Source organism: Nelumbo nucifera, chromosome 7, assembly GCF_055504915.1.
Source record: "Nelumbo nucifera cultivar China Antique chromosome 7, China Antique-T2T, whole genome shotgun sequence".
Lineage (NCBI taxonomy): Eukaryota > Viridiplantae > Streptophyta > Magnoliopsida > Proteales > Nelumbonaceae > Nelumbo > Nelumbo nucifera.
In genome coordinates, this window is record NC_142655.1 from 9,680,365 (window position 1) to 9,732,494 (window position 52,130).

The 52,130-nt window shown below is 40.2% G+C and overlaps 3 protein-coding genes and 1 pseudogene across 14 annotated transcripts; 2 read left to right on the forward strand and 2 right to left on the reverse strand.

Annotated features, from left to right (window-relative positions):
* Positions 1 to 3,195: 3,195 nt before the first annotated feature.
* ARP (apurinic endonuclease-redox protein) lies at positions 3,196 to 16,642 on the reverse strand. Of its 12 annotated transcripts, none has more exons than XM_088892162.1 (12): positions 16,493 to 16,642; positions 15,654 to 15,832; positions 15,450 to 15,550; positions 14,900 to 14,979; positions 14,549 to 14,809; positions 12,800 to 13,122; positions 10,123 to 10,233; positions 9,250 to 9,387; positions 9,097 to 9,144; positions 7,667 to 7,747; positions 5,914 to 6,073; positions 3,196 to 3,734 (listed from the first exon to the last, which is right to left on the reverse strand). In XM_088892162.1, the coding sequence occupies exons 2-12, from the start codon at positions 15,690 to 15,692 to the stop codon at positions 3,613 to 3,615; spliced, it is 1,464 nt and encodes a 487-aa protein (XP_088748288.1). In that variant the 5' UTR covers positions 15,693 to 15,832; positions 16,493 to 16,642; the 3' UTR covers positions 3,196 to 3,612. The 12 variants fall into 12 exon arrangements, 9 of the variants coding, with proteins under 9 accessions (XP_088748288.1, XP_088748287.1, XP_010273319.1 ...); XM_088892161.1 differs by having other exon boundaries at positions 15,654 to 15,840; XM_010275017.2 differs by having other exon boundaries at positions 14,549 to 14,800; positions 16,493 to 16,641.
* A 517-nt stretch (positions 16,643 to 17,159) lies between these two features.
* LOC104608948 (tyrosine decarboxylase-like) lies at positions 17,160 to 22,187 on the reverse strand (annotated as a pseudogene).
* Positions 22,188 to 32,449: 10,262 nt separating this feature from the next.
* Positions 32,450 to 33,195, forward strand: LOC109115535 (uncharacterized). Its single transcript, XM_019199690.2, has 2 exons — positions 32,450 to 32,907; positions 33,040 to 33,195. The coding sequence occupies exons 1-2, from the start codon at positions 32,598 to 32,600 to the stop codon at positions 33,054 to 33,056; spliced, it is 327 nt and encodes a 108-aa protein (XP_019055235.1). The 5' UTR covers positions 32,450 to 32,597; the 3' UTR covers positions 33,057 to 33,195.
* A 3,315-nt stretch (positions 33,196 to 36,510) lies between these two features.
* On the forward strand, positions 36,511 to 37,006 carry LOC104608944 (uncharacterized). Its single transcript, XM_010275071.3, has 2 exons — positions 36,511 to 36,820; positions 36,984 to 37,006. The coding sequence occupies exons 1-2, from the start codon at positions 36,511 to 36,513 to the stop codon at positions 37,004 to 37,006; spliced, it is 333 nt and encodes a 110-aa protein (XP_010273373.1).
* The last annotated feature ends 15,124 nt before the right edge of the window (positions 37,007 to 52,130 follow it).

Genomic DNA, 52,130 nt, shown 5'->3' on the forward strand with positions numbered 1-52,130 from the left:
CACATTAACTTCACATTTCTATTGAGGCTCCTTTTTAATGGAAAATTTTTATTATATTTGCAAATATAAAGGCGGTATTCTCTCATTAAAATAACATGCTTTAGAGAAACAGAATTATAAAGAAAATATAACTTCACATTTCTATTGAGACTCCTTTTTAATGGAAAAAATTTATTGTATTTGCAAATCTAAAGGTGGTATTCTCTCATTAAAATAGCATGCTTTAGAGAAACAGAATTATAAAGAAAATATAATTCTGCGGATCTTTTCCCATTAAATAAGAAGGCTGACACTGAAAAGAGTGCAAAGTTATATTGCATAATAAATCATCTGTCCTTTATTTTTATTTTTGTTCAAATTGGTCTCACAGTGACCTAGATAGTTTGTAGCAGTCCCTGTCAAAATGGTTAGATTAAAATCACTTGGGTCAAAGGGTTAGCTATGGCTTTACTTTGTCTTGTCAGATAACAACGTTATCTGAATTAATGTCCAGTTCTTGCTCCGGAACAACATAACCATCTAATTTGGTTCAGTCCAGTTTGGAGTTTGGACATTGACTTACACCTTTTGATACCACATTCACATACCCTGATTATTAACCTTCCCTTATCCAATGTCATGACCATGAGAAGAAAGATGAAAGTATCCATTGTGAACCTTATCTACTATAAAACTTCATTCCTCTACTTGAATGTTCTGAATTCAAACAAGTATATCAAATCTTAAAGTTTGTTGGCATCCCAACCAAATGGACCAATATGCCAAGCAAAATAAACTAAAGAAAACATGTGATAAGCCTGTTGAACCGGATAGAAAGTCGGTTACCATGCTATCGTTGCTGGTGATTCATGATAAAATCATTAATCAAGCCATCTACCAACCAACGATATCAGTCAAAGACAGATGTTTACTCGTACCCAGAAATCTAAATTCTAAAACAACAAAAGATAACTCCATTATACACTTATCCGCCATCAAAGATGCAATGGCTACCACAAATCAGGGATAAATTTGACATGACCAACTAAAACACCTCTAGTGTACAAAACCACAGATAGCATTTGATTTCATTCAAACAACAATATATCAATTCTTAAGAGTCTATTGGCATCCAAATAAAATGGACCCAATATGCGGAGAGGGTTTCTTTTCAATATCCAAAAAATGAAAAGCGAAATACACTAAGAAAACATGTGCTAAACTGCTAACTGCTAATCTTGATGAACCAGAGAAAATATCGACTACTATATTCTTATTGTTCGTGATTGCTGATAAAAGCATAGAAACAACCACTATTCATAAACGGTATCAATCAAAGATTAACGTGTAATCAAACCCAGAAATCTAAAAAAAAAAAAAAAAAAAAAAACAATTTCACACATATTCACCATCAAAAATTACCACACAGCAGAGCTAAATTTGACATGAACAACAAAAAGCGCCGAACTGGAATAATAGTCCCCTGTAAACTACATTGTTAATCAGGCTTATCCGGTCTTCAACAGTCAATTGCTAGCGATGACCCAAAATTCTCAGTTTAACATGAGTAATCACCAGAGAACATTAGGGAATTTCTCCGAACAACTGGCAGGTTGGATTTAGGTTTGAAATAACTTTAACCGGACACCACTAGGACACGGTGCAAAATCCTCCACCCAATTATCAAATGCAGGAACAATACGGGTTAACAACTCTCCACATCAATAGACATAAATTGATTTGGTACAAAGCTAATCATGAGTTAATTACCTCCTCAAGGAAATCCCTGTCCAGCTTATCAGCAATTCGTATGGAGGTGAAGACAGTGAAGGCAACAAGAGAGAGTGGAAACACGAACGCGAAGATGAGACTGCTCGTGCTTGGCCCCGCCCGTGTCACCACCTCTAACCTTCTAGCATTCTGGCGACGGCCCAAGTAGCCGGAGAAACGAACTTCCCGACAAGGGAAGACGTCTAACGTCCGGAAGGATGCCTGCGTTGGTTTGTTCAGACGGAGAGAAGTGAAGACGGAGTTAGAAGTGGGGAGAGTGAGACTGGCCATCCTTCTTTTTGGTGGTAAGTCGGGTGGATATTATCATGCAAGCATTTATGTAGATAACAAAACCTTATTTAGATGTAAACACGTGGCGGGGCATACTGAGAAACAGTACGCTTCAATGGTCCCACAAGAGATCCAATATATGTGAAGACCGAAGATCCAATGTCAACCTTTTGGACGGTGGATATAAGACAAAACTTGATCAGCCTACTAAATAAAATTCGATAATAATCACTATTTATGTGCTAGCGTGTCACTACAATGAAATCACAATATACATAATGACATGATTTAAAACGAGGGCAGATTAAGTGCTCACACCATTGTTTTGAAAATGGGATCTCAGATCTAAAGTAACTATAAGTGAGTGGGTGAGAGAGAAAGAGAGAGATCAGATCTGAGATCAAAGAGAGAGAAATCTCAAATCTGTCGTAGTCCCTACCGCCGTTGTCGTTGCTGGTGAATATTACCTCTTCCTCCATCTTCTTCTTCTTCTTCTTTTTCTTTCTTTTCTTTTCTTTCTTTCCTTTCTTCCTTGTTTTTTTAAGGGTTCAATTTTTCAAACTATTTGACCCGAATGGTCGAACTGCTGACCTGAAAACCAGTGGTCAAAATGGTTTGGTATCCAGGTTTGTTTTTCAAACCTTGGGACACAACAGGGTAACCCATCTCCCTCCCTTAACCGATTATGTCAATGGGTCGGGTCTATCTTATAGTACCAATCCAACCAAACTGATTATGTTCATTCTGATTATGTGGTTTTGTCCGGATTAATAGTTGAATTTGGACTGGTTCTTTCTGTTTCGAATCCATTTAGAGTTTGGGAAGAGTATAAATACAAATATATTTGATACGAAACCGTGTATATAATAACCTTATATTTGCATTATACATATTTGTATATGAACACTTCCCAAATTGAGCAAAAACAATTATATATAAAGGCCTTGCGGTTTTTCTTCAATTTGTGTTTTTAACTAAATAACCCAATTGCTCGTCCTAGTTGCATGAATGCGGACATATAAGTAGGAATCTGATAAATGTCCAAGAGTTTATAGTATTAGTACAATAATTCTTTTTTAATTCTAAATTGTATACCTAAAAATAACTCTTAACATTGTAGTCTTTGTTGTCAAATAGCATTCAGTGCATAAAATAACAGTATCTTGTACATTAACTGTTCATTCATGTCAAAAAAGCTAGGCGACAAAATGAAAATGTTACATACATGGAAATGCCCTTCAAAAACCTTGTTAAGTAATGGAATTTGGAACCCTACGCCTACAAAAGCTATTGCTTAAATGTGCCTTCTGAGATATCTGATTTGATGAGATTGGAACTTGGAAGCACCATATTGAGCCCTAGCCCTTTCTCCAACCAGCAAAACAGCAAAAGTATATTTTAAAGTGCGTTGGCACCTTTTCTTCTTCTTCTTGTGTCCACAGACCAGATTCTGGCATGGTCTTTGTCTGTTTGACATTCAACTTCCCATTATCTTAATTTCCATGTTCAGCCATATATACCTAATTCCTCTATCACGGTTCTCCAAAGAGAAAAAACGCTAGCACTACCAGCCTAGAGCTTAAGAATGAGACCAATGGGACAATGGTCACTGCCAGCAACATCCGGGAGAATGTATGAATCATGAACCTTGTCAGCTATAGATTCTGAGACAAGAAAGTAGTCAAGCCTCCACCCTGTTCCACATTAATAATGGAAGAATGCAAGAAAATGGAATTAATAAGGAGCACAAATCATTAAATAATATTTTACATAGTAAGTTAATGGAAGTCCATATTGGAAAATTAATTCCTAGAATGTTTTCAAGGAGATCCTTGTTAACCAATACCGGAGGACATTGGCATGAACCACACTAGCTTTGAAAGAACACCCAACTAGCTAGAGAGACCATATAAGAGAGAGAGCGAGAGAGAGATTGTTCATAAAGAAAAGCAAGAAAACTAAATGAAAGAGGGTCAAGCAACTTCATTGGAGCCAGATGAAAAAGCTCACCAACAATGTAAAAATCCAATAGCAGTCAGTTACAATGCTGTAACTCTTACCCAGTTCTATATATAATAATAGAAGCTACTTCCTCCTTTTTCCCAAAAAAAGCCCAAATGTAGGGTGGATATACGAGAAAAAGGACACAAATTTGGTAGCTATTATCAGCTCATTGCTTGAGAGATTTTTGGACATGGAATTCACACTAAAAATTGAAAATATCCAACATGAGACCCATTATAGGTATTTGGTATCATAGATTGCTAGACTTACTTTAAATGCTTCACTCATTTTCGTTCAGATTACATAGTACCTGTATTTATCCAATGTTCTCTTATTTAAACCCAACAATAAATATTCCTCAACAAAACAGCCTATTCATTTCCCTGCTTGTAGACAGTAACTGTCAACATAATTGGTAGTTAGTACTCAGGCACATGGAACCACATCTTCCTATCCATCCATGCAACAAGGGATCTATATATAGATAGATAGAGAGATAGATATATGTGAAACCACATCAGTTTTTTCCTAAAACTCAAAAGGCGAAGCATATAACTGTATTAAAGCTCTTCATAATATTCTTTTGTTGAAATACCAAAAAAAATCAGCTAGAACTGCATCAAACTGTCAATCAGTAACCAACCCCCCCCCCCCCCCCCCCCCCCACACACACACACACAAAGACAAGTTTGTTAATCAGTACTTTACCCTTTTTATAATTATTATTTATTTTTTATCAGTGAAAGAAAAATTCATTAAGTACTTTACCCGTTTTATTTAGAATATAAATTCTGTGGTTACCTCCCAAGGATTCCCAAAACCAATCTTTTCCTCAATCTGTAAGTTTTTTCTTTTTTCTCAACCAGAAAATAACTATTGTGCATTAATGTTGCCCTCATCCTTACATTACTGATGGCATAACATACTTTATTCATGGAAAAACAATATGTTTTTTCCTTTCATCAAACCATCAACTCTGAAGAATCAGCAATAAATTAATTCAAATTATCCTGAATTGCTTCACAAGTAATCATTTTTTATTAACTCTCTGTGTGATAAGGATTGTGATTATTCTCACCTATGTTATGATACCATTCTGCTAACTGCTTTTAATTCTGCAAAATCAAGAATAAACCAGATGGAAGAGAAAATAGTGAAGAATTCGCACTACATTCAGGAAGTGCAAAACAGGCCATGTATCGTGCATGTGGGCAATACAGAAGTGACCAAAAGCTTGTAACTTGGATATTTGTAGCACTAAATTTCATGGTTACACTTCAGAAATCTCAACCTCATATACATTTCACCAATTCTAGCCAAAAAGGTATGGATGGAATCTATTGTTTAGAAATATTATTTCCTTTTGAAATGAAACAAGAGCTAAGTTTTGCTGGGCTTCTGTTCCTCCAGCAGTGCTCTGGGCTGTGTGGCCAGAAAGAAACAGAAGGTTGTTTTATCAGAAATCCACTTCTGAAGCGGAGGTCATCAATTCAGCCATAGATTCCATTAGGAGCTGGTTGTCAATACATATTGAATTCAGAGATGTTACTTCTGATCATACTTTTTTGAGAGTGGACTTTTTTTGAGGTCCTTTTTTGTACAGTTACTTGTTGTACACAAGACCAGTTATTAATACAATCATACTTTACCTTCTTTCAAAAAAAACAAGAGCTAAGTTTTTGGGTTCAACAATCAGTGTAACAAGTAGGAAATAATTAAGTGTAGCTGCAAAATTATGTATTTGATGTAAGCATAATATGCATTATTTCAAAGATCCTTGCGTGGTGCTGGTTTTATTAATCCTAATTTCGTGCAATAAAATTAACAAACACCCAAAAAGTATATCAGTAAATGTAGAACGTGAGATACCTATATTCTTCAGACGCCCACCATGCCTATAACCCCAGTAAGTATAGCCAACAACACCAGGATGCTGCCTTCTGAAGGTATCCACAAAACCCTCAGATAAGAAATTTCTTTCAAACGACTCCCTTTCTTCATCTGTAAATCCAGCACTTCGTCTATTTCCCTGTGAAATGATAATATAATTGCGAAGCATCGGAATGTTAAGAGCGGTTAATATTTAGGAATAATATCTAGAAAAATCAAGCAAAAGCACCATAGTTACCATCATTTGATCTAAAAGGCCAAGACATAGATACAAGAAACAAGAATACAACTCTGTATTTATTTATTTATTTATTTGATCAATAACAGTGAATTGTATTAAGATTATGAAAATTACAAAGGGAGCTAAATAATCTTAACTCCCAAATACAACCAGTGAACACCAAAAGTAAAGCAATTACAACACAGCCCAAAAAATAGAGTTTCTGTTCACCCCTTGCCTAGCTAGGCCATCTGCCAATGAGCTTGCACTTCTCTTTACCCATGTGCATTGAATTTCAATGTCTTTAGTCAGCCACTTAAATTTCCTCTTTTCATTGCTGTAATTCCAGAGCCCAGAGTTATCCTCTTTTAGCCAGTTCACCACGACTTCAGAATCTCCTACTATGATCGACTTATTAATATGGTTATAACACACTTCTATATTTAGTTTTTAAGCTAAATATCACTTTTTAATACTTCCATCTTGCTAAATTGAGTATAACTTCTAGCATCTATAAATTGTTCAGGTAAATATTCTATTTTTTGACCACCAAAATTTACTTCTAACGGGGAGGTCACCACCTCTTATTTTACTAATGCGAAAATTGGAAACCTATGAGAAGGGATGTTGAAGCCTTACCTCCTAATAAAAAAAATAACGAGATCATCATTTACTAAAAAGAAACCATACAAAAAAAAAAGATGGTCTCAGGACTGTGTCACAAAGAACACTTATTATTTCTTAAATATGAAATTCAGTAAGCTGGCCTTACATAACAAGATAGCCACCTTTGCCTGATTTAGCATAGTGGACAAATCCATGTATACTTCTGAATTTGACATGTCAATCATATTATCCACTAAGATGTCCCATTCACAAACTTTGTAAGTGTTCATGCTATAAAGAATACTCAGGAAGTATCCAATATTTGTCCCAGTTATATGGAGTCTTTGGAGGGGCAGACTGGATATGACCTAACCATTGGCTTTATTTTTCTTTGGGCACAAAGTGGCTGTTGTCAGATTCAAAACCACATTCTCAAGCTTGTCACCCTAGACTTTTAACATTACACCAAGAAATGGCTACTAATAACTCTAGAAGCATCCATGCAATATCTGGTATCATATCAGGTAAGTATCATGCAAACATATTGAATTTTAATTTAATATATCTCTTTTTGATGGGTTTCACTTATTTATCACCTTTGTATCAAAAAAAAAACTTATGTATCTCCTTAGAGTAAGCTGCCCAACCATCTTCTTTAAATCCACTTCTTACTGCCATCTGAAAGTTAATTGGGTGCTATATTGTTGAGTTCATCTTCATAACTTATGTTTTGGGCCTCTGTAATTCCTTGAAGAGTGAAACTCCAAAAACTCTTGCTGCATAACACTAAATTGCTAGTTGAGCTTAAAACATAACTCAAAAACAAGAAGAAGAGAAATTAGAGGAATGTAAACCTTTTTTTCTCTTAACTAGAATGTTAACTATAGAATATTGTGGATCACTTACAGCTGGGTTAAAAATGTCTATCTCTTGATGAGCACAGTTGAGATCACCGGTCAAAATGACAGGCTTTGACTTTTCTAGCTCCTGTATCATGTGCACGAAGCCATTAGCACTATTCATTACAAACTAGAGATAATGGTTTACCAACAATTTCATTGTCAACTTATGCACTTAAACATAACTATAGGTACAAGGCAACAAGGCAAAGATCCATAAGTATAGATGGTTCTTAACAGTAACCAGATTTATGTACGTGGTGATGCATACTTTATTTGAGAGGAATGAGAAAAAAGGGTAAAAGAATAAAAAACCAAAGCTACCCACTACCATATGAATTCTATTACCTTATTGAAAAGAGGGAATTCAATGGCTCCAATCTGTGGAGTCCCACTCTTTCATTCCCTTGATTACCCTTTTACTTTTTTTCATTTTCTTTTCTGTCCCTCTCTCCATAATCTTCAGTTCTCTTTCCCTAGGCAAACATTTAGTGTTCCACCGATTAACTCCTTGTGTTGATAGTTCTACCACCTCTCACTGTGTGTCTTTGTGTTACAACAGGCAATTCTATACTTATTTGTGGCAATGTTTTCCACCATACCTCCCTGATAGTTTCACACTTCTACATGCCCATCCTAGATCCTTAACACATGTTTCACATGCCTCAAGGCTGGTATCATAATATAGAAAACTTTTGCTAGGGAGTTAGGACAAATGAGAATGGTATATTATTTTTGCAAAATACTAGTTCAAATAAAAATATCAAGTAATAATGGCACAATGCTTTGAGATCTTCTAAGAATCCTTGAAAAGTTGTGACCAGAAAAAAGAATGATATGAAATTCTTAGAATATTTAGCACAGTGGAATACCAATGGTTTCACTTACCAGAATTTAATTTAACTCAACAAAGCCTTATTCAAAATCCTGACTACATTATTTGCTGCATGAGTTCTATTTTGCCATTCCACTCTATCTAGGGCCACATCCATGGTCAAGCTCTAAAACCTCAAATCATTTTTAAGTACCTCAACCCATACTCCATACTCTTTTTGTCTGCCCCTAGCTCTTTTAAATCCAATCACTTCAAAAAAACAGTATAACTTCTTGAAACATTTTTGTACAAACAAAAGAACAATAGACATTTACAGTATAATTGCTCAAATAACTATTTAAAAGACTAATTCAAAATAAAAAAAAAAATAGCACACTGAAAAATAAGGATCAATATTTAGCATGGATGTGCAAAGCAATTCAAAACAGAGTGATGAACAATAGAAATTGTCTGAAACATTATAGAAGATAGGAAACATAATTGTGAACATACAGTTAGGCTTCCTTGAACTGACACCATACCATGAAATCCAAGATATAGAACTCATTGAGATTAACCTATTTTAACCTATATAAAACGAAATATAGGAAGGGTTCACTCACTTTCATGTAATTGCTAAGAGAGGGATCCCACTGCGTAACCCTGTAAGTCTAGAATCCAATAAAATCCATTAGTCCAAGAAACTTTCCTATTATACAGTAAATACAGACAACTTCACGAGAACAGATGTAGTCAATAAGCAGAAATTTCAATACCAGCCTTCTCAAACCTTCCCCAGAATTAGGAACATATCCACTTATCAGATAAAATTTATCAAACTCCACTGTCACAAGCCGTCCTTCGCTATCATGATCTGAGATGCCTAGCCCATATCTCACTGAAAGTGGCTTTATCTGTCAGAGATATAATTGGTATTTAGCACCAATTAAATAGAAAGGTCGCAAAGCTATTAACCATATGAAATAAATTTTACCTATATATCATGCTGCACAATGTAACAAGGTTAGAAGAGAAGAAACAATCACATAGTATATCATCAACTCATGATGATTAAATGAAAACATAGAATTTCAGTGTCAGAACAACGGATACCTGAAGAGCCAGAACAATCCTGTCTTATTCAAAAACATGTACAAATTGGAGATCTATTAGGGTAAAAGAAACTACAACATAGACGACCAAAAAACTACAAAGGAAATATACAAGCATCCAATTTAAACAATCATACATTACATGTTGGATTAAACATAGAGACTCTGATAAACAAGAAATTGTATACTGGGGTGTATACACTCCGGTACTCCCATCAGCTTTCTTTTGATAGAGTATATCAATGAGCTTCCATGTCTGTACAGTTATTTACTAGTAATAGGATTTTGGTACATTTACAAGTAATATTGCCAAAAGTTGCAAACTGATGAAGTTCATATGGTAAAATGAGTCAAATACATTTTGAAAACAACCATGACTAGCTCAAGACAGTCTAGATTTCAATGTGCATTTATGACCAGATCAACATTCAAACACTATTACATAATTAAACAAAGAAACAATTTCAGAATCGAAGTACCAAAGCTTGGTTTCTAAACACTTCACAAATGGGTACTACAATCAAAGAAGCAATATACCCGAGAAATAATTGCAGTACCAGAGTACCCAAGCTTGGAGACACTGCACGTCCAGAAGCTATTCTCATATCCATCTAGGAGACATTGCCTGACTTTCTCCACATCCTTCTCCTATTTTCAAAAGGTCCTTCAATTAGTTGGTCAATAGCAAAAATTTGAAGACCTTTCAAGTAATGAAGGAAATACAAATCTCACTGCTTAGTAAACACATAAGTGCTTAATTCGCATAGATTGAGAATGCTGTATTTTAAATGTGTATCTCAAAATTAAATTATAATTTTTGCAGACATAATCTTTTGCTTGTTTTGACTAACTTGAAGGATTTAACACTATTATTTTGCCTTTAAAATACATATATTGCAATCTTCTTTTTGGAAGACACTAGAAGCTAATGACTTCTCCTCAACAATCAGTTCTACACATAAAAAGAAGAGAATTGAGCAAAGAATCAAGCTGAATTTTGATGGGAGTTCACTAGGCAATCCAGGATCCTCGGGTATAGGCGGAGCTCTAAGGGATGGAGGAGGCAGAATTTTGGCCTTTTTACTTGGGGCCAATAGGGGTTGGAGACTACTGCAAGCTGAGGTGTTGACCCTCCTTCAAGGTCTGAAATTAACTAAACTGTGCCTCCATCAGATTGAGATAGAGGGAGATTCAAGGTTGGTAGCAGGTTGGATACAGAAAGAATCTTGGAATTTGGAGCCATCAACAAGACATGAGAGAATTTTGGAGGTTAGCAAGGACGATTGGAGTAACTTCTAGATGGGTTAGAAGATCAGCCAATGGTTTGGCTGACAGCTTAGCCAAACAGTGCTCAACTAGAGGGGAACTATGTTGGGCTGCTTTTTAACCTTTGTATTCCCTATGGGGCCAGCACAATCTGTGGTGCTCATATCTTGTAATAATCTTTATTAATGTCCAATGAAAGTTATTGTTTCCAATAAAAAAAGGATATAAATCATATTTCTCTTAGTAATATGATCTCAAAAGCAGTGTTTTAAAACGCGGAGGTGTGACGCGAGGCGTTCCACTACCTAGAGGAGTGAGGCGTAATTTAGAACGCAAGAGGCATAAGCCTCCTTAAGAGGAGGGGGGGGGGGTTACGAGGAGGATGAGGAGGAAGGGGGATCTCATTTTTTCTTTATTTTTAATAAAAATCTTTTATACAAGACCCCCCCCCCCCTAACTCAAAAAAAAAAACAAATTGGGCTGCATTGAAAAGGGGGCAGGGGGCAAACCATTTTCTTTCCCCTTATCTTTTCCTCCCTTCCCTTTCATTTTCTTTTCTTTCCTTTTCTCTTTTTTTCTTCTCTTTCCTTTCCTTTTCTTTCCCTTTCTTTTCTTTTCCTTTCCTTTCCTTTCCTTTTTTTCTTTTTTCTTTTTTTTTTCTGTATTTTCATATCAGATGTGCATGAGGCGCAAGAGGCATACGCCTCTAGCACACTCATGAGAAAAGTCAGCGCCTCTGGCATACGCCTCAGGGCGTTTTGGGAGCGCCTCGCCTGGAGGCGTGCCTCCAGGCGTACGCCTCCCACACCTTTTAAAACACTGCTCAAAAGCAACTTGGCAATACAAAAGGTAAAATTTACAACTTGTGCTCTCTTTAGAATGTGGGATAGCATGACAGGAAGAGTTAATAGAAAGGTCTTAAGGAAGAGTGACCACAAGGGTTCATCTTGAGTTCACATCACATGGGAAATATGTTTTGATCCTAAAGGCATGCAGGGACTTTTCTTTCCACAGCCCCTCTCTGACATAATTAACATTGTTCAACTGTCTGCCCTTGTTTTCATTTTACTTCTAATAGAACTAAAAACAGTCTAAACCTTGTTCTCTTTCATTTCATTTTCTTCAACAAAGAATATTGATTCCAATTAATCAATTCATGGTTAAACGAACCACCCTAGAGCAGGGTTAGTAATTCATCTTAAAATAAAAGGAAATAAACTTTCAAGAAGCACTAATTAATCCTGCCCATCAGCTTAATTTCAATTAGCATGTAACCATTAAATTTTGCATTTAATTGACTAAATCTCTAACACATGACGTGATGCAAATCAAATACTAACTTAAGCAGGTGGGAGGACAATAAGGCTGTGATCGGGTAGGAATCAGATTGGATATAGATATATCCAAATCCAATACGATTACCAAACTGTTAGATCTGAATCTGATCCAAAATCCGATTTATCGGACACATGTCAGATTTGTATTTAACCAAGTTCAAATGATTGTTCTTAAAATGAATATAAAAATTATAAAGTTTTAAAAAACTAATTACTTTTTAACTTACAAATAATATATATACAATCAGAGGTGGCTTTTAATCCAATCGCATGGGTTTAAATCCGCATCTGATCTGATTGTTAATCAGATGCAAGTTATAACATTTAATCGGATCATATGTCAGATCATAATTCAGACTTTTGGGGTTCATTAACATCCCTAGAGGACAATATTTCATAAGGCCTATTCAGATGGTTTGCTCTTGTAATTTGTTTCATCACTCAGAACAACTTCAAACAATATTCCAGTATCTACACAAACTTTTTCCTTCTGTTAAACATCACTCTTGAGCCAATATCATTTTTAATCTTGCAGCAACCCAGTTAGAGACCAGGTATCCAGAGAGCTAAAAAAAGCCACAGGAGTTGATTAATATAGTTACAATACTTGCCTGAAGTTTGGTCTCTTGTAAGCATAACACATCAAAGTTCTCCTTCTGTGCAAGTTGTAGTGCAGAGAAGGCCTCCAATTTGAGTAAAGCTCTTAAGCCATTAACATTCCAAGATAATATCTTCACAAATTCTGTATCATCAGTAAGAGGAGGAGGCCTCATGGTTCTTGGATTATATGGAATCCACCCTTGTTGTGGCTTCTTGTGTGTAAGCACAGTCCATGGTTCACTAGAATTAATGGAAACATCAACTTTATCAATAGTTCCATCATCTTCATTACAAATCTGCAGAGATTGTCTGCTCGCTCGGGAAGGCTTCTTACCTAGCATCATTAACCACAGAAAAATCCCATCAACCATGTTAAATGAATTTAAAGTCATTAATATGAAATAAATAATTAAGCAAATCATATACAACTATAGTAAAATGTGTATTTCCAACTCTTGAACCCTACTAAGGATGACTCTAGAATCCGGATCCCCACCCCTATTGGTTCTTTCTCCTGTGCCTCCTTTAAAGTGCTAAGCCAGCCCACCGATCCTGTAACCCCCCCTTTCCCTGTTAATGAGGCTTGGTGCAGGTCAATTCCTCCTAAGGTTGGTAGTTTTTGTTGGGAAGCCTTTCTAGAAAGAATCAACACTGGTGATTTTCTCCAAAAGAAGAGACCCAATACTTGTTTGTCCCCTCATTGGTGTGTTCTTTGTAAAGCTGATGGAGAGACCGGTTTTCATCTTCTAGTGTCTTGCCAATTTGCAAAGTCTATTTGGGAGTGGGCTTTCTCTCTTTTTGGGTGTACTTGGATTCCTCCATCAAATTTACAAGGCCTTTTTGCTCCTTTTTTCAGGTGGTGTATGAAAAGATGAAGGACTATGGGGAGAGGACTGAGGGCAGCAGTATGCTGGTCTTTATGGGAAGAAAGAAACTCCAGAATCTTCTTTGATGTAGAGAGAGGGGATGAAGAGCTGAGGGCCCTGATCCACATAAGAGTTATTTAGTGGATGAAGTCCCTAGAGATACTCACAAAATATACAATGGATGACATGCTGAGGAAGTGGGGTGAGATTGCTAGCTGTACCTACACTAAAGTAGGGATGAGTGTGTCTTGGACTCCCCCACCTGCAGGTTTCATAAAACTAAACTTTGATTGAAGTAGCAAAGGGAACCCCGGACAATCAAGGATTAGGGGTGTCTTCAAGGATGAGAATGGAGTTGTTTCTGCCATGTTCTCATACCCAATTGGAGTGGGTGACGCTCTCAGAGCTGAGATCCACACAGTTATGGAAGGTGTCCAGAAAGCTAGGGAGATGAATATCAGAAAACTCATAATTGAAGGGGACTCGGAGGTGGTAGTTGGGTGGCTGAACAAAGAAGATAGTGGTTTATGGAGTTATAGTATTTTGAAGAGGAAATTCAGATGGCTGGTTCGAGAAATGGAAGTTAAAATCAGTTGGGTAAAAAGATCAGCTAATTCTTTTGCTGACGGGTTAGCTAAACAAAGGGTGGACAAGGATGTCATGTTCTGGGCACAGATGTAATTTAATTTTCTTCTTTTTCTGTTTTCTCTTTCTCTCTTGTTTCCTCTCTTGAGGCTCATGATGTAGTTGGAAGATAAGAAAGTTTGTCTTCCTCTCTGTAATTTATTGTAATAATTAATGAATTGTGTTAATGATAAAAAAATGTATATTTCCAACTAGTGGTGAAATAAAGGATAAAGAAGCAATAACTAATGCAAGGAAGAAAGAATATACCGGCAACAGCATCAACTTTGACTGATAACTTTTGTTTTGTCATTACCCTTTTCTTTTTAACTTCAACACCAGTACCAACTGAAGGTGCTTTTCCCCTTCTCTTAATTCCAGAAATCTCTGAAACAGCGTTCACATTTTGCTTTTGATCTTCATCATATGAATTATTACGCTTCTGTTTAGATGAAACAGTTTCGGAACAAACTGATTTGATCATTGAGGTCCCATGTTCTTCTCTTACAACTGAACTTTGACCTGCACACCCTAGAAACTTAAGACCATAAAAATGACCCATCTACCCTATAAATATTACAGAGAGAACCCAAACTTATTTTGAAAGAGATGATAAGATACCATCATTTTCATTGGTCAGGAAATTCTTCAAGGTTGACACAAGATCATTTTTGCAACCTTTAGCAGGGATTCCAGCACTCCTGAAAATTTAATACAACATAATAGGAGTTTTTTTTCATCTTTATCAAAAATAATACACGACAGGTATCAGGAACCGTTTAGTGGGTGTTCAGCAAAAAAATGAAATACCAAATCTTCAACTGATTTTACAGTTAATTGGAGTTGTCAGGGAAAAAAAGAAACATAAATATCCAAAAGGAAGTATAACGATGTATCCACCATATGCAAAGCTTGGTCTGACAAAAGCAAAAATGATTTCCTTCATGTGTCATAGGATCCATGTACTGGATGTATCAGTTATGCTGCAAAAAGGTTTGTTATATTTTCTATAGTTAAGACACTCATATCCATTTATTTTTATATATGCAATGTTCTTCATAATATTCTGGAGTTCCAGCTTCATTCTGATTTCAATACCTGTTTGTTTAACCTTGATTAATGGAATACCAGGGCAGACATGAACATCCATCTCCACACACTATTATTTTACCTCATAACTGTTCTGAGTTCTCGTACTGTCATTGCTTTAAGTCTGGCTGGGTCATCCCTAATAGTCTGAATTTCAACTACTTGATTTCTCGCTGTGTTCTCCTACATGTCAACCAGTTAGTGTCAGAGAAACCATCTCCACTTGAAAAAACCAAAAAACAAAATCATACTATTTTAATGACAATGAAGATAACTATTCAATAACCTTGACAGCACTTTTTTCAGTATTGGAAGAGATACCCATCGATCCCCTCTTCTTGATATCTTTCTTGTTGTTAATGGTGGATGAAAAAGATGCTGACAAATTCAATAGGAAACGTTGAGACTCCACTGCTGTTGCTTTCAAACAAACCAATGCTCCAGGCCTTACATTCCTGGGAGATACTGCAAAACTAGAAGATACTAAACTTAAAACACGATTTCCTATATAGTATATACGCATGAATACCAAATTGAAGCTCCCCACATATCAGAGAATAAGTCAGCTAATTTGAGTAATGAGTCTATAAAAAGGAAAACTTTCGAGCAATTGATTTCAACCAAACTTACATTCCACTATCTATAGTAATTTGTTTACAAAAGAGCAAGCCCCCAGACCATCCAAGTATTCATATCGGTTCTCATGAAACCCTAAAAATTGGTGAAGCTCAGACAAGTAATGGCTTTAGAACCAACAAATCCCCCCCCCCCCCCCCCCCCCCCCCTCACCACCACCACCACCAAGAAGATAAAGCAATCGTTTTTCTTATTGAAATTCCAAGTTGCTGATCGAGTCAGAGAAGCAAAACCTCTTCATTCGTGTTTCTAACAACTCTGAAACCCTAATTATCTGGTACAGCTTATTGATTTGGTATGCAAGATTTAAAATACTAATTCTCGCTGATTTCAGTCACAGAAACAAGGAAACCGAATTACAGGAGTCTGTTAAGCTGGACTTTAGAGTAGCGGCAAACAACAATAAAACAACTAAACAATTCGATGTAAAATACAATAAAATAAAGAAAAAAAAAAGGCGAAATGGGGAATTGGAAGGTGATTGCGTACGTTAAGCAGAAGGAGGCGCAGGCTAACGGCATTGTCAAGCGAACCGCCAAAAATGGGACTCCGGACTCCGAACATCAAGACTGGGTTCGCATCTGCCCCCCACAGACTTGCCCCCCAAAAACGTCCCACGAAACCTAGGCGCGACGCGTGTCATGATACACGCGCACTAAGATGACTCGTGCGGTCTCTATTTCACCTTGTTTGTATCACGTCTGTTAATTTTTTCTCGCCTTAAAGGGTTTATTCTCTCATTCTGAGTATTCTTTCTCCTATTCTACTGAATTAAAACCCTTAGCGCCCTCTTTCGCAACCCACCCACCGGAGATAAACTCTTTCGAGTTCCGCCGGCAGACGCCAACGGTTATACAAATGGCGAGAGAAAGAGAGAGTATTAAGAATCGTTGTTGTAAAATCAATAATAATTTGATAATTTTATAGTAGAAACAATTCAATGTAGATTATTTAATAGATACAAAAGAAATTAAAAAAAAAAAATGCAGATGATGAATATGAACAAAATTAATGAACCCAAGTAATTAATTTCTTTTATTTTTTTCCTGGGTCTTACTCTTTATTTTCATAAGTTTGAATTATTAAACCCTCAACTCCATGAATACAAAGTGGTGGTCGCAGGTCGCCACCTTAATCAGCACGCTTTGAGAATGGTCTATGCATGTTCCTGCACTACCTTCCATGTCAAGTTCACATGGCGGTCCTCCGTAAGGCTTGCACCAACAACGAACCTGATCATGTAAACACCCCCAACCACCGCATGTGTCATGTATATGCACCCACCTGAGTTGATCAACTCCAGCAACTTACAGTAACGATTGCCGGAGCGTCTCATCCTCATGATCCTTCACCGGCGGCGGTAGCAGCCAAAAGCATACCATCGCGAAATTCCTCAGCACCACAATCTCAAACCTCTTGTCCATGGTTACCTTCTCTTCGAAGTGCTTAGCCATTTTCACGTGGGTCCAAAGGAAATTTCTTAGGTTGGCCACACCATAGCTCCAAAGCACCATCCAGAGCTTCATGGCTCGGAATCGACGACTGAGGGCTATTTTGCCAGTCTTTGTAGTCTATCACTTGCTTTGATTCAGTAGCTTTGTTCCTCAAATACTCAAGACTGGTTGACAGGGCCTTAACAAGAGTGCTAGGGTACTTGACCCAAAGGCAGCAGCAATAGAGAGTGGTGAAGAACCACTTATGTGCATTGAAACTGAACGAGTCTACATCCTCTACCCCATCGATGAAGTGTTTGAACTCAGGACATATGCATGCACTTCCGACGTATACTGCGTCGATGTGAACCCAAACTCCATACTCTTTGGCCACTGCGCATAGAGGAGCAATTGGGTCAACGGCTATCGACGATGTAGTACCGACAGTAGCACAGAGGAATAATGGGATGAGCCCAACTTGTATATCTGCTTGGATTGTAGACTAAAGAGACTTGGGGGCCAGCCCGAATGAGGTGGCCTTACTCATTGCAACGGCACGGAAGTGGGTTTGGTCTAATCCATAAACCACCAACTTCCCTATGTTCTCCCTACCAATTCTATTCGACGTCCGATCTCTGGCTGCTGTGAAAGTGCACAAGATGGCTTCATAGGTAGTCCCTTGTAGCACACCACCACCGTTTCCAGAGAAGAGGAAAGACTTGGGGAGCTTAAGCATCTTGCCAAGCCAATCCATGACTATGCACTCCAGCTCTGTGGCCGCCGGCGACGACATCCAATTGAACCCAACGACAGAAAATCCGGTGCTAAGCATTTCGCCGAGAAAACTAGCGACGCTTACTTCCCTCCATTATAGAATACTTACCTTCTCGCCGTTTATATGGCCGGCGGAACTCGAAAGAGTTTATCTTCGGTGGGTGGGTTACGAAAGGGGGCACCAAGGGTTTCAGTTCACAGTAGAATAGGAGTAGAATAGGAGAAGGAATACCTAGAATGAGAGAATAAACCCTTTTGGGCGAGAAGGAATTAACGGACGTGATACAAACGGCGTGAAATAGAGACCGCACGAGTCATCCTAGTGCACGTGTGTCATGACACGTGTCGCACCTAGGTTTCGTGGGACGTTTTTGGGAGGCAAGAGGGTGGGTGGGGGGGGGGGCAGATGCGAACCCATCAAGACTAGCCAAACCTGAGGTCAAATCCGAGTACCCAAGCCCAACGTTAGTCTAGTCTAGGGGTGATCATTTCAGCCCGGCCCAGATATTCTAGGCTTGAGCTGGGTTTTGTGTTCTTGCCCGGCCCGTGTTGAGTTCACATCTCTGCTCCACAACGCCCCACCTCACATCGCCACCGTGTATTGGTAACAACTCCCGATGATGACATCATCGGTTCTAGTACTATCATTGGGAGATGTTTCCAATACACGGTGAAGATGTGGTGTGGGGCGGCTCTATGTGGGGCAGAGATGTGAACTCGCCCGTGCATTAGGCCTACAAATATTTAAAACATATAAACATGTATATGCATATGTGTATATATATATAATTTTATATTATATAATATATTTTATATATGAATATTATAATATGACACGTACAATTTATATTATATATAATATATAAAATAAGTGTTTTTGGTAAACATATATAAAATTAGTTTATATAATATTTTATATATGAAAGACAGCCCCAGCCCAGCCCAGGGCCAAGTAGACTTGGGATCGAGCTTATGTTTCAAGCCTAGAACCCTAGGTTGGGCCTAGGCTATAGCTCTTATTATAAGTGCAAAGCCTGACTTGGTCTATAATCACCCCTAGATTAGTAAGATTGATTAGGTTTAAAAGAATTCATAATTTTATATAGTATTTTTTATTGGACTTCATGGGTCCAATTTAAGTGTGCAATCGATTCAAATTATGCACAAATTTTATTAACAAATGTAATATGCATCTTTTATATATATATACATGTAGGGATGATCATGGGCTAGGCTTTGCATTTGTAATAAGGTTAGGCTTGGGCCTGATTCAAGTTTTGGGCCTAAAACATAAGACTTGGCCCAGGCCTACACGGTCCCATAAATCTTGGGCGGGGTAGGGCCAGGCTGAAAATGATCACCCCTATATACATGTTTATATAATTTGAAAAAATATATTCTTATATAAATATAATGCAGGTAAATATGCATTTGTTGGGGTAGACTTGAATTGGGTTGAGCCCAAGTTCAATTGGGTCAGGCTTTGGCTAACTAACCAAGGCCTCAACTTAAGCACAACCAAAGTTTACATCAAGCACAAGTATTTTGGCCAAAGCCTAGACCACAAGCTGAAACTTAGGCTTTGTTTGGAAACAATGCAAATATGTATAGTGTAAAACGGTCCATATAAATTGCAAAGTTGGGTTAGTTTTGCACTGACAATTTTACCTTCTTACCAAATAGACTTTTAGTTGTAATGGATGCAAACACAAATTCTAATAAAGCATATGCCTTTTTATCAAAAGTCTACTTGAATGCAAATTTACTTCTTTTTTATTAGTGTACTTTTACATCTTATGGTCAATGTAAATATGCATTGGAAAATGTGTTTTTGTCATTTGTCAATGCATAAATGTAATGTTGTCAAACACAAGCAAAAGTGAACCAGAGTGCAAATTTATCCTAAACTGCGATTTACACTCCATTTCATGGTTTCCAAACACAGCCTTAGGGATAACATGTGCAAAAAACTCGGATTGGGTCAAATCCTTACAACCCAAATAGAAAATGTATTATAAAATAACTGTGTTAATTTATAAACAAATTATTGTAAAATAATAGTATAGTTAAGTTAATTAACCAAAATAAGAAAAAATGTTGAACAAGAAAATTAACAAAAGATGTAATGTAAAATATTTCTGTTAATTAATAAAGAATATTGTAAAATAGTTATTGTAGATTAATTCAATTTAATGTTAAGCTTTCAATTTTATGTTAATTTATTTAAATGTACTATTATGTTTTCAATTAATTTTTTCCTTTACATTTATTTATTTATTTTACTAATAATTCATTTAATTAGAGCTAATTTTATAATGAAAGAACAAAGAAAATCAGCCAAACAAACTAGACTGGCTTAGATCGGATCAATAGCTAAATTTAAATTTATTTACTTTTAATTAATTACAGTAGTTAATTAGCATTACTTTTATTGCTAATTTTATTTTTTTCCCTACCTCAAGGTATCTCTATAGTATGAGGTTGGTCTAGGCCTTAAGTAGTTAGAAGCAACTAAAATTGGCCCCAATTATGTTTGGGAGACATATCAAAATAGTGACTGGTTACAATTAGTGCATCTTACTCAGTCCTCATAGTTGATTTAATTTGGTTTACTTTTATAAGGTTCACTAGCCACATCGACAACTCTACCATTGGAACCAATTGCTTCAACCTTTCTTGTTAAAGTCTATCATTGGCTGCCAGATGCTTGACAATACTATCATTGCTTATGAGATGTTTCATTTCCTTAAACATCAGCATAGAGGGACAGGCCATGTGGCTATTAAACTTGACATGTCTAAATCTTATGATAGACTTGAATGACCTTTTAAGTCTTGCAAGTCTTAGGTTTTCTTAAGTTCTATGTCAACTTATCAAAAAGTGTATTTTGTCTATCTCTTTTGTTCTCTATCCTCAGACAAGGAGACCCCCTGTCCCCCTATCTCTTTATCCTAGCCATGAAAAGGCTCTCAAGAATGCTTTATTAGTTTAAAGAAGAATGGGGGTATAAAAGGAATCCAAGTTGCACCAAGAGCTCCCTTTATTTCCTATCTCTCTTTTGCGGATGCTATTCTTCTCTTTCTAAGAGCTCATCATGAAGATCTGGATATCTTGCAGCAATTCCAATCTACCTCAGGGTCAATTAATAAATTTTGATAAGTCTGAAATTTATTTTAGCAAAAGCATTCATCCCAGGCACCAAATAATGATCCGAAGGCAACTTCATATCAAACTTCTCCACCCCCATTCCAAATATTTAGGGATTTCTCTTCTTTGGTAAAGAAACAAAAACTCACAGCTTTCCTATGTACTAAACAACATTAAAACAAAACTAAATACATGAAAAGCTTCATCTTTGAGTCGAGCAAGAAAATATATCCTTATCCAATCAGTGCTCCAAGCAATCCCTAATCATACTACAAGTGTTGTTTAGTTTAACCAAAAAACAATCAATGAAATTCAAAAACTTTTGGTGGGCAAAAACCAAATCAAACCCTCACCCTTTTCGATGGTGTGCTAGGGTATAGGAAAATAAAACTTGTTAATTTGACCCTCTTAAAAAAATAGTCTAGAGATATCTAAATGAACAACATAAGCTTTGGGCTCAGGTATGGAAATCCAAGTACCTTAAAAATAAACAACTTGTTTCCTTACTCGACATCATTGTCAAGATCTTTTTTCTAGAATATGCATCTCCCAAAATTTGCAATCTGCTACCAGAAGTAGGTTTCTTGGTTTCTACAAACTCTGATCAACAGATTGACCAGGTTCCCTAGATATAATCTACCAATGGTTTTTAGATGCTAGTGCAGCCTATCTCTCCAAATCTTCGTAACCGTTCTTTTCCAACTTTAATCACAAATGATTCTTGGAATAGGAACTTTCTTGATCAACACATGGACCCTATTTAGATTAATGATATCCTGAATACCTCCATCACAGAAAAGCAACCTGTGCCATGGATTTGGACACCCCATGCCTTAGGAAGATTTTCTACAAAGCATGCCTATATTCAACTCTAGCAACCGAACCTCTCTATGCAAAATGATAATCTCAAAATTTGTTTAAAATGGATAGGGAAACTTCCAATTCCTCCTCAGTTCTAGTTGTTCTTATGGAGGGTGGATAACTATTATATTCTTGTAAGGGAACACATACTAGACTCTTCTCAATATCAGAATTGTGACTCTTGTAATTATAACTTGGAAACAATTAATCATTTATTCTTTGAATGCCCACAAACTCAAGCTATTTTATTTATTGACCCTTGAAATATAAATCTAAGTGTCATTTTCAATCTTCTTGGCTGAATTGCATTCATGATTTAATTAGATCTCTACTTGACAAAGGTCTGATTTCCTAGATTTTGAGTTGGTATACTATCGCTCTGTACTATATTTGGTTTTCTCGAAATGAAAAATGTTTTAAAGATAGGCAAATCTCTGTCCAATGGCTAGTCTCTTATATCAATTCCATGTTTGCTCAAATATCTTTTCAACAAGCCCCAACAAGCTCATTAACGGCTAAAAATGCTAAATTTCTCTTAAAAGTGCATCCTTCTATTAACTGCATTATTTTTGTAGATGCAGCTGAATTGCATTCATGATTTAATTAGATCTCTGCTTGACAAAGGTCTGATTTCCCAGATTTTGAGTTGGTATGCTATTGCTCTGTACTATATTTGGTTTTCTCAAAATGAAAAATGTTTTAAAGATAGGCAAATCTCTGTCCAATGACTAGTCTCTCATATCAATTCCATGTTTGCTCAAATAGCTTTTCAACAAACCCCAACAAGCTCATTAACTGCTAAAAATGCTACATTTCTCTTAAAAGTGCATCCTTCTATTAACTGCATTATTTTTGTAGATGCAGCTATGTAGGATCTGTTTCTCACTCATCATTTTCTTATGTGGAAATCTACCTATCTCCTAATTTATCTTGCTTACATATTATTGAACGCAAAACTAACCTCAAATCTATTGTGGAAGCGGAATTATTTGCCATCTTGTAGGGAATCGAACAAGCTTCTCATATGTTCAAGGAAAACCTTTTAATTTGTTTGGATTCCCAACAAGTTATAAAGTCTGTGTAGAATTAATCTTCTCTCCATTTCTTTTCTTTTGAAACTTATCCTGAGGGGGATACCTGATGTTCTGAACTTTATTAATGTTTCTCCTAGCTAATATAGTTATTTTATCTTAAAAGAAAAGATTGCTTCGACCTTTCTTATGTACATTGCTATTTCAACACAACACAATGGTTCAAAAGGCAAACAAAAAAAGGACCATAGACTTTTAATTATGGGCTGGTTTACTATTAATTAATTGATTATTTATTTAATAGTTTGATTATAATCACAACACCAAAGCCAACTAGTTCAATCAAATTGAATCAATCTAGACCGAATCAAACCAATGCTCTAAGTCATTGTAACTAGCATTTGAATTTAGTTCAAACCCAACCCACACAACTTATCTTCTTGACCTAATTTTGTGATAAGAGTGTTCACTCATTTCATCAAACAACCAAACGCAGTAACATGTAGGAGTCATAAATACAACCTCATTTGCTATCCAAAACTTGATAGATACATTGTTCAGTCCCCATAATTCAATTTTTGATAGAAAACCAATTAAATGCCACAAAACAACAAAAAATCAGCCCAAGTATTGCCAACCTCTCTTTGTTTTAGAACTTAAACTAAGAATGATCAGGTGTACCTTGGAGAGATGCTTTTTTTCTTCCCTGCACACCTTTCTAAGTTGTTTGATGGGACAATCAAATTTGAAAGAAAAAAAAAAACATATGAGATCAATGTGAGCTTTGTGTGTGAAACAAAAAGTTTGAAAATATAAAACAATATTAGCAAAAATGAACTTGGACGAAAATAAATAGTGAAAGAGAAAATAATTAAGTGTTATTAAAACATAAGACAAAAAAGGGCAAAGTGTTGTATGAGAGGAATCCCACAAAAAGAGTTTGTTGATGGAGAATGAAAGATGTACAAATCGTTAGTTTTTTATGCTTTTGTTCTTTTGGAAAACAAACACAGTAGAACAGGGGAGTTAACATCCTCAAATAGAAGGCATTCATGAAAAGATATCAAAAATCTAAAACAAATTCAGAAAGGAAAGCGAGGAAGCAAAAATTAAAAGGAGGGGAGAGAAGAAGAAGAAAATGGAAAAATTATCTCCATAACACTTGGTCCTATCCTTGTCCCTCTTTCTTTATAACTATCACATGTCATTTTGTCCCAAGGATGTAGCTTTGATTGTATTTTCTGAGCATTTGTTTTCAATACATCTTTAAATAAACAGTCCATGATTTTCTCTCATTGGGAAGGGACAAGGAGGGGTTTCGGGAAGGGAGAGCCTTGCTGAAGTAGTTTCTTGAGATAGCAAAGAATGGTATAAGGAAGAGGGGCTATGAATGCTATCAATTGGGCTAAGAGAGAAAGGAGAGGTCATTTGATGTGGTCATCTTTGTTTTAATATATACTAATAGATATGCAATCTAATATAACTAGCCCCACATAACATAAAGAGCCCACCTGCTAATGAAATGTTTAGTGCCATTTATATTAACATCACATGCACATTATTTTTTGAGTAAAAGACTTAAACATACCTTTAGTTTTTATAAATTGATTTAAATATACCCTATGCTTTCAAAAAGATGTAAATATACCTTGTGACCATTAGATTTGATAGAATGAATTGAAAGACTTTTTAAACCTTAATTATTCTTCAAATTTACAATTATAACCAAAGAGAAGATGAAATTAGAAAGATTTTACGTTGAGTTGTTCCTGGGATGCAACAATGAGATTCAATATGTGTTTGGTATAGCTTCCGTTTATTAAATAAACATTTATACTTGATTTGTCTTCAAAATCGAGAAAAGTACTTGATAAACCGTTTATTAACAACTAGACGCCACTAGGCGACACATTAGCAGAGCAGTGAATAAACACTCAACCGTTGGGGGAAGCGTTAAAATGAAGCTTCCTCCAACGGTTGGTACACACATAAATCAAAACACACTTTTGTGAATATCAATGCATACGGATGAACATTATGAGAAAAATGTTGATTTGTTGATGACATTGTGTTTTGATAAACGCCTATCATAAAATGTCCACGGAACAAAACACACACTTAGACTCCTTTTATGAGTATTAGAATATTGTGGTAGTTTATTGTTTTTGGGAGATATACAAATACATTTATGACTAGAACAACTATATCACATGAATCAATGCAACTGAGAAGGGCTTACCACAATAAATGCAAACCCATATCACAACGTCCCTAAAAAGATCTAATCTATGGACCAAATCCTCAAAATCACAGCAAATGGAAACCAACATCTTACACATCTCAACTATCCCATATCATAGGATTCAATGCAACTAAAAAGAGGTTATCAAGTTTTGTTGTAGACCTTATGGTTGTAGAAACCAGTGTTTTTGAACCTTCGTTGATCCGTATAGTTGGACCGTTTAGCTTGGTAACCGTTCAGGCAACCAGTTTCATTTTTACCCTAAACCCACTTCTTGGCCAAAAATCGTTGAATTGGTCAGTGACCTATTGACTCGGGCAATCAAACCGTCAACCCATTCAATGGTTTTTGGTCATTTTTTATTTTAATTATTCTTAATTTTTTATTTATTAATTGGAATGGATCGTTCACTTGGAACAGATGGCTGAACCGTCGACTTGAAAACCAATGGCCAAAACAGTTCTGATTTTAGGTTGGTTACCTTGGTAGAAAATAATAAAATAGGATTTTAAAATAATAAAATTGGTGCATGAAACAATAAGTAACGTTTGTTTTATTAAAAAAGTGTATGTTTAAGTCAATTTATAAAAACTCATGTTTAAGCCAATATTACCCCTTTATGTTCAAAACATTGATCTTCTTCAACTAAAATTTCTCAACTGAAACCCTAGATTAATCATGCTGCAACATCAATCCGTGTACAAATGTGAGAACCATTCACCAAAACTGAGATAGAACTTTTGAATTGCAGCGCCATTACAATGGGGTGTACAACCACTGATCAATCTTTCATTTAGCATTTATGACTAATGTGGGGCATTATCATTGGTTCTACAAAATGCTATATACTGTTAAATTCAACTAATCCTGACTTGAGATTAACAATCCAACCAAAAAAAAATTGAGATTAACAGGTAACTTGTTAGTGTTTCTAAGAGTTCATTGTCTTTCTTTCTAACAACTCCCAACCAAATCCTATAACAAAAGCTTACTTCATTTCTACTGCCAAATGCCATAGTGGTTTCATTTCCATAAAGGCATCTCCAACTTCATTTGGGCTCGGGTTGACCTTAACTCAACCCCACCTGCTCGACTTTCACCCATAATCTCAGCAAGGGACTCCCATAATAAAACACCTACACACCAGGTGAAAGAAACAAGGGGTTACTAGCCTAAGGGCCTATTTAATTTAATATTCATTGAAGAATTTACATTGCATTGGGATAAGCCCTAGGGCCAAATCCATTTAAAATTTAAGAAATGCTCAATGCGAATTTCAACCCCAATCCACTTCTAAAAACCGTTGCACTTGTAGAGTCCAATCTACAAGTACTTTGAGTCATGGGTGACTGAACTTTTGAAAGCCTTTCAAGGCTTCAAGTTGGACAACAGAGCTCAATTTTCTGGATTGAACTATATATAACTACAACAGATATACCAAGACCAACATATGACACCATTCCCAAATGTCATTGCTTTTACAAAAATAACACATTATTCCTGAGTTCAAAGCCTAACCCACAAAAGAGCTTTACAAGATGGTTAGGAAAAACTATCTCAACAGCATAGGTTGTTGGCCCCCAATAGGGTTGGCAATCTTGACCCCAACCCATTTGACCCACCCACCTTGGGACCCACCCAATCTATTGGTGGGTCAATATGGGTCGAGTAACCCATTAGGGTCAGTGGAAAAGGGTCAGGGGTGGATTGGGTTGAGTGTACCCATTAGGGTCAGGATGGGTTGGTTCGCGTGGGTCAAGATGGGTTGGGTCAAATACAACTCTATCTATACTCGCCAAATCTCAAAAAAAAAACAATTAAAATGACTAGAACTCAGGCCTACTAATTTGCCTACATCTCATTATACTTCCAAACCACCATGCCACATTTCATTTTGGGATTAAAAGTGAAATATAATAGATTATATTAAATTTCATGTTCACATGCAATTTTATACAAAAGCAATTTTTATAAAGTAATTTTATGAAAAGGGCTTTTACAGAAGTGCTTTTACACGAAAGCACTTTTGTGAAAGCACTTTTACAAAAGTACTTTTACATGAAAGCACTTTTATTAAAGTACTTTTATGAAAACACTTTTATGAAAGCATAAAAGCACTTTTATAAAAGTACTTTTATGAAAGCATAAAAGCACTTTTCTAAAAGTGTTTTTATGAAAGCACTTTTCTAAAAGTGTTTTTATGAAAGCACTTTTATAAAAGTTATGCATTTTTTGATTTTCTACAATTTTTCTGTTATTTTCCGCATTTTCTATAATTTTTTGGTATTTTTCTTCAATTTTGGTATTTTCCACATTTTCTAAAACTTTTTAGTTTTTTTTTGCATTTTTTACAATTTTTTGTGCTTTTCCGCATAATTTTTGCATTTTTGGGTGTTTTTCATGCATTTTCTACAAATTTCTGGTATTTTTTGCATATTTTCATATTTTTTTTTGCAAAAGTTCTGAATTTTCTGTAATTTTTTAGTTTTTTTGCATTTTTGTAAATTTCTGGTATTTTTGTATTTTTCTGCAATTTTTTTGCAAATTTTCTATATTTATCTACATTTTTTGCATTTTTTGGTGTACGGGTTGACCTGACTCGTTTTTGTCACGTGGTAGTCTTGAGAGAGATTATTCTCTCAAAATTTATTATTTTAGGTATATGGGCCATCCTGACCCATTTTTGTATTTATATGTGATGGTAGGTGGGTTATGGGTGAGGGTGGTTAAGACTCCATTTGGGTGGGATGGGAGAGGATGAGATGAGAAAATGTGAAAATTTCACTTTCCATCATTTGGTTATACATGGGAAAATAATGGGAAAATTCCTTTTTTTTGTCAACCAAACCCAATAAAATATTATATTATATTCAAAAAGATTTGTCCATCAATGCCTAATGAAGGGAATACCACAAATCGATTCCCTTCTTACAAATAGTTTATGCTATTTTATGAGCTATCTCATTTTTCTGCAAATAGCTTTATTACTTCATTCCTATATATTTTAGCACACTAGTTACAATCTAATTTAGGATGTTTAAACACATAACTATATACATTGCATTAGAAAAAATATTTATTTGCTAGATTTTGCCTTTAAAACATTAGAAAAAATATTTGCATGTCATTTAGATTCCAAAGGATTCAGATCTTGAGGTGTGCAACCTACCACTGCAATCACCCTGCAATTTTGCTTGATTAGCACACAAACTATAGCAGCCCTATTAAGATAAGATATACAAGAACCATATGTACATTCTCCATAACTACAGAGTTTAATAAAAGAACTCTATATTGTTGTATCCTAGTAGTAGTAGAAACTAGAAAGAGTGAAGTTTCTTACAACCATAGCTATAGCCATGGGATCAAGATTTATGTTTCCATGCAATCTTTTGTTTATAGCATCTTTCTTGTATAAACTAGAATACAATAGCAACCTTCTCCAATGCTTGTCTCTATTCAGATTTGGGCAATGTTTTTAATGAGTTTTAATCTGTTTCCATTCTGTGATGATTCCATGGAACATCTTAGTGCTTGCTAAAAGATGTTCAAATGGAGAGCCAACCAAACTTCTCTTGCAAAATGGCAGAAGAAAAATAAATGATGCATTGTTTCCTGATGTACAGCACAGATAAGACATTCTTTATCTTCCATGTAAGAAAAAAAGCTTGTCCATAATGGGAATTGCATCCTAGTAAACTCTTCATAGGAAAACATGGAATCTAAATGAAATTTTAGCTACCATATATATTTCCATTGTACCACTTGATGAAAATGGCTGGGACAGGACTGTATAAAGAACTTGTATGCAGATTTTACTGTGTAAATGTAAGAATTTGAATGTTTTCATAGCAATTGATCATGGTGCAAGTGACTAGAAGGAATGGTTATTATTTCCTCTATACTACCTTGAGGGAAAATTTAAACAAGGGTTTGCAAATCCCATTGACCATTTGGTGGGGATGAAAATTCAAAACATCTTCTTGGCTTAAAAGAAAACGGAAAAAAAAAAAAACTTCTTGTTTAATACTCAGGGAGCGTTTTTTTTTTGGATTTTGAGAGGGGGGAAGTTGGTCAATGGGATTTTGGTTCCCACTGACAAAGAATCTCATGTTTTTTTTTTTCAGATTTCTGTGGGGAACAGGGAAAGTTTATTTTCCTGGGTATCCCATCTCCTAGGTGGGTAAATAACTTTCTCACCTAGGGAGAAAGTTGCCAACACTTGAATGAGACAAAAATGCCCCTTTTAATAATGGATTTTTATGGATAAAATGGTCATTGCCTTATTTATACGAGAAATAAAAGAACATGGGTACCCAGGTAACAGCATTTACCCGGGTAAGTAATTTACCAAAAAGTGAACAAGGCCTCAAAATAACTATGACCACAAAGAAAAACAAACAAAAGACCACATTAATTAGATATTTAATCAGTGTGCATAATTAGTTACGAATCAATGAGCAACTAAGAATTCTAAGCCTAGTTTTGAAACTAGGAATGGAGGTTTGGTGGAAGGTGATAAACTTGACTAATTAAATTGAAACAAGGCAAAACACTAGAAATGAAACAGGGCAAAAAAAATGCAGAAGAATCATGTACAATACAGACCCACCAACTTAAGGAATCTTGTACAAAATCAGCCTATGCATCAATGGAGGAGTTGGAATTGTTTTGAGACGTTGTAAAAAATAGAAATTAGACAAAGCCCTTTCATACAAGTGGGTGAAAAGTTCAGACCTAGAAAAACTGAAACCCGAGATATTGAACTCATGTCGATGACAAAAACTCAGACCTGGCTTTTCTTTGTATTTAGTAAAAAGAGCTCAGAAAGGTATTGATGCATGGAAATGATTGACATAGGCCTACAAGGTAGCCGCGGTGGTGTTGTAGACCAAAGGCAGCCACAGTGGTAATACCAAGTAGTGAGTAAGTCACGAGTAGGGGTGGCAATTTTTCACCCAATCCGTTGAACCCATGTAATCTGTCCATTTACTTGGTGGATTGGAAATGAGTTGATCACCCATTGGGTCAATTTAAATGGGTTGGGTTGTGGATAACTATTGGGTTAACCACTACATAAATAAGTATTAATTCCTTGGCCATTTTTTTAATTTTCTTCATTTGAATGAAATAATATAATTAATGCATTGATTTTCTATTAATTATTGACTAAAGTTAGTTTTGTCTTAAATCAACACACTTCACCCAAATCGACATCTATTCAAATCAAGTTGGTCTAAATATGAACAGACTTGATCACCTCGGTTTGGTTCATTTGGGTCGGTCAACCCAGCCTGAAATCGACCCGACCAAAGACATGTCGATCTGGGTTGACCCAAATCCAAAACGGGTTCAGACATCTGCCCCACTTGCCATGCCTGGTTTGGATCGTCTGGTCCAGCCCGTATCTGCACAACCCAACCCGAATTCAGACTGGCCTGATTTACTTCTCTTGACCCACTTTGGGCCAATTGGTTTGGTTCCAAAACTAGTGCATGAACCTGACATGGGTCAGGCAAAGTCAATCCACCATTGACTAAATCAGTCTAGTCTGGTCCGATAGGACTGATCCAGATCTAAACAGTTCAACCACCCTTGGTGTGATTAGCTCAAAAAAAATCCAATTAGATAGTTCAAGTTGGTCTAACCGCTTTTGTAAAAATAACATGCATGCAATGTGATTTGAACATTCACCACTTGGGTAAATAACAACTACTATTACCATTAAACTATGACTAACTTATTTGTTAAGAGAGAGTTAATTTTTTTTTAAGTACATAAATATAAGGTTAATGGGTTTGGGCGGGTCAGATTGGATTAATACAGGTTTGAGTTGAATCCAACCCATTTAATTTTATATAATTGGGTCATTAATGGATTGGCAGGTTAGATGAACCCAACTCACCCAATTGCCACCACTAGTCACGAGGAATCTAAATGTAGTCTTACCTTGACTAGGGAACATGAGAACAAAGTTTGTTATGTCATTTGTTGGAGAGATCTGCTTGACGCATAAAATGGAGAAGATGAACCCTCTTTGACAAGCCCCAATAAACCTTCCCTCATTTTTCCTTTCCCACCGGGGTCGCATTGTTTTGGTGTGACCCCGCATTCCACTTTCTGAGAAATTATGTCCTACAATTTTCCTGTCCCATCCCACAAATAAAACTTGAGAAAATAGAATATTTAAAGAATATTCCTACTTTTTCATCCCTTTCTCGCAAACCAAATGCAACCTAAGGGTCAATATAGATGGATCAAGTGGGTCAATATGGGTGGGTCAGGATATATTAGGGTTAGGGTCAGTTATGACCCTTTAACAAAGATTGATAATGAATCGTGATGAATTGATATTCAACCCTTACCCAACTCAACCCAACCCAATCCACCCGTTTGCCACCGTAGCCCCCAACAGCCAAAGTTATCCCCAATCAAAATCCGTAATCCAGTTCTATATATACTTGAGCTCAATCTACTGAAGCCTGGAAATTTTCAATTCAATCTTACCACCTTAGAAAACTAATGATAAAAATTTAAATTTTCAAGAAATCTAGTCCGTTTTTCAAACTTACTTTCTTTATAACATTTGTTGATCCGGGTAGCGTAAAGAGATCAACTACAAATTAAGTTTCATCTGTTAAAACACCACCCGTGCAACAGGCCAACAGCTAGTCAATAACCATTACCTAAATTTTGTCAGATGGGATCGATGTGGATAATTCCTTTGGTCTTCCTAACGAATTTCGAGCCACCGTGCTTTTATTAATAAGTGATTCAGTTCAATCACTTTAGCCTTTTGGAAAATGCCAATTCAATTGAATGCCCTCTTTAATTAATTAATTTATTTATTAAAGCTACGTCGACATTTCAATCTCCATTCAATCTCAAAACTCAAAAGGGCGTTGAGGAAAACAGATTTCTCGTGACTCTCAGAGATGAAAAAGATGCATGAGCGATTTGGAGCTCGAAAAGAAAAAGGCCTTCACACGGCTCTATATAAACCCGCCTTTGCCAGCATCTGACTTGCAGCAAGCAAAGCAAGAGAAGGTAGAAGAGAGCGAGGAGAAGAAGTAGAAGAAAAGAAAAACGAGAGAGGACCGAAGGAGATGGCAGGTTGTAGCATTCGGATATTGATAATGGCAGCTCTATTGATGGCTGCCGTGCACCTGCAGGTGTCAGCACAAGAATGCCAAAGTGATATTGAAGGTTTGATCAGGGAATGCACGAAATACGTGACCAAGATTGGGCCAAAAATTCCGCCATCTCAAGCATGCTGTGACGTTGTGAAGAATGCCAACTTTCAATGTGTGTGTCAGCACGTCACTCAGCAGGTGGAACAGATTATTAGCATTGACAAGGTGGTCTACGTTGCTGACACCTGTGGCAAACCTCTTCCCCATGGCCAGAAGTGTGGAGGTACCTAGTTACCTACCTACCTATTTTTATTAATTAATTACCATTATTCCATTTCATCCATCCTGTTTCTGTTGATCTACTACACAATCAGCTGACATAAATTTTGGTTCATTGTTTTATGTTTTGTTTCAGACATCACCATCCCATAGGCATGAAGTGGATAGAAAGGTGGAGGAATAGATCTAGAGAATAATATTATTGTCTATCACTCTATTTGAGTGATGAATTCCTTCAATATCGTATTTTCTTTTCTGTTTCATGAATAAATGTTAGAATTTTGGAATAACATATCTAGAAGTTAATTTGTTAATTAACAGAAATTATATTAAAACAAAAGAAAAAAAAAACATAAAAATGCATTGCCAAAGAACATACATGAGGTAATGCATGTGGATTAATGATTTGTGCCGCCCATGTCCAGGAGTTAAACGACTCTGCCAAATCTCACTTTTCTCAATAATGCAACAATTAATATATACAATTTAAGCATAAAAGTCAGTTGTTATCAACAATAGTATATAAATTAGGTTTCTTTTCTACATTCTTAATTTGATTTCAAATCATAAGGATATATACCCTTATTCAGATTATATATGCATGGCCAAATTTCACATATATGGTCTGAATGATTGAAATTTAAAGAATGATGATATATAGATGTAACCCAATAACAGGATGAGAAGTTGTTTATGCCAAATCGATCATTTTTTTTTTTGAAATCGCTCATAAGCATCATATTTGATTCAATCAAGAAATTGATAGAAAAAAGGGCCGATGAGGCCAATCAGAAAACCTAGGAACAATTTCTCAAGAAAACGAAACAAGACAATGGATGAAGGAGGATCAAAAGATCTTTTGCAAACGAAAAAACGGTGAGATCAAATCACCAATAGAAGAAAACAAATACATCTCCAATCCATCAATCCGCCACAGACTACGAACGAAGCTGACAGAGGAGGAATCCAAAAGACTGCCATCACCGGAAACTCACTATGTGCAGCATCAACTGAAAAACCACGAACAGGACTCACAATGAACAGCAACTGCTAGAGAAATGCAAACTGACAGAGGAGGAAACCAAAAGACTGATTCGCTTACGAAGAATGAGTTTAAGTGAAAACCTCGAACAGAATCAAACCACGAATAGAGAAAACAAAACATTGAGAAAACTCAAAAGAAAAACCTTAAGAAAACTTGAGAGGGAGGCTCTCTCAAGAGAGAGAGAGAGAGAGAGAGAGAGAGAGGGAGGAGGGAGAGAAACCAGAAGGAAGAAGGTGAAGGAGAGCCCAGATGAGAGGCTCCCTTCAGGGGTGCCAAATTGATCATAGAAGTCTATAAGGTTGAATGGGTATGCATGGATGAGATGTTTCTCTAATACCAATTAAAATATAGACTTTCATATATACTAAGTGCATGCTAAGTGTGTTCAGAGCTGTCAATGGTATTCAAAAATTCAAATTCAAATTCGACATCTGATGTAATCGATTTGAATTTGAATAATTCAAATGATGCAAACAGTCAAATTCGAATATATGTCGACTCGATTCGATAATCATCCAAATTCAATTACTATGATAATATAATATAAAAGAAAGATACGTGTCTTAAAAGTTGGAACCTTGGTCAAGTGTCTTTAACTTTTTATTATATACTTTTATTTTAATATGAAAAAAATAAAAAAAAAGAACTAATTGCTTCTACCATGATAAGACCACTTGGTTCAAACTTATATTTTCATTAGTTGATAGGTGATAAAAGTGCATTAATTGCTTCAACCTGTTCTGTCTCATCTCCCCCCACCCCCCTTTCCCTCCCTTGTATATCTCATTTTTTTTTTCATTCCCCTGCATTGACTTCCTTCCCGACATCGGGTTTTGCTGATTTTCATAGAAGAGATTTCAAAGAAATGAATAGCACATATTGAAAGCAAAGATCATGTATCAATGAAACAAAAGAGAGTTTCAAAGTAAATGAATAACACAGTTGCAGTTATCATCCATTTGTTTTATGGTAAATGAAAAAAAAAATGTTGCAATCTCTCCCTCTTCTCCTCTTTCTCTCCCTCTCTCCCTCCCTCCCTCTCTTGCTTTCTCCTTGTTCTTTGTCCATCTTCTCCGTCATTTGTTCTAGATTTTATTAGGTTTTTTGATTTTTGCTTTTTATTTTTTCGCTTGTTTGTTCGTCTTCTTCATTTATAGAAATAGTGTGTATCCTTTGTTCATTCAAAGCAAACAAGCTAAGACTTTCTCCAATAATTCATTCAAATGGAACAAGAAGGCTCATTCTTGGATTTCAAGAATTAGGATGTAATCCATCGATTTAGAATTAATCGAATATTCAACTATTCAATTATCTAGTCAACTTCGAATTCAGGTTTTAATTTTTAATATCCGTTTGAATTAGAATTCAAATTCGAATAATCAATTTAATATTTTTCTATTAAATTGAGTATCAGTACATATTGATATGATCAATGTTTAATATTTTTTCTATTATTTTTTCATAAAAATTATAGAGATGAGATGATTCATTTTAAAAAATTAAACCTTTTAAAATATGCATGTTTTAGTGTATCTCTATCACAAGGGCGCAACATGCACAGGCCACGCGCCAGGGTTGCATTCTGAACCAGTGCCTTAAAACCCTACCTAGGCCTGGGCAGTCCATGGAATTGCCATGCCATATGTAGTCCTAGGCAGATTTTACATACCCTTAACCTTGTTACCCGCTCTCTTCTCATTGGTCATGGCTTTTAGTCCAGAAACCTTTTGCCTTGTCAATGGTCATCAAGGTCAAGACATACCTAGTGAGGCCCTTCTGTACTAAATTTGAGCCTTTAATCTATCTTAGCACCTTTAGGCCCAACTTAGGGTTGACAATGGGTGGGTCCAACCCAATGGACCCAAACTGATTGGGTCGGTTCCAATTATAGGATCTAGTGCTGGTGGGTCGGTTCTGGATCCAATTGACCCAAATCAATTGGGTCGGTTTTCGGTTCAGGATCTGTCAATCTGGTACCAATGGGTCGTTCTGGTTTTTGATATATTGTTCGAATTGTTATTGGTTTGGAAATGGTTCTATTCAGTCTCGAACTGTTGATCCGTTCAACTCAGTTTTGCAACGAACTGTTACCAGTGGTTAAAATGGTTTCAATTCCGAGTCAGTTTTTAAAACATTTATTATTATGCATAAATAAGTTAAAAATAATTCATATTTAAAAAAATTAATTTTTTTTATTCATTTAAAACACAACAAAATGTTTATGGTTTAAATCCAAATTTGCGGATGCAGAGGTATAGATAAATTTGAATCCCATCCAATTACAGCCCTACACTTGATTGAATTCTAGTAACGTGTTCAGGTAACTAAACAAATTTCTCATGAGCCGTGAGAGGAGCAGATTCCAGGGATGATCAAAAGAGTGGCAATTTGGAGTTCCGAGTTCATATGGTTAATGTCATTCAGAACATGCCCTCAGTCCTTACCTTCAAATAGCTCTATATATACTTTCCTTTCATGCAACTTACACCATACAAAGGAATGAGAGTAAAGAGAGAAAGATAAAGGAAAAGAAAAAGGAGAGAGAGAGAGAGAGAGAAGGAGATGGAGGCTTATTATAAGGTTGGGAGTTTGGTGTTGGCAGCTGCTTTGTTGGTTGCCGTACACCAGGTGTGGGCACAGGATTGCAAAGCTGATATCGATGGTTTAATGAAGGAATGCTTGCAGTACATTAAGAAGTCTGGGCCACAAGTTCCACCATCTCAAGGGTGTTGTGACGTTGTGAAGAAAGCCAACATAACATGTGTGTGCCAGAACATCACCAAAGAGATGGAGCAGACAATTAGCATGGCCAAGGTGGTCTATGTTGCTAAATACTGCGGCAGAGATCTTCCCCATGGATTGAAGTGTGGAGGTAAGATCTCATTTCATCTTTAATTTTTTCTTCTTTTCTTTTTTATTCTGATTTATGATCTTAATAAATGGTTTCAAATTTTAATATGTATTCAGCTTTTTCAATATGTACACAATCTAACATGAGTTCTGATTCATTGCTTTTTTCATTTGTTTTGTTTCAGACACTACCATCCCAAAGAAATGAAGTGGATTAAGGTGGAGAAGAATAAATGGATTAATATTGTCCATTCAGTGAATGTCTTGAACGCTTAAATGCGTTTTTTTTTTTTTTTTATCAATTTCATGAATAAATGTTGAAAATCTTAAAATAATAAGAATAATGTGGCATACTATCTATTAACCACTTGATCAAGTATCTTGTTGTGATGATGTTGGGAACATGAAAATCCCTTCACATGTAAAAGGAAATAAAAGATGTACCACTCTTGTATACAAATCTTCTTTTGCACCTCTCATTCTTTTTCACTATGAGACTTTTCATACAGTATTCACATTCACACAATCAGTGTTTTCAACCCCTTTTTGACCCAGCCAGTCCGACCGGTGATTTGTTCACAATTCCGATTCAGGTCAACCTCTAACTCTCTATATCACTAATTAAAAACCATTAAAAGATATATTAGTGACAATTGACCCGTTGACCTGGAGGAAAGTATGGGGGTTCTAAACACTGTATTGATTGAAATTCATGAAAATTAATGAAGTTCCAGGCTAAGCACACTATGCATGGGGCATCTAAGGGACCTTAAAGTTTTCAATTTTGATTCTTTACAATTTTAACCCTTTTACAATGAAAACTTTGTTTTCTCTGCCCATTTTACTAGAACAAAGTTACAAAAACTTCAGTGCCCATTGTAGGATCCTTCCACTGATTTAAAACTACAACTAAGTACTTTGAAGTACTTAGACAGTTCTATAGAAAGTATAAAGCAGTTTGGTTTAGTAATAAAAGTTAGTTTATCAAAACCAAGTAACTGAATCCCTAATTAAGAGGTAGCTGTTGAGGTTGAACAGCCTTTGCAATTTTTTTAATCTAAAAAAGAAGCATTAAATAATTTAAATATGGTAGGTAGACCACAGTGTTCAGTAAAGGCAGATGTTAGACAATGAATGTGCATGTTATATTTAATAATTAATTATACGTTTAAAAGTAGTCTTAGGATCATTAAAGATAAAGGCAAGTGAAGTTAATAATAAAGTCATCCCCTAACTTTTATTTTATTCAATTTCTTTTTTTATGAAAATGGGAATTGTTTATAGAGCTCATAATCTGTTGAGATTTTGATAGGCACAAGTAGTGGCAAAAAAAATACTTGAAAAGATAGTTTGGTCATGCACATGCTCCCCCCTATTGATTTGGGTAAACCCCTCAATTTGTGATTAAAATGGTGTTCTGAAAAGACAAAACTACCCTCAATTAGTTAGGTCATGCACATCTATTTGAGTGATGAATTCCTTCAATATTGTATTTTCTTTTCTGTTTCATGAATAAATGTTGGAATTTTGGAATAATATATCTAGAAGTTAATTTGTTAATTAACAGAAATTATATTAAAGCAAAAGAAAAAAAAAACATAAAAATGCATTGCCAAAGAACATACATGAGGTAATGCATGTGGATTAATGATTTGTGCCGCCCATGTCCAGGAGTTAAACGACTCTGCCAAATCTCACTTTTCTCAATAATGCAACAATTAATATATATACAATTTAAGCATAAAAGTCAGTTGTTATCAACAATAATATATAAATTTGGTTTCTTTTCTATAGTCCTAATTTGATTTCAAATCATAAGGATACGTACCCTTATTCAGACTATATATGCATGGCCAAATTTTACATATATGGTCTGAATGATTGAAATTTGATGAATTATGATATATAGAATTGACCCAATGATGAGATGTTTTTCTTATACCAATTAAACTTTAGAAATCTTCTTGTCCGTGGATTTTTCATATACTTCGTGCATGCTAAGCTCGCAAGCAAAAAACATATTGACTGTGCGCACAACTGTCCTCACAGAGGGATCAAAATATAGATACGGCCAATGATAAGTATTTCATATCTTTTTATTATTTAATAACAATCATAAGAATGTGATCGATCAATCATTCTAAAATTTTAAACCTTTTAAAATATGCATGTATTGGTGTATTTATGTATATAACTTCACCACGGGCAGTATGACTGATTCGGGATTTCCTACCCATAACAAGTAGGGGTGGAGCTAGAATTTTTTCTTGAGGGGGCCAAAAATCTAGAAAACATGGATGGGGGCAAAAGATAGGAAATATAGGTAAGGGGGTCAAAATATAAGTGGAATTTAAATGGATTTTATGGGAATTTTGAACACATACGGGAGGCTGACCAAGTGCATGGGGAACATCTCCCCATGCATAATAACATGTAAGAACATGAGATGTTCTCCATGTGTGGCTTTGATCTCATGTGGGTAAATGTGGGTAGAGCCATCATTGATGGTAGGAAATTCAGACTCAACATGATCATGCCAAGGTTGCAATCCGAAATAGTGCCTTAGAACACTACCTAGGCCCGGACAGTTGATTGAACTATTGTGCGAGAGGTAGTCCTAGGCAGATTTTATAAACATAGAGGTGTAAATCAGGTCGTGCTGGGTCAGCACATCACGACCCATGCAAAGTGCGGGTCGTGCTGTGCCAGCCCATGGGCCGAGTCAGGTCATGCTTTCCTCCCTAGGATATTTTGGGGGTTGGCCTGACACGGCCCACGGCCAGAGCCCACATGAGTTCGTGCCATGCCGCAGGCCGGGCTGGTTCGTAGGCCGAGCCTTGGGCCAAGCCAAGTCATGTTTTTTAAAATTTTTGAAAAATAATGAAAATTTTAACATAAATTAAACAATATATACAAAAATAAATAAAAAGATCTTAAAAACTTCTAAATTTTTTTATTCATTTTAAACATAATAAGATATTTGCAATTTAAACCCAAACTTGATAAAAAGTTCAACATGATAATCATATGCCAATGCAGATATAGATAGGATTACTTTCGGTATTGGACAGGAAGAAATGTTGTTATTTTTGATAATTTACATGCTGAACCATCCTCGGTGCTTACTCATGCTCATAGGATCTGATGATGCACAATCTGGCCGGTCTTAGCTATCGATGATCTTGCCTTTGAACTAAGCAACGGGGACCTGAAACGGAAGGAGAAGAGAAGCTCCGGGGAGAACTCGGCGTAAGGGCTCCGAAGCTCAAGTTAGAATCCTTCAAAGGCAAGAATGACCAGATAGCGCGAAAGTTAGCATACCTCGTCCCTAGGGGGGTAGAAGCCTTTTATAACTACCTCGCGCACTCACTTCCAGGCCTCCGTCAGGTCGGGCATGATTACTTCTGAACTCCTGCCAGTTCGGGTGCCATTTCCTCTGGTCGGACAGAACCGCCACTGTTCCTTTTGTCGGAGCCGTCTCTGCGGCTAGTGACGACGATTGCAGGTGGCGGTGGCAGGAAGCCGTTTGAAATGCGGCTGTCAGGCGTCAGATCCCAAATCAGTCAGGTACGTCGCCCTTGGATAAAGACGTCCTTGGTGTCGGGTACGTTTGGCTGGCCTGGTACTTTGGAAGTGAAGTGTTGGAGTGGCGAGCGAGGTGCCTTGAGTTCGGTTTGGAGTGTTCCAAGCTGCCACAGGTCAGCTCGGGTCAGCTTTGTGAGGCTTGGGGCCCAGTATAGTTCGTGCTCCTTGCAGGGAGCTCGGGTTCTCAGTAGGGAGCTCGCTCTTAATAGCGAGCTCGGACTCCCAGTAGGGAGTTTGTTCTTAATAGGGAGCTCGGTTTTTAGGGAGCTCGGGTTCTTACTTGGGGAGCTCGGACCCTTAACAGGGAGCTCGTTCTTAACAGGGAGCTCGGGCTCCTAGTAGGGAGCTCGGATTTAGGGAGCTCGGGTTCTTAGGGAGCTCGGGCTCCTAGTACCGAGCTCGGACTTGGGGAGCTCAGGTTTTAGGGAGCTCGGACCTTTGACAGGGAGCTCGCTCTTAATCAGGGAGCTCGGGCTCCTAGTAGGGAGCTCGGATTTAGGGAGCTCGGGTTTTAGGGAGCTCGGACCTTTGACAGGGAGCTTGCTCTTAATCAGGGAGCTCGGGCTCCTAGCAGGGAGCTCGGATTTAGGGAGCTCGGGTTCTTAGGGAGCTCGGGCTCCTACTACCGAGCTCGGACTTAGGGAGCTCGGGTTTTAGGGAACTCGGACCTTTGACAGGGAGCTCGCTCTTAACAAGGAGCTCGGACTAAGTACAGCGGTCTGGAGTTCGGGCTCGGTAGTGAGTTTGGACTTGCTTCCGATGTTCGCTTTGGGTGCTCCACTGTCCCGAGCTGCTTGCCTTTGCCACGTGTCGGGCGATCGCGAGGTCGGGCCAAATTTCCCTACATCAATTGCCCCCCACTCCCTGCGACAACGGTTCCGTCTTGGCGCAGGGAGTTTGCAAGGTAGCAGGAGGGTTTTGGTCCGTGCTAAGCGCGCTTGCTCTAATTTGATTTTCAAAAAAGGGTGCGCGTTTGGGAGTCGTGACGGCAGTTGTTCGGGAGTTGCGCTGCAGACGCTTTTATTGCGAGGAGACGTGCGTCGTTACCCCGTCAGTTTCGAGAAGACGTGTGCCGACACCTGTCCTCTGACAAGACGTGCGCGACGTTCCATCAGTTTCGGAAAGACGTGTGCTGATTGGTCTTGGAAGACGTGCGGCTTAGCGCGGCTGTGGGCCGTTGGATTGGCTTCGATCTGGGCCGTCGCTTTCCGTACGCTGTGGATATAAATAGTGCGCGGGGGGGGCGGGCGGGGGGGGCGTCCTTGCTACTGTTGTACATCTTGAGCTCGCGCCTTAAGTTTCAGCTCGCGTCCCAGGTTTTCTTGCTTGTTCGAGTTCTCGCGGTCTGCTTCAGTCTTCTTCCCGGGTGAATGTTTTTGGAATCCCGTTTTGTTTCATGATGTCTGGTTTGGAGGGTTCAGACTATTCAAGCGGGTCTGATGTGGGTTCTACGAACCAGTTTGCGTCCCACGGCAGTTCAAGTGAGCCTGATGTAGGTCTTGAGGAAGGGGTCGGGCCTACCACCCGAGGTGCTTCGGGTAGGTCGGCATCCACCTCCCGTCATGGCCGGGTTGTAGATCAGTTCGGCCCTTCGACTATGACGCTTGAGGAACTTCAAACCCTCGTAGACTACTACAATTTGCCCAGTGAGTATGGTTACTTTATCCCTACGGGCAGCTTTCCTTGGGAACACGGTCCGGATGAGATGGTGATTTTCCGGGAACAGCTCGCCGCGGGGCTGCGACTGCCCTTCCACCCTCTTCTTGTCGAGGTCCTAAACCACTTCGGTGTAACGGTTGGCCAGCTTCACCCGAACTCTATTAGGAACTTAGTGGGAACGATCTCTTTATTTTGCGACGAGAACTTCCCTCTGGATCTGGAGATTTTTTCTTCTATCTTAATGCTGAAAAAGCAAGTGGGTCCCCTTCCTGGGCGTAGGCGGGCATACTACCTGTCCCCTCGCCCGGGCTTCAAGCTCTTACACGGACTCCCCAATAAGGTCCCGGCGTGGAAGCGAGACTATTTCGGGGTGCGAAGTGCGATGAGGTGGCCGTTTCAGACCGGCTGGGGGGTGGCCGCTCCTGATTCCAGCATCACACTTGATGAGGAGATGGCGAAGGGCCTCCGGCAATGGGCGCGGCTTGGGCTGGATTGCCAATGGTATCTGACGAAGGCCAAGCTTATTGCTGCGGGCCTGAGTTCGGGTAGGTTCTTTCCCTAGTGACCCTGTCTTGCTCTTCTTTTACGTGTCTTACTGATGCCGAACTCTTTTTCGCAGGTACAATGGATTCTCGAGGGTCCCGAGGTGCGCACTTGTTCGAGGGGATGAAGAGGAGAAAGCGGGTGGCCAAGCGAGCTCGAGCCGAGCCATCCCGAGCTGCGGAGCCCGAGGTGCCGGATTATCCGGCAGAGGAGCCCGAGATGGTTCCTCCTATGTAGGGGCCGGCGGGGGCTCCTTATGCCGAAACCACACACACGGGGGCTCCCGCCTATTCCGAGTCCGCTCATATGCGAGCTGGGCCGTCGGGCTCGGAGGCCCCGGGGGACTTCAGGAGCGTGCTGTCGCCTGTTCATGCTCTTCAACGGAGCAAGGAGGCGATGTTTCCCGAGGAAGTTGCGGCGTGGACCGAGCTCCCCCTGCACCAAGTGGCTTGCCGTGCCGTTACTCATGCCATGGTGGTAAGTGATCCTTTCTTTAGAGCTCGGCTTTTATTCTTTTATTCGTTTCTCTGATCTCGTTTTCCTTTGATAGGTGAACTCCTCCATTCACGCCTTGGCGAACCAGGTGGAGAAATGCTCGAGGCAGGCGCGAGCTGCCGAGGAGAATGCTCGTGCTGCTGATGCTGCTGCTCGCCGTGCGCGGTCTAGGCAGGCGAGGTCTCAGAGGGATGCCGAGGCCATGGGAGTGGTGGTGTAGCGCATGGCGGAAATGAAGCTGGACCTGGAGCACCAGGTCGAGTATCTTCAGGAGGATATCAGGGAGAGGACTCAGATCTTCTCTCAAGGCATCGAAGACGCGAAGAAGAAGGCTGTCAGCGATTACATTGCTTCGCCGGATTTCGATGACCTGATGGTAGACTCCTACAGGAGGGGTTTCAAGCTAAGTCGGTGGATGATCCGGAATACGTACCCCGACCTCGATACCAGCGCCATATCCACTTCGCGCATCACTCTGGAGATGGCTAATGCTGCGGATGCCGAACCAGACTCCGAGGGGGAGGCAGGTCCTTCGGGCGTTGTCGGAGAGGCTTCTGATAACGATGAAGTAGCCCCGGGCTTGTGAAACGAAATGAACTGAAATGTCCCCCTTTTTTTTATGTACACATCTGTTTTGAAATGAAATGAAATGTCTTTTTGTTCATGTACTGGTGTCTTCGAGCTATATTTTTTGCCGAATTGACCATTTCGGTCCTTCAGTTCGTTTTATGAAATGACTTCGGCGTACTTGCTTTGGTGGCCTATAGATAGTACCTTCTCAAGTTGACAACGTTCCATGCTCGGGGTACTTGTTCCCCTTCTAGGGTTCCGAGCTCGTACGCTCCCCCACCGAGTGTTTTCATTACTCTGTAGGGTCCTTCCCAGTTTGGTCCAAGTTTCCCTACGCCGGGTTCGGGCACCATGATCTTACGGAGAACCAGGTCGCCGATGCGGAAGTTCCTCTTCTTTACTCGCGCATTGTAGTACCGAGCTACCTTTTGTTGGTAAGCCGCAGTTCAGATGTGCGCGAGGTCTCTCACTTCGTCCAGTAGGTCGAGATTGGTGCGTAACTCGTCCTCGTTTGTCTGTTCGTCATACGCTTCTAGTCGCAACGTAGGCACTTCGATTTCCGCCGGGATCACTGCTTCGGTGTCGTAGGTGAGGTTAAAGGGGGTCTCACCTGTGGCGGTCTTTTCCGTGGTTCGGTGTGCCCATAAAACACTTGGTAGTTCGTCTGCCCACAAACCTTTGGCTCGGTCCAAACGCGCTTTCAGTCCGCGGAGGATGGCTCTGTTCATTACTTCTGTTTGGCCATTTGCCTGCGGGTGTGCGACCGATGTGAAGTTCTGACTAATTCCCATACTTCGGCACCATTCTTGGAACTTGATATCTTCGAACTGTTTGCCGTTGTCGGAGATCAGTACCCGAGGTAGCCCGAAGCGACATACGATGTTCTTCCAAAAGAAGTTTTGTATGTTTCGGGCTGTAACTATTGCCAGGGGTTCGGCTTCTATCCACTTTGTGAAATAATCTATTGCCACCACTAGGAATTTTCTCCCGCCTGTCGCTGGTGGGAATGGCCGCAGGAGGTCGATGCCCCATTGGGCGAAGGGCCATGGACTGGTGAGGTATTTGAGGTCGGCAGCGGGCTGATGGTGGATGCTGGCATGTTTCTGACACTTGCCGCATTTTCTGACGAGCTCGATTGCCACTGTCTTCATCGTTGGCCAGTAGTATCCTTGTCGAAGTGCCTTTTGGGCGAGGGCTCTGCCCCCCAGGTGTCCGCCACACAAGCCTTCATGGATGTCGCGGAGTACCAGCTCGGCTTCGGCTGGGCGCAAGCATCGCAGATAGGGGAGCGTGTAGGATCGTCGGTACAACCGTTCGTCTATCATGACGTATTTGGCTGCCTGGCGCTGCACCCTCTTGGCTGTGTTGCGGTCCGCGGGGAGGGTTCCATCTAACAGGAAGCTCGCGAGTGGGTCGATCCAGCTCGGCTCTGCTTCGGTGACGGGAGCGACCTCTTCTGCCCCACCGAGAATGCTGGGCCGAGGCAAGTCCTCTACGTACACGGTTCTCCTGGCGTTGTGGCTCGTGCTAGCCAGTCGGGACAGGGCATCGGCCTCAGCGTTCTCTGACCTCGGGATTTGCTTGATGAAGTGTGATTGGAAGTTGAGCAGAGCTTCTTTTACTTTTGCTAAGTACGCAATCATAGTGAGTTCGCGTGCTTCGTACTCGCCTGTAACTTGGTTGACCACGAGCTGGGAATCACTACAGATAACCATGTGCTTTGCTCCGACCTTGTGCGCTAGGTTTAGCCCGGCTATCAGTGCCTCGTACTCCGCCTCGTTGTTGGATGCCGCGAACTCAAAGCGTAGTGCGTATTCCAGTTTTGTTCCGCCCGGGCCGCGTAGCACTATTCTAGCCCCGCTGCCTTGTTGGTTCGAGGAGCCATCTACGTGAAGGATCCAGGGCTCCTCATCCCAGTTCGCACTTGGTCTAACCAGGAGGGAAGCCACGCTGGCTACTACTTCACGGGGTTCAGACTCATTTGGCTTGGGAGCTCCGAGTTCGCCCGAACTGGGGACCTCGGGCTCGACCAGCTCAGGGGCTTCGGGGTTGAACGTGCACTCTGCGAAAAAATCTGCCAAGGCTTGGGCCTTGATGGCAGTTCTTGGCATGTACTAGAGATCGTACTCGCTAAGTTCGATGGACCACTTCGTCAGTCGGCCGGAAACCTCGGGTTTGAGTAAAACTTATCTCAGAGGTTTGTCGGTCAGGACGATGACGGTGTGGGTCTGGAAGTACGGGCGGAGTTTCCGTGCTGCTACCACCAGGGCATACGCTAGCTTTTCTATCTGCGGGTACCTTGTCTCTGCACCCAGCAAGATTTTACTAACATAATATATGGGTCGTTGGACCCGGTCTGCCTCCTTTACTAGTACCGAACTGACCACCTCGTCGCTAGCCGAGAGGTACAGCTCTAAGACTTCGCCTTCCTCGGGCCGAGCTAAGGTTGGCACATTGGCGAGGTAGCCTTTTAGCTCGTCAAACGCGAGCTAACAGTCTTGGGTCCATTCAAACCCTTTGCCTTTGATTGCTTTGAAGAAGGGTAGGCAGCGATCTGCCGACTTGGACATGAAGCGGCTTAGGGCGGCTATGTGGCCGTTTAGCCTTTGGACTTCTTTTATTTTCCGAGGTGGTCTCATATCTAGGATGGCTTGTATTTTGTCTGGGTTGGCCTCGATGCCACGTCGATTGACAACGTAGCCCAGGAACTTGCCCGAGGTGACGCCAAAGACACATTTGTTGGGGTTTAATTTCATGTTATACTGACGCAGGATTTGGAAGACAGAATCTAAGTCTTGTATTAATTCTTGCGAAAACTGTGTTTTGACGACCATGTCGTCTACATAGCACTCTATCTTTGTGCCGATCAGGGGCCGAAACAGCCTATTTACAAGTCTTTGGAAGGTCGCCCCGGCGTTTTTTAACCCGAAGGGCATGACCTTGTAACAGTATAGACCAAACTCGGTTATGAAGCTGGTTTTTTCCTCGTCGGACTGGTCCATCCGGATTTGGTTGTAGCCTGAGTAGGCATCCAGGAAGCTTAGCAATTCATGTCCCGAGGTCGCGTCCACTATGCGGTCGATCCTAGGAAGGGGGAAGCAGTCTTTCGGGCAAGCTCGGTTCAGGTCGGTGTAGTCGACGCACATGCGCCACTTGCCGTTCGCCTTTTTCACCAGCACAGGGTTGGCCACCCAGCTCGGGTAATGGACTTCCCTTACAAAGTCTGCCACGAGGAGCTTTTCGACTTCCTCGTCGACCGCTTTCCAGCGCTCCGGGGCTAAGTTCCGTTTCTTCTGTCTAACGGGTCTGACTAAAGGGTCAGTGTTAAGTTTGTGAGTTATAAGACTAGGGTCAATACCGGGCATATCGGCCGCGGACCATGCAAAAATATCAAAATTTTGGAGTAAAAAACTTACCAGTTCGGTCCGTAGGGGTTCCTTGACAGAAGCACCAATCTGGAGTGCGCGAGCTGGGTCCGTAGGTGAGGTCGGGATCGCGACTGTTTCTTCTGTCGGCGAGGCTCGTTCTTCGCCTTGCTCCGTAGGCCGCTCCAGATCGAGGTCGCCGGCCGGCTTGGACTTGCCCTTTAGGGCGGCGACGTAGCATTTGCGGGACTCGAGCTGGTCACCCCGCACTACCCCCACACCGAAGTCCGTAGGGAACTTCATTGCCAAATAGTAGGTAGAGACCACCGCCCGCAGGATATGCGTGATTGGCCGTCCTATTATGGCGTTGTATGGGGAGGGGGTCGCGACCACCAGAAAATCGTGGTTGAGTCTGACCGCACAAGGCCACGTGCCGACTTCCACGGGCACCGTTATCTTTCCAAGGGGTCTGACTTCCTCCCCACTGAAGCCCACCAGGGGAGTGCTTGCAGGTTTTAGTTCGCTCCTTGGCAGCTGTAGCCGATCAAATGCCGACTTGAATAGGATGTCCGCCGAGCTGCCTGAATCTACGAGCACGCGCCTAACTTCGAAGTCGCTGATCCTGAATTTAATGACAAGTGCGTCGTCGTGAGGGTAGCGAACTCCCCGCGCGTCGTCTTCTGTGAAGAGGATCGGCTCCTCGGTCTTCGGCCTCTTCGTGGGGTTCCGCTCCTCGAGGACCGCTTCGCGAACTGAGGTCCGAGTTGCCGCTGATGTGCACCCCGCCACCATTGAACCTCCCACAATTACATGGATGGTTCCCCGAACTGGCCTTTCTGCCGGAGGCTATCACTGCATCGGTTCGGCAGGCCTGCTGAGTCTCCGGGGCGTCTTTTAAGTGTTCGCCCGGCTGATCCGCTTTATTGCTATTATTGTTGTGCTGTACAAAGTTTCTTAAGTATCCGCGACGGATGAGCCCCTCTATCTCATCTCGGAGGTTATTACATTGCTCGGTACTGTGACCGTGGTCCCTATGGAAACTACAATACAAATTCTTGTTTCTTTCTTTCGGATTTCCCTTTAGGCGAGGTGGCCATTTCACGAAGGGGGCGTCCTTGATCGTCATTAGGATCTCGGTCCGCCTCGTGTTCAGAGGCGTGTAATCCGTCTGAGCTGGCAGGGGAGATCGGAATGACTGGTTCGGTTTTGGGTCCCGGGCTGGGTTTTTTCGGTCGGCCGAGCTAGAGGGCTCGCCGTCCCTCTTTCTTTTCTCGTTTCCGCCCTCGGTTCTTTGGTTGATTTCCTCCTCCGTCCTCATGAACTTGTCCGCGAGCTTGAGGAACTCGGCCACGGTCGCGGGCTGGTTAGCTACCATGTGCCACTTGAACTCCTTGTGCGTGACCCCTCTTTTTGCTACGGCGAGCCGCACCGCGGGGTCTAACCGAGGTATCTGTAAGCATGCCTCGTTGAATCGTTTGATGTAGCCCCGTATGGGTTCTCCTTCCCTTTGGACTACTCCGAAGATGCTTTCCTCTGCTCTGGGGCACCGTTTGCTGGTGACAAAGTGTGCAGTGAAGACCTGCACGAACTGAGCCCAACACTTTATCGATCCGGGGGCCAGGTTCCTGTACCAAGTGCGGGCTACCCCCTTGAGGGTGGTGGTGAAGGCCACGCACATGCATGATTCGCTGGCTCTGGCGAGGTGCATTTGGGACTGGAAAGCGTCCACGTGGTCATTGGGGTCGAAGGAGCCGTCATACTTGTCCAGGGGCGGGAGCTTGAAATCTCTAGGCAAGGGGACTGCCAAGAGTTCTGAGGTGAGGGGGGAAGGAACTGAGAGAATTGGGGCGACTCCTACCTCGTCCGAGCTTGTCTCGCCTTTGCCTCTGAGCTCGGATAGGACGCGGGTGGCAGTTCGTCGACTTCGACGGCGCCTTCGCTGCTGAGTGGGCCTTGTACTGGCACTGCTAGCCTCCGTGTTGCCGAGCTCGATGGGCTCGGAGTGCTGGTAGTCCACTGCTGCCAGTGCGCCAAATCGGTTTCCCACCAGTGGGGACTCCGGTTTGGAGACCCGAGGTGCTGACCTCGCGGGCGAGGTTCCTGATCCGCCTGCGAGCCGCGAGGCGGGGATGACTTTTCTTTCTCTCCGGCCTGGGGACGAGGCCTGGCTGTTTGGAGGGTTCTGAGGCCTGGAGGCCTTTCCTTGGTGGAGGCGCCCATCCTGCAGAGAGGCCTTTACTAGCTTCGGGGCAGGGTGGCGAGGTGGAAGTAGTGGTTGGTTCGGTGTCAGTTGGGGGAACTACTGCTGATAGTGGTATTGGGAGAGGTTGTGCAACACTTGGTGCTGGTGAAGCTGGTGTTGCTGGAACTGCTGCATCTGGGCTTGCATTGCCCGCATGCATTGCATTAAGTCGTCCAACCGATTTTGGCTAGCCGCCAGGGGGATGGAGGTTGGTTCAGTGAAGGTAGTCTCGATGGGAAGAGAGAAGGGGATGTTTGCGGAAGGTAGGCTTACAGGTGCCACTGCTTGTGGCGTAGTCAGATTGGGGATTCCATCCACCGTGAGGGGGATGGTGAACTGCCGAACACACACCACGGGAACTTGGAGCTGTTCCCCGGTGGTGTTTGTCTCTGTGCCGCGTCAGGCGTTGCTGGATGAGGCCATGAGTAATGAGTTTTTCAGAGAAGAAGGAAAGGGTATGAAAGTTTTGGAGGGAGGCTTTTTGAAGCGTTTCCCACAGACGGCGCCAATTGATGATGCACAATCTGGCCGGTCTTAGCTGTCGATGATCTTGCCTCTGAACTGAGCAACGGGGACCTGAAACGGAAGGAGAAGAGAAGCTCCGGGGAGAACCCGGCGTAAGGGCTTCGAAGCTCAAGTTAGAATCCTTCAAAGGCAAGAATGACTAGATAGCGCGAAAGTTAGCATACCTCGTCCCTAGGGGGTAGAAGCCTTTTATAACCACCTCGCGCACTCACTTCCAGGCCTCCGTCAGGTCGGGCATGATTACTTCTGAACTCCTGCCAGTTCGGGTGTCATTTCCTCTGGTCGGACAGAACCACCACTGTTCCTTTTGTCGGAGCCGTCTCTGCGGCTAGTGACGACGGTTGCAGGTGGCGGTGGCAGGAAGCCGTTTGAAATGCGGCTGTCAGGCGTCAGATCCCAAATCAGTCAGGTACGTCGCCCTTGGATAAAGACGTCCTTGTTGTCGGGTACGTTTGGCTGGCCTGGTACTTTGGAAGTGAAGTGTTGGAGTGGCAAGCGAGGTGCCTTGAGTTCGGTTTGGAGTGTTCCGAGCTGCCACGGGTCAGCTCGGGTCAGCTTTGTGAGGCTTGGGGCCCAGTATAGTTCGTGCTCCTTGTAGGGAGCTCGGGTTCTCAGTAGGGAGCTCGGACTCCCAGTAGGGAGTTTGTTCTTAATAGGGAGCTCGGTTTTTAGGGAGCTCGGGTTCTTACTTGGGGAGCTCGGACCCTTAACAGGGAGCTCGGATTTAGGGAGCTCGGGTTCTTAGGGAGCTCGGGCTCCTAGTACCGAGCTCGAACTTGGGGAGCTCAGGTTTTAGGGAGCTCGGACCTTTGACAGGGAGCTCGCTCTTAATCAGGGAGCTCGGGCTCCTAATAGGGAGCTCGGATTTAGGGAGCTCGGGTTTTAGGGAGCTCGGACCTTTGACAGGGAGCTCGGGCTCCTAGCAGGGAGCTCGGATTTAGGGAGCTCGGGTTCTTAGGGAGCTCGGGCTCCTAGTACCGAGCTCGGACTTAGGGAGCTCGTGTTTTAGGGAGCTCAGACCTTTGACAGGGAGCTCGCTCTTAACAAGGAGCTCGGACTAAGTACAGCGGTCTGGAGTTCGGGCTCGGTAGTGAGTTTGGACTTGCTTCCGATGTTCGCTTTGGGTGCTCCACTGTCCCGAGCTGCTTGCCTTTGCCACGTGTCGGGCAATCGCGAGGTCGGGCCAAATTTCCCTTCATCAGGATCCAACAAGAATTGAGGCTGGTGAGCTCCCAATGTGAGATAAATTAATCAAGAGTATGTACTGCATCCGTAGCGGTACCCCCACGATCGTTTTGCCTTAATTTGTTTGGATGGATGGATGGTAATTTGTTTGAATTTTAATCACAGATTCGAATGGATCCTTTATTACAGCTCAAGTAGAACCTAATATTTCAAGATCAATAATCTTTTCGGAAGCTTATGCTATCTTATTGGGAACCCAGTTAACAAAAAGGGTTGGAGTGAGATCTGTTACTATTAAGTGCGACAATATCACTCTCATCTCCTATTTCCAATCGAAGAAATCAGAAAAACACTCAGACTTTTTTGGGTTTCTGTATGAAAACGTTTTGCATGAAACTGCTGAGTTTGACGGTGTCAGTTAGGTCTATGTGATGCAGCGTGGAAGCAATGAGAACCGGAGCTGACTATGCAAGCACCGGGCGTTCGCTAGCACCTAGCGAATAACACCGATTTCTCTAGGAGAGAGAAAATGTGGCGAAAATCCAAAGAAGAGAATTCAAGAAAATCTGAAAATCTGAAGTATGAATTGATGAATAATTTTGGGAAAATAGCAGTATTTATAATACACTTGGAAATTGTAAAAGAACTAGGAAATAATAACTAGGATAGATCTAAACATCTAATTTGATAGGATCGAACTCTCCTTGGTTTGATCTCCTCCGTCCGATCTCCCTAGGTGCATGGATCTTGGATTATCTTGCTAATCTTGATGCTTCTTGGAGTCTTTCTTGATAATCTTGGAAGAGTCTTGCTAATCCTGGATTCTTGGATCCCTTGCTTATCTTGAATTCTTGGATCTTAGTTAACTTATCCTTATCCTAGGAGCTGTCGCCCCTAGGGTTGAGATGGGCCTTGTGATGGACCTCCATCATTCTCCCCCACTTGGAGAGAACTCGACCCCGAGTCATGACTAGGGTAGGCGAGTGTTATTTCCGGCAGGTACCGATGAAGGTCAGCAATGTTGAAGGTCCTAGACATACCCATATGATCTGGTAAATCTACTACATACACATTGTCATTGATCTTCTTCACGATCTTATATGGACCATACTTCCGAGGCTTCAACTTGTTGTAAGTACCTACGGGAATCCTTTCCTTCCTTA

Coding starts and splice junctions, on each gene's coding strand:
- ARP (XM_088892159.1), bottom strand. CDS start 15,890: ATGCGTATATACTATATAGGAAATCGTGTTTTAAGTTTAGTATCTTCT. Junction 9,145..9,249: donor GGGAAGGTTTGAGAAGGCTG/GTATTGAAATTT, acceptor ATTGGATTCTAG/ACTTACAGGGTTACGCAGTG. Junction 7,748..9,096: donor CTCTTAGCAATTACATGAAA/GTGAGTGAACCC, acceptor CACATGATACAG/GAGCTAGAAAAGTCAAAGCC.
- LOC104608944 (XM_010275071.3), top strand. CDS start 36,511: ATGGAGGCTTATTATAAGGTTGGGAGTTTGGTGTTGGCAGCTGCTTTG. Junction 36,821..36,983: donor CCATGGATTGAAGTGTGGAG/GTAAGATCTCAT, acceptor GTTTTGTTTCAG/ACACTACCATCCCAAAGAAA.
- LOC109115535 (XM_019199690.2), top strand. CDS start 32,598: ATGGCAGGTTGTAGCATTCGGATATTGATAATGGCAGCTCTATTGATG.